The sequence below is a fragment of the Bombina bombina genome, chromosome 4, assembly GCF_027579735.1.
Source record: "Bombina bombina isolate aBomBom1 chromosome 4, aBomBom1.pri, whole genome shotgun sequence".
NCBI lineage: Eukaryota > Metazoa > Chordata > Amphibia > Anura > Bombinatoridae > Bombina > Bombina bombina.
This window is the reverse complement of record NC_069502.1, coordinates 975,352,214-975,424,302: the sequence shown is the minus strand read 5'-3', so window position 1 is coordinate 975,424,302 and position 72,089 is coordinate 975,352,214.

The following is a 72,089-nucleotide window of genomic DNA, read 5'->3' as shown; positions in this document are numbered from 1 at the left end:
TTTTTTTTTGTACTTTAGCTAATTTTATTTAATTGTATTTAATTGTATTTAGTTTAGGGAATTAATTTAATTATAGTGTAGTGTTAGGTGTAATTGTAACTTAGGTTAGGTTTTATTTTACAGGTAAATTTTTCTTTATTTTAGCTAGGTAGTTTATTAAATAGTTAATAAGTATTTAGTAACTATTCTACCTAGTTAAAATAAATACAAACTTGCCTGTAAAATAAAAATAAGCACTAAGCTAGATACACTGTAACTATTAGTTATTTTGTAGATATCTTAGGGTTTATTTTACAGGTAAGTATAACTTTAATATAGTAGCGGCGACATTGGGGGGTCAGATTAGGGGTTAATAAATGTAGGTAGGTGGCGTCGATGTTAGAGCCGGCAGATAAGGGGTTAATAATATTTAACTAGTGTTTGCGATGCAGGAGTGCGGCGGTTTAGTGGTTAATATGTTTATTATAGTGGCGGCGACGTTGGGGGTGGCAGATTAGGGGTTAATAAATATAATGTAGGCGTTGGCGATGTTGGGGGCAGCAGTTTAGGGGTTCATAAGTATAATGTAGATGGAGGCGGTGTCCGGAGCAGCAGATTAGTGGTTAATAATTATAATGTAGGAGTCGGCGATGTCGGGGGCGGCAGATTAGGGGTTGATAAGTGTAAGATTAGGGGTGTTTAGACTGGGGGTTCATGTTAGGGTGTGAGGTGTACACATAAAATGTATTTCCCCATAGGAATCAATGGGGCTGCGCTAAGGAGCTTTACGCTGCTTTTTTGCAGGTGTTAGACTTTTTTTCAGCTGGCTCTCCCCATCGATTCCTATGGGGAAATCGTGCACGAGCATGTTACACCAGTTCACCGCTAACGTAAGCAGCGCTGGTATTGGAGTGCGGTAAGGAGCAGAATTTTGCTCAACGCTCACTTCTTGTCTGGGTTATAAAAACCCATAATACCAGCGCTGTCTGTAAGTGAGCGGTGAGCATAAACTGCTCGTTAGCACCGCACAGCTCAAAATGAAAAACTCTTAATCTAGCCGGTAGGTAGGGCGATGTGAGAGCTGTTTAGGAGGGATCAGGTAGGTAGGAGATGTCAGGTGGGTGGGTAATCTTTACACTAGAACAGTATTACTCCTGCCAGCTAAATAATTAACCCTTTCACTGCTGGGAATTTCAGACATGTGGTGTGCAGCTGCGACTAGCAAACCCATGCATGTCTGCTATTTCTGAACTAAAGGGATCCCAGAAAAGCTTTTACAATCATTTGTGTCATGATTGCACAAGTGGTATGTAAATAATTTCAGTGAAAAACCCAAAATTTGTGAAAAAGTTTATGTTTTTTTTATATTATCTCATTTGGAGGCATATACTAAGTATCACCTGAGGGGGGGGGAAAACACAGTAAGTATTATCTTACTTATATTTATTGCATTATGATAAATATCTCTTAAAGTGAACTTTATAACATTTGAACTGATGTAATAAATATTTCATTCACATTTTTCAGTTTGCATTACAGAAAAATACAAGCTCTGTAGGCTCCAAAAAGCAATTTATGAGTTTGGAAAACACTGTATTAAAAGTTAAAGAAAATTGGAAATGGTAAATATTAAACAGATTGTCCATATTTTATAGGTACTTGTTGAATATCTAAATCCTGGGGGAATATCAGAAAAAACAAAAACCCTAAGCTCATAGTATAAAATATATAACTTAGTCCAGCTACCAACCACTCATTTGTATTTACTATGGGTTCATCTGTATTGTAATACATGTTGTTTGTTTTAAATTTCAATAAAAATCAATAAATAAAAAAAAGATACATAACTTACGGCTAGATTTAGAGTTCTGCAGCCAAAGGGGTGCGTTAGCTACGCGTGCTTTTTTCCCCCCGCACCTTTTAAATACCGCTGGTATTTAGAGTTCACAGAAGGGCTGCGTTAGGCTCCAAAAAGGGAGCGTACAGGCATATTTGCCGCCACTGACACTCTCAATACCAGCGGTGCTTACGGACGCAGCCAGCTTCAAAAACGTGCACGATATCCCCATAGGAAACAATGGGGCCGTTTGAGCTGAAAAAAAAACCTAACACCTGCAAAAAAAGCAGCGCTCAGCTCCTAACGCAGCCCCATTGTTTCCTATGGGGAAACACTTCCTAAGTCTGCACCTAACACCCTAACATGAACCCCGTGTCTAAACACCCCTAACCTTACACTAATTAACCCCTAATCTGCCGCCCCCGATATCGCTGACCCCTGCATTATACTATTAACCCCTAATCTGCCGCTCCGTACACCGCCGCAACCTACGTTATCCCTATGTACCCCTAATCTGCTGCCCCCAACATCGCTGATACCTACATAATGTTTATTAACCCCTAATCTGTCCCCCCAATGTCGCCGCTACCTACCTACAATTATTAACCCGTAATCTGCCGACCGGACCTCACCGCTACTATAATAAATGTATTAACCCCTAAAGCTAAGTCTAACCCTAACCCTAACACCCCCCTAAGTTAAATATAATTTTTATCTAACGAAATAAAATAAATCTTATTAAATAAATTAATCCTATTTAAAGCTAAATACTTACCTGTAAAATAAACCCTAATATAGCTACAATATAACGAATAATTATATTGTAGCTATTTTAGGATTAATATTTATTTTACAGGCAACTTTGTATTTATTTTAACCAGGTACAATAGCTATTAAATAGTTAATAACTATTTAATAGCTACCTAGTTAAAATAATTACAAAAGTACCTGTAAAATAAATCCTAACCTAAGTTACAATTAAACCTAACACTACACTATCAATAAATTAATTAAATAAACTACCTACAATTATCTACAATTAAACCTAACACTACACTATCAATAAATAAATTAAATACAAATACCTACAAATAAATACAAATAAATACACTAACTAAAGTACAAAAAATAAAAAAAGAACTAAGTTACAAAAAATAAAAAAGAACTAAGTTACAAAAAATAACAAAATATTTTACAAACATTATAAAAATATTACAAAAATTTTAAGCTAATTACACCTACTCTAAGCCCCCTAATAAAATAACAAAGCCCCCCAAAAAAATGCCCTACCCTATTCTAAAATAAAAATTGAAAAGCTCTTTTACCTTACCAGCCCTTAAAAGGGCCTTTTGCAGGGCATGCCCCAAAGAATTCTGCTTTTTTGCCTGTAAAAAAAACATACAATACCGCCCCCCAACATTACAACCCACCACCCACATACCCCTAATCTAACCCAAACCCCCCTTAAATAAACCTAACACTAAGCCCCTGAAGATCTCCCTACCTTGTCTTCACCATGCCGGGTATCACCGATCCGTCCAGAAGATGGTCCGAAGTCTTCCTTCTATCCGTGGCTGAAGAGGTCCATCATCCAGCTGAAGTCTTTATCCAAGCGGGGGCTGAAGAGGTCCATCATCCGGCTGAAGTCTTTATCCAAGTGGGGGCTGAAGAGGTCCATCATCCAGCTGAAGTCTTCATCCAAGCGGGGGCTGAAGAGGTCCATCATCCGGCTGAAGTCTTCTATCAAGCGGCAACTTCAATCTTCTTTCTTCTGGCTCCATCTTCATCCCGCCGACGTGGAACATCCATCCTGGCCGACGACTTCCCGACGAATGACGTTTCCTTTATGGGACGTCATCCAAGATGGCGTCCCTCGAATTCCGATTGGCTGATAGGATTCTATCAGCCAATCGGAATTAAGGTAGGAAAATTCTGATTGGATGATGGAACCAGCCAATCAGATTCAAGTTCAATCCGATTGGCTGATCCAATCAGCCAATCAGATTGAGCTTGCATTCTATTGGCTGATCGGAACAGCCAATAGAATGCAAGCTCAATCTGATTTTTTTATTTTTTGTACTTTAGTTAGTGTATTTATTTGTATTTATTTGTAGGTATTGGTATTTAATTTATTTATTGATAGTGTAGTGTTAGGTTTAATTGTAGATAATTGTAGGTAGTTTATTTAATTAATTTATTGATAGTGTAGTGTTAGGTTTAATTGTAACTTAGGTTAGGATTTATTTTACAGGTACTTTTGTAATTATTTTAACTAGGAAGCTATTAAATAGTTATTAATTATTTAATAGCTATTGTACCTGGTTAAAATAAATACAAAGTTGCCTGTAAAATAAATATTAATCCTAAAATAGCTACAATATAATTATTATTTATATTGTAGCTATATTAGGGTTTATTTTACAGGTAAGTATTTAGCTTTAAATAGTATTAATTTATTTAATAAGAGTTAATTTATTTTGTTAGATTAAAATTATATTTAACTTAGGGGGGTGTTAGTGTTAGGGTTAGACTTAGCTTTAGGGGTTAATACATTTATTATAGTAGCGGTGAGGTCCGGTCGGCAGATTAGGGGTTAATAATTGTAGGTAAGGTAGCTGCGAGGTTGGGGGGGCAGATTAGGGGTTAATAAATATTATGTAGGGGTCGGCGGTGTTAGGGGCAGCAGATTAGGGGTACATAGGGATAATGTAGGTTGCGGCGGTGTGCGGTAGTTGTATTATAAAAGACTAGTCCTAAAGCCCGTTCACACGGGCCATTTTTTGCAGTACAGTGGTCCCACCCCTTGCGTTCTCTCCCTCCCACTCTCTTTTGCTTTCTCTCTCTACCCCTCTCTTTTGCGCTCTCTCCCCTCTCTCTTTTAAGCTCTCTCCCTCTCTATCTCCCCTCTCTTTCTATCTCCCCTCTCTCTCTCTTTCTCCCCTCTCTCTCTCTCTCTCTCTCTCTCCATCTCCCCTCTCTCCATCTCCCCTCTCTCTTTCTCTCTCTCTCCCCTCTCTCTCTCTCTCCATCTCCCCTCTCTCTCTCTCTCTCTCTCTCTCCCCCCCTCTCTCTCTCTCCCCCTCTCTCTCTCCCCCCCTCTCTCTCTCTCCCCATAGGTAGTTTATGGGTGTTAGTGTACTTTTGAGCACAGTAGTTAAGAGCTTTATGAGCCGGCGTTAGCCCAGAAAGCTCTTAACTCCTGGCTTTTTCCTGCGGCTGGAGTCTTGTCGTTAGATTTCTAACGCTCACTTCAGCCAAGACTCTAAATACCAGCGTTAGAAAGATCCCATTGAAAAGATAGGCTACGCAATTGGTGTAGGGGTATCTGCGGTATGGAAAAGTCGTGGCTGGAAAGTGAGCGTTAGACCCTTTCATGACTGACTCTAAATACCAGCGGGCGGCCAAAACCAGCGTTAGGACCCCCTAACGCTGGTTTTGACGGCTAACACAGAACTCTAAATCTAGGCGTTAGATATTAGTACTAGCTTTCTCCCCTCCCATGCCCAACCCAGTTACTACATTACCTATGTGTTAGAATTTGACGTCTCAACATCTGACTATATCTGAGTTTTATTATTTCAATGTTAATTTGCAATTAAAACATTAAACGTCACATGGAATAAATAGTTTCTTACCCAGTTTACATCATTTGTCATTTCATTTTACAACTGCACAAGCATTATATAACATATTAAGCATACCACTTTTCCTCCATTTTCATTTAATGTCCATCAGCATGGAATTTTTTAACATCTCATAGTATGTTGCTTAGCAACTCCAGAAAGATGGTATAAAAGGTTGGTACTGCATTTGAAACCTTCACCAGGGGTTGACCCAGCCGATTCTGCTGCAAGAGACACAAATATTCTATTAACCATGTTTAACCATGTGAATTTTTCCATTCAATCACTAAAGGAATTCCAAAAAATGGCCAAGGTACATAAACTGCAACATACAAACATCTAGATTTGCATCAATATTTGTATATAGCACTTTTTTTACAATTAAATCTGGCGCGGAAAAGAGCCCAATGGCGCAGACTTTACATTTTCGGCAATCATTAAGTGAACGAATGCTGAAATGCAAATGTCAAATATTTTTTTATATGTACTTAATGTATTATTTATTAGACTTTATGCAATAGGTGTATGCTTTACATGTTTTAAATGAGTTTTACATTTTGTAATACCAGTTGTTAAGTACAATCTTACTCAGATATTTTAACAGAAATTATTAAATCAATCAGCACAAACTTGTCCTATGCAAGGAGATGCACATGGTATTCATAAAACATAAAATTATGCAAAACAGTTATCCAATTCATGTTGATAATGGGCAATTTTAAAAGTAAAGGAATTAGTATTAGAATCAATTATTATTTATTTTTGCCACACACTGTTTTGCTTTGGTACTGTATCACTGTAAAAACCTCTGACAATATAAATATTGTAAAATTTTAAGATAACCGAAGAAGAATTGTATTTACTCTGTTAAAACAAAACCAAATAAAGTGTAGTCAATTTTGTATGTGAAATTGAATATGAAGTATTAAGGCATTTTAAAATGTGTTATAAATTTGTGCATCAGTCATGTGCACCTGAACGCCTCTATAGACTGTAATATAACAATGCTCAATTCAATTATCTTACAAAGCAATAACCAAATATGAAAATAAAACTATAAATCCATGACTGTTGGGACAGAGAATCGTAGCCAAGGAAACCAGGATGTTGCAAAATTAGTTGGGCTTTCAGCCAGTGGACTGATAATTTTCTCCATTGGACAAATGCTCAAACATCTATAAGGTTCATTTGATTTATGACATTGTGCTACAATTGTTCTTGCAACATTTAGAATACGAAAATTCAATTCTAGTTGACACTTAAGGGAGCCTTATTGATGATTATTTAAAAGTATAATCCAGTGATCAAGAGGCATAAATATTTCAATTATTCAGTAAAATATTTATCATCAAAATGGTTGCAAACTAACGGCTAGATTACGAGTTTTGCATTATGAGGGGTGCGGTGCTAACTTGCAAGTTATTGTCACCGCTCACTTCCCTACAGCGCTGGTATTACAGGTTTACAAAAACCCGGCGTTAACAGGCAAAAAGTGACAGTAGAGCAAAATTGAGCACCATACCGCACTACAATACCAGGCTGCTGAAAGCGGTGGTGAGCTGGTTCTACGTGCTTGTGCAAGATTTCCCTATAAACATCAATGGGGAGAGCCGGCTAAAAAAAGTCTAACACCTGCAAAAAAGCAGCGTAAAGCTCCGTAACGCAACCCTATTGATTCCTATGGGAAACAAAATGTATGTTTACACCTAACACCCTAACATGAACCCAGAGTCTAAACACCCCAAATCTTACACTTATTAACCCCTAATCTGCTGCCCCTGACATCGCCGACACCTACATTATACTTATTAACCCCTAATCTGCCGGTCCGGACATCGCCGCCACTATAATAAACATATTAACCCCTAAACCGTCGCACTTTCGCATTACAAACACTAGTTAAATATTATTAACCCCTAATCTATCACCCCTAACATCGCCGCCACCTACCTACATTTATTAACCCCTAATCTGCCGCCCCCAACGTCGCCACACTATACTAAATCTATTAACCCCTAAACCTAAGTCTAACCCTAACCCTAACACCCCCTAACTTAAATATAATTAAAATAAATCTAAATAAAAATTACTATCATTACCTAAATAATTCCTATTTAAAACTAAATACTTACCTATAAAATAAACCCTAAGCTAGCTAAAATATAACTAATAGTTACATTGTAGCTATCTTAGGGTTTATTTTTGTTTTACAGGCAAGTTTGTATTTATTTTAACTAGGTAGAATAGTTAGTAAATAGTTATTAACTATTTACTAACTACCTATCTAAAATAAATACAAATTTACCTGTAAAATAAAACCTAACCTGAGTTACACTAACACCTAACCTTACACTACAATTAAATAAATTACATTTATTAAATACAATTACCTAAATTACAAACAAAAAACCCCACTAAATTACACAAAATAAAAAAGTAATTATAAGATATTTAAAACAATTACACCTAATCTAATAGTCCTATCAAAATAAAAAAAGCCCCCCCAAAATAAAAAAAAACCTAGCCTAAACTAAACTACCAATAGCCCTTAAAAGGGCCTTTGCGGGCATTGCCCCAAAGAAATCAGCTCTTTTACCTGTAAAAAAAAATACAAACACCCCCCAACAGTAAAACCCACCACGCACACAACCAACCCCCCAAATAAAATCCTAACTAAAACAAACTAAGCTCCCCATTGCCCTGAAAAGGGCATTTGGATAGCATTGCCCTTAAAAGGGCATTTAGCTCTTTTTCAAGTGCCTAAACCTTAATCTAAAAATAAAACCCACCCAATAAACCCTTAAAAAAACCTAACACTAACCCCCAAATATCCACTTACAGTTTCAGCCAATAGGATTGAGCTTGCATTCTATTGGCTGTTCCAATCAGCCAATAGAATGCAAGCTCAATCCTATTGGCTGATTGCCTCACCCAATAGGATATTTTCACCTTCAATTCCGATTGGTTGATAGAATTCTATCAGCCCATCGGAATTCAAGGGACGCCATCTTGGATGACGTCACTTAAAGGAACCTTCATTCCAGAAGAGTCGTCGTAAGAAGAGGATGCTCCGCGCCGGATGTATTGAAGATGGACCCGCTCTGCGCCGGATGAAGATAAAAGATGCCGTCTGGATGAAGACTTCTGCATGTCTGGAGGACCACTTCTGCCGGCTTGGATGAAGACTTCTCCCGGCTTCGTTGAGGACTTCTTGCCGCTTGGATGAAGACTTCTCCCAGCTTCGTTGAGGATGGATGTCCGGTCTTCAAAACTGTAAGTGGATCTTCGGGGGTTAGTGTTAGGTTTTCTTAAGGGTTTATTGGGTGGGTTTTATTTTTAGTTTAGGGTTTGGGCACTTGAAAAAGAGCTAAATGCCCTTTTAAGGGCAATGCCCATCCAAATGCCCTTTTCAGGGCAATGGGGAGTTAAGTTTTTTCAGTTAGGATTTTATTTGGGGGGTTGGTTGTGTGGGTGGTGGGTTTTACTGTTGGGGGGGTGTTTGTATTTTTTTTACAGGTAAAAGAGCTGATTTCTTTGGGGCAATGCCCCGCAAAGGCCCTTTTAAGGGCTATTGGTAGTTTAGTTTAGAATAGGGTTTATTTTTATTTGGGGGGGGGGGGTTATTTTGATAGGGCTATTAGATTAGGTGTAATTAGTTTAAATATCTGATAATTTCTTTTTTTTATTTTGTGTAATTTAGTGTTTTTTTTGTTTGTAATTTAGGTAATTGTATTTAATAAATGTAATTTATTTAATTGTAGTGTAAGGTTAGGTGTTAGTGTAACTCCGGTTAGGTTTTATTTTACATGTAAATTTGTATTTATTTTAGCTAGGTAGTTAGTAAATAGTTAATAACTATTTACTAACTATTCTACCTAATTAAAATAAATACAAATTTACCTTGTAAAATAAAAATAAACCATAAGCTAGCTACAATGTAACTATTAGATAAATTGTAGCTAGCTTAGGGTTTATTTTATAGGTATTTAGTTTTAAATAGGAATTATTTAGGTAATGATAGTAATTTTTATTTAGATTTATTTTAATTATATTTAAGTTAGGGGTGTTAGGGTTAGACTAAGGCTTAGGGGTTAATAAATTTAGTATAGTGGCGGCGACGTTGGGGGCGGAAGATTAGGGGTTAATAAATGTAGGTAGGTTGCGGCGATGTTAGGGACAGCAGATTAGGGGTTAATAATATTTAACTAGTGTTTGCAATGCGGGAGAGCGGCGGTTTAGGGGTTGATATGTTTATTCTAGTGGCGGCGATGTCCGGAGCGGCAGTATAGGGGTTAATCATTTTATTTGAGTGCTTGCGATGCGGGAGGGTCTCTGTTTAGGGGTTAATAGTTAGTTTATCGGTGTTAGTGTACTTTTTAGCACTTTAGTTATGGGTTTTATGGTACAGCTTTGTAGCGTAAAACTCATAACTACTGACTTTCAGTTTATGGTATCGATCTTGGTGGTATAGGGTGTACCGCTCACTTTTTGGCCTCCCAGGCAGACACGTAATACGGGCGCAAAGGAAGTCCCATTGAAAAAGGACTTTTTGAAAGCTGCAGTAATTACGTTACGTTATGGCCAAAAAAGTGTGCGGTGCCCCTAAACTTGCAAAAAAGAGCCATAACACTGCTTTTTCACTCATACCGCAAAACTCGTAATCTAGCTGTAAATTAATTAATTCTTTCTCTGATCAAAGCATGTTGCATTAAAGTGTTAATATACTATGTTCTCAGCTCTTAGTTATACTTTTAGATAATTAGCAGTTTATAGAACTTATTTTATTAACTTGAATATTTGTTTGATTCTTCAAGCAAGGAACCAATGGTTGACCTAGCTGTGAGGCCTCCAAAGAAGTTAGATGAGATGTGCCAACATAAAAGCATACCCCAACTTTGGGCTAAATTACGAGTTGAGCAGTACTTTGTATTTAAAAATACTTTGAACATATTCCCTTATGTGAAGAACATTGGAATGTGAAATATTTACTATAACTACATAGTTAAACACTTTATTAAATATGAATATTGCCTAAATATGCTTTTACATTTTTCCATCTACTTAAAGGGACACTGAACCCACATATTTTCTTTACTGATTCAGATAGAGCATGCAATTTTAAGCAACTTTCTAATTTACTCCTATTATCAATTTTTCTTCGTTCTCTTGCTTTCTTTATTTGAAAAAAGAAGGCATCTAAGCTATTTTTTTGGTTGAGAACTATGGAAAGCACTTGTTTATTGGTGGGTGAATTTATCCACCAATCAGCAAGAACAACCCAGGTTGTTCACCAAAAATGGACCGGCATCTAAACTTACATTCTTGCATTACAAATAAAGATACTGTCAGGTTTTTTTCCCTGTTGTGTTTGACATGTGCTGCTGGCAGCCATTTTACTCACCTCTCTTCCTGACTGTGGTGCATTGTGGGGGATGCTGCTCATTTCCTGCACCTCTTTTTATGGCCAGACTGGTTTGCATCATCCGTGTGAGACAGGATGCAGTCTCAGAATTGTGATGTCATCACTTATTATTTAAAGGGCCTCTGTTCAGTATGCTTTGCCTTTGCGTTGTCTCAGACCTGTTTGTGAGAGTTCCTGTGTATTACCTGGCTGCCTGACATCCTTCCTGGTTCCTGATCCCTGGCTTGTTCCTGACTCTGCTGTTTTCCTTGTTCCTGATTCTGGCTCGTCTGACTATACACTTTGGCTCCTGACTCGGCTCGTCTGACTACCAGCTCTAGTTTTGACTCGTGGCTTGTTATTTGACTTGTGGACTTTTTATTATTTTTTGCTATTAATAAAGGTGTGATTATTTTTGCACTTCTCGTCTCAGTCTGATTCCTGGTACCCTGACATTACGCAAAGGCCATGAATCCTGATGCTGCTAATTATCCACCTTTACCTGCCATAATTTCCAGGATGGATGAACAGGATCACCGCTTGGATCAATTTGCACTAGCCCTGCAAACCTTGAGGACTCGCACTGCACATTTGGACCAAAGTGTCCCGCAAGTTATGGCTGCTCCTGTTTCCACTGCTGCACCTAGTCCTACCAGGAGCATGTCCGGTTCTGCACCTCTACCTCAGCGATATGGAGGCGATCCTATTCAGTGCAGAGGGTTTTTGAACCAGGTGGGCATTTACTTTGAGATGTTACCTCAGGCGTTTCCCTCTGACAGAGCTAAGGTGGGATTTCTCATCTCGTTACTCTCTGACACAGCTCTTGCCTGGGCTAATCCCTTGTGGGAGACTAATAAACCTGTGATTTCAAATTACCCTGAATTTGTGGCCTCCCTTCGAAGGGTATTTGATGTTCCGGCTCGCTCCTCCTCTGCTGCTAAACGACTCATGTCCATTCAGCAAGGTACAAGATTTGTTGCTCAGTCTGCTATTGAGTTCCATACACTTGCCGCAGAGGTAGGTTGGAACAATGAAGCCTTTGTTGCCGCCTTCTTTCATGGGCTCTCTAATGCGATTAAAGATGAAGTTGCTGCCAGAGATTTACCAGAGGATCTCGAGGCATTAGTGTCTTTTTTTATCCTAATTGACATCAGACTCAGAGAGAGGCCCTCTTTCAAGGAGCGCTTGTTAAAGCCTCCTGTTCAGTTGTCTCCTATGTGTTCGTTCCCACTCATGCCTCCCTCTCCTCCCATGCCTCCTGGTCCTGCTGAGCCGATGCAGTTGGGATTCACGTGTTTCTCCGTGGCAGAGAGGGCCTTTAGGAGGAAGGAGGGGCTCTGCCTCTATTGTGGGTTACAGGGCCACCTTTTAAAGTCTTGTCCTACATGGCCGGGAAAACGCTCACACCTAAGGTCCTGTCGGGGGCAGACCTTGGGTGGTTTATCCTCATCCCTGGAACTGCTTAAGGAGAAACCTTTGGTCACAGTTGTCCTTTCCTGGGTGGACTCCTCCATAGTCACTCAGGCTCTTGTTGACTCCGGTGCTGTGGGCTATTTCACTGACAGTGCTTTTGTATCAAAGCACTCCATTCCTGTTTTGCCTCGGTCCATTCCACTTGCTATTGAGGTCATTGATGGTTACCGGGACTGCAGAAGTGAACTCAAGAAGAAGATGTAAAGGGAGAATGCATACCATTCAGGGACCGGTGGCGGTCCGGAACAGACATTTGTCTACAGCCGCTGGGAGGACATGCTTCGTCCCAACATCTCCGAGGTGGCCGTAGTCGGTATCGAAGGAGGAATTGATACCCTTAACCTGCACTTCTTATATGCTGGTAAGCTCATTTAATAATCTCTTTACATCCACCTCATAACCCATTCACACACAAAAGAATTTAGGGATATGACTAAGGCAATTACGCTTTTTTAAACGTTATTACGAAAACGCATTCAGAATTACCTTGAGAAAGTTGGATTGGAAGAAAAGACATCACATTTAGTATCTAGTCTACAGATTAGGATTACAGATTTAACATGCACACAGAAATACATTCATATTGATCATCTAGATATCCGAAAGATGGGTTTGCAAATACGTATATCGTATTGTTTGATTTTGGTTACAATAGAATAACGAAGGCAGCCTCATAAATAAACTTTAAAATCTAACATTTACATATTTATTTGGAACTGTGCTAATATCTGGATTTCTTTCATTTTCAAATAAACAGAGTCGGAGGCCGGGGAGGAAGAAACACAGCACCTACAGGCTCCTCCTTCACCCAGGCATGAGAGTGGTGCAGAAGGTGACACGTCACCTCGGGGAGAAATGGATGATATCCCTGCACCTTCCCCCCCTGAAGAAGCCCCCCATGCAGAAGACATCCCTGCACCAGCCCCCCGTGCAGCACCAGCCCCCCACGCAGCACTAGCCCCCCATGCATTAGTCTGCTGTGAACTAGCAGCACGCCATGCACAAGATCCTCCTGAGGAGAACATTCCCCCAGAGGTACCAGAGGTGGAGCTGATGAGGGCCTTCCTGATAGAAATGCAGAGCTCCCGGAGGGAACAACAGGAATACCGACACTTCATGACAAATGCAATGAACTGGCTGCTCGAAGGACAAAATAATATCTTGCAGGTCCTCCGGGAGGTGGCAGGCAGACCAGGAATGAGAAGACCCTCAGCTCCTGGACCATCTTCTCCTGGGCCTCCTCCACCTCCTCCTCTGCTTGGTTAATCCCCAACCACTCATACTCCTCCTCCTCCCTTTCTTCCCCAACCATCTCCAAGGAGGACTCGTCAGAGTGGCCATTTGCCCTCCCCAGAGCTTCCGTCTTGTGGGAAGAAGGGAAGGAGGAAGAAGTAATTATGTATTTTATTATTACTATACTTTATTTATTAAGCGCCAACATATTCCGCAGCGCTGTCCATGGATACAATTCATTTAAATAAAACAATACAAGACTTGTAAGATACAGGACAAAATTTACAAACACATACAGGAGTGATTGAGGGCCCTATTCTCGTGGGAACTTACAATCTAGAAGGGTAGGAGGTTGAGAAACAGGAGGTGAGGACTGCAAGACTGAGAAAGATGTTAATACAGAGTTAGATGAGGAAAATGTTAGGTAAGTGAAATTAATTTATTATTGAGTTGGAACATTTAAAGGAAGAAAGATTAGGGCAAAGCCTGACAGCATGAGGGAGAGTGTTCCAGAGGGTAGGTGCTGCACGACAGAAGTCCTGCAGTCTATCATGAGAGGAGGTGATAGTTGCGGATGCAAGGAGCAGGTCATTGTTGGATCTTAGTGGACGGGCTGGAGTATACTTGTGTATTAGAGAGGATAGGTAGAGGGGAGCGGCGTTGGTGAGAGTTTTGTATGTAAGGGTGAGAATTTTGAATTTGATTCTGCTGTGAATGGGGAGCCAATGAAGGGACTCACAGAGAGGTGCAGCAGATACAGATCGACAGGAAAGGTGGATCAGCCTGGCAGAGGCATTTAGGATGGATTGAAGGGGGGAGAGGTGGGAAAGAGGAAGGCCAGCGAGTAGGTTATTGCAGTAGTCAAGTCGGGAGATAACAAGGGAGTGGATTATTTGCTTTGTATATATATATATATATAATTTTAAGTTATTTAATGTATAAAGGATAGGTATGTGATGATGTTGTCTTCTTACACTTGTGGAGCACACTCTGTATCGAATAGGCTGTTTTGAGACAACATCATCACATGCTGTCCTTGTTGAGTAGTTTTTGTGATGTCCAAACTGTTGTCCTAATACAAAACAATGAGCATTACAATTATACTTGATGGCATATCACTGTGTTGATGCCAACAACACAGCTTAAAGGGACAGTCAACACTTGAATTATTGTGGGTTCAAAATAAATATAATTAATTTATTACACATTACCAACAATGTGATTATCTTTTATCTATGCCTCTGCAAACTGACCCCTTATTACAGTTCTTTTGACAGACCTGCATTTTAGACAATCAGTGCTCACTCCAGGGTAACTACGTGCATGAGCTCAATGTTTTCTATATGAAACACATTAACTTATGAACCTCCTAGGTTTAGCTTTCAACAAACAACAACAAGAGAACAAAGCAACATTGGTGATAAAGTACACTGGAAAGTTGTTTAAAATTACATTTACGGTTTAAATCATGAATCTTGTGTTTGACATGACTGTCCCTTTACACAAGAACATATGTTAAAATATACTAATACTTGGGGCTTGTTGGTATATATATATATATATATATATGTGCTTGTTAAAACAAGAAAATATTTGATTGTTATAATAAGATAGTATGCCATATTTCTATAGATGTGTTAAATAAAGTGTTTATTTTTAATGCGAGATTAAATTCCTTTTTTTTTGGAAATCTATTTCATTTAAAAGGGGCATCAAAAAAAAAATTGACAGAGCATAACATTTTAAACAACATTCACGTTTACTCATATTCTTTGAATTGTTATACTTTGCAGAAAGGTTTATCTAGGAAAGCTCAGGAACAGTAAAGAACATAGCTTCGATCTGCTGATTCATGGATGCATATATCTACCGATTGTCATTGCCTCACCCATGTGTTCACTTAAAAAATAGTAGTGTATTAATGCTCCTTCAACACATTATACCAAGAGATTGAATCACATTTGAGAAGAGAAGAGAATTGCAAACAGGGATAAAATTGTATGTTCAACATAACTAAGGACAGATACATTTAGGGTTTCATGTCCCTTTAACACTGACATTTGAACTATATGCTCACAGTACTATATTTAGATAATAATAATAATAACAATGTGGAATCGATAAATGACACGATATTGAGCATTTACATTAAGAAGAAATATCAGGACATAACATGATAAAGGTCAATGCATATTGAGAAATTAATTAAAAAACCAATGCACATGTTCAGTAATTTTCAGTGTAGAAAATTAAACATAACACATTTTATTTATTTTAATGGGGAAATATTGTGGACAAATATATGAAATAAGATGGATGGAGTATATTCATCGCTGAACATTCATGGATTAACACTTGCCTCAAAATAGAATCGGGATCAACAACATTGCCTTCATTTGTTTCTTCCACGAGACAGACATCAATAGATATTTATTTGCTCTTTCACATCACATGTTTCAACAACGTACATGATTGACACAATCCATAATCCAAGAAAATCATGGTTTAAAACTTGTGTTCTCATTCGCAAACGTTGGCAAATCCAATATTGCGGGACAACATAATCTAATCAAAGGATAGATTCAACACCTTTGCATGTGACGTTTTACGACACATGGTGCATCCGAGATTGTGTAAAAACGTAATCCGAACCAATGACAGATTTTAATCCTTTGCATGTGCAATATTCAGCTAGACAAACTAACTTATTGCCCATATTAGGATTTTATGGCTGAGTGTTGGACAACAGAAATATTGAGAATTAATGTTGTACTAAACAAAGTGTTTATGTTGCTTTAAATTTGTATCAGGTTGTTACAAATCAAAAGCATTGACTAAAATGTCTAAGTAAAATCTCTAATTGGAGTTCAGTTGTAAAGGCAGCTAAGTTTAACTCCTAGATTATATTTAAACAGACAGATTTTATGCATATAAAACTAAGCAGAAAAAATTAAAGGCACCTTTTGAAATTGCTAGATCAAACTCAAGACAAAATTTACATGCAAAATGGTAATTGAATAAAATAAGAAAATCCTTCACGTATTCAGTTTAGAAATAAGATTATGGATATAGGTATGCGTGTACACACTAAGGGGCCTATCTATCAAGCTCCGAAAGGCAATTATGAAGCAGCGGTCACAAAGACTGCTGCTCCATAACCCTGTCTGCTTGCTCTGAGCAGGCGGACAGGAATCGCAACAATTCAACCCGATCGAGTACGATCGGGTTGATTGACACCCCCTGCTGGCGGCCCATTGGCTGCAAATCTGCAGGGGGCGGCGTTGCACCAGCAGCTCTTGAGAGCTGCTGGTGCAATGTTAAATGCAGAGAGCGTATTGCTCTCCGCATTCAGTGATTTCTTGCGGACCTGATCTACACTGTCGGATCAGGTCCACAAGACATTTCTTAAATATGCCTCTAAAAGTCTTACCGGTACCGGTTCCTGGAGCAGTTAGTCTGTGTGTGATTTCAAGGAGAGCTGACAGTAGTTTAATGCTGAATTGAGTTCCAGGAGTAGCAGGCAGATCTGGCTAGATGTGTCAGGAGGCAGAGGAGCTAGATGCTCCAGTATCCACTGTGGAAATGAGAGCCGAAAAGGATTGGAGAGGAAATTCAGGTAAAGTAGCTTGACACCTGAGAATGTTGTACTTGAACGGGGTTCAGGTAAGTGAAAATAAACTTGTAGTTAGAGTTCCTTTGAGTGTCAAATATCTGCGTATAGTATACGATTTTCATACAGGCTTGATAAAAGTAGATCTTACCCTTAGGCAATGAGCAAATAATCAAGCAAGGAAACAGTGCTAATGGTTATGTTAAATAGGGTAAAAAATGAGAGAGGTGGAGTCTAAAACATCCATGATAGTTACCTTAAAGGAGAAGCCAGATACATAACAGCATGGCGCATCCGAGATCGCCTAAAAACGTAATCCGAAACAATGACGGATTTTAATCCTTTGCATGTAACGACTTATGCCACACGGTGCATCAGAGATCGCGTAAAAATGTAATCCGAACCAATGACGGATTTTAATCCTTTGCATGTGTTCTCATTCGCAAACGTGGCAAATCCAATATTGCTGGACAACGTAATCCAATCAAAGGACGGATTCAACACCTTTGCATGTGATGTTTTACGACACATGGCGCATCCGAGATTGCGTAAAAATGCAATCCGAACCAATTACAGATTTTAATCCTTTGCATGGTGCATCCGAGATCGCATAAAAACATAATCCGAACCAATGACGGATTTTAATCCTTTGCATGTGATGTCTTATGCCACATGGCGCATCCGAGATCGCGTAAAAACGTAATCCGAACCAATGATGGATTTTAATCCTTTGCATGTGATGGCTTGCACCACAAGGCACATCTGAGATCACGTAAAAATGTAATCCGAACCAATGACGGATTTTAATTCTTTGCATGTGATGTCTTATGCCACATGGCGCATCCGAGATCGCGTAAAAACGTAATCCGAACCAATGACAGATTTTAATCCTTTGCATGTGACGTTTTACACCACACGGCACATCCGAGATTGCGTAAAAACGTAATCCGAGCCAATGACGGATTTTAATCCTTTGCATGTGACGTCTTACACCACATGGCGCATCCCAGATTGTGTAAAAACGTAATCAGAATAAATGACGGATTTTAATCCTTTGCATGTGGTGTCTTACGACACATGGCGCATCTGAGATTGCGTAAAAACGCAATCCGAAACAATGATGGATTTTAATCCTTTGCATGTGACATCTTACGCAATATGGCGCATCCGAGATTGCGTAAAAACGTAATCCGAACTAATGACGGATTTTAATCTTTTGCATGTCAATAACAAACTTATTTCTATTTTAAAAATAGTATGTGCTATATTGTTATCTATGAAGCGTGTTTGTTTCATGTAATGCACAGCTTCACATTATGTAACGCTAGATAACATAATACTGTGATATATGAAATATAATCGATTGTTGGTAATAAATATATATGTCATTAGAATAGGAAGATTAGGAAATATTTAGGAAGCAGCAGGTTTTAACATGAAAATAATGCTACTATATACATTACAAAAATGTGGATTGTTTATACATTATATGTTACCTATAGCAATATATCGTTGGATAATGAAATATATTCAGAAATAATAGAAAGAGATTAATCATCTAAAATGTGTGCATTACACACAGTGATTTTTTTTAAACTACTACATTAAGATGTAAGGAAAATTGGAATATATGTGTTGCCAACATTCAGATAATAGTCTGTTTTAAATCTATTATATGTGTATGTTGATGTCAAAATAAATTATAATAAAATGTACATTAGGAATGAATATCCATAAATTAAGATTTGTGGTCAGCATCACTTAAGGACTATCAGCATAAAATATATTTTAGTAGAAATTACATTAATAAATAAAGAAGAAAAATAAACATATTCATGACATTCTTTTTATTAGGATAAATATGATTTATGAATGTCATAAAACTTAATTAAATAAGATAACTTTTAAAAAAAATTAGAATGAGAAAGCAGCACCTTTGGAGCCATCTGACAAGGTGACATAGTGCATCACAGTCCTTGGAGGGAGTTGACAAGGGCAAACAAAGGCTAACACAGCCCCTTTGGAGCCATTTGACAAGGTGACATAGTGCATCACAGTCCTTGGAGGGAGTTGACAAGGGCAAACAAAGGCCAACACAGCCCCTTTGGAGCCATCTGACAAGGTTACATAGTGCATCACAGTCCTTGCAGGGAGTTGACAAAGGCAAACAAAGGTCAACACAGCCCCTTTGGAGCCATCTGACAAGGTGACATAGTGCATCATAGTCCTTGGAGGGAGTTGACAAGGGCAAACAAAGGCCAACACAGCCCCATTGGAGCCATCTGACAAGGTGACATAGTGCATCACAGTCCTTGAAGGGAGTTGACAAAGGCAAACAAAGGGCAAACAAAGGCCAACACAGCCCCTTTGGAGCCATCTGACAAGGTTACATAGTGCATCACAGTCCTTGGAGGGAGTTGACAAGTGCAAACAAAGGCCAATACAGACCCTTTGGAGCCATCTGACAAGGTAACATAGTGCATCACAGTCCTTTGAGGGAGTTGACAAGTAGTGATGTCGCGAATAGTTAGCCGGCGAATAGTTCCCGGCGAACATAGCATGTTCGTGTTCGCCTCGGCGGGCGAACATATGCGATGTTCGAACTGCCCCCTATTCGTCATCATTGAGTAAACTTTGACCCTGTACCTCACAGTCAGAATACACATTACAGCCAATCAGCAGCAGACCCTCCCTCCCAGACCCTCCCACCTCCTGGACAGCATCCATTTTAGATTCATTTGGAAGCTGCATTCTTATTGAGAGGAGGGACAGTGTAGCTGCTGCTGATTTAATAGGGAAATCGATAGCTAGGCTAGTGTATTCAGTGTCCACTACAGTCCTGAAGGACTCATCTGATCTCTGCTGTAAGGACAGCACCCCAAAAAGCCCTTTTTAGGGCTAGAACATCAGTCTGCTTTTTTGCCAGCATGTGTGTCAGGCTCACAGCGTATACTGTTCCCACTTGCCCAGTGCCACCACTCATATCTGGTGTAAAAGTAGTGTACATTTAAAAAAAATGAAAACATTTTGACTGTGAAATAATAGCAGACAGCCAGTACCCAAGATGGCCGCCAATAAGGCAGATGGGGAGGGTTAGAGAGCTGTTTTGGGGGGGATCAGGGAGGTTGGGGGCTAAGGGGGGATGCTACACCACAGCATATGTAAATATGCTATGAAAAAAAATCTTTTATTTTAGTACTGGCAGACTTTCTGCCAGTACTTAAGATGGCGGGGACAATTGTGGGGTGGAGGAGGAAAGGGAGCTGTTTGGGTGGGATAAGGGGGTCTGATGTGTCAGGTGGGAGGCTGATCTCTACACTGCAAGCTCCCTACAAACTACCTAATTACCCCCTTCACTGCTAGCCATAATACACGTGTGATGCGCAGCAGCATTTAGCTGCCTTCTAATTACCAGAAAGCAACACCAAAGTCATATATGTCTGCTATTTCTGAACAAAGGGGATCCCAGAGAAGCATTTACAACCATTTGTGCCATAATTGCACAAGCTGTTTGTAAATAATTTCAGTGAGAAACCTAAAATTGCGAAAAAATTTAAGTTTTTTTTAAATTTGATCGCATTTGGCGGTGAAATGGTGGCATGAAATATACCAAAATGGGCCTAGATCAATACTTTGGGTTGTCTACTACACTACACTTAAAGGGACATGAAACCCACATTTTTTCTTTCATGATTTAGAAAGAGAATGCAATTTTAAACATCTTTCTAATTTACTTCTATTATCTAATTTGTTTTATTCTCTTGATATTCTTTGCTGAAAAGCATATCTAGATATGCTCAGTAGCTGCCGATTGGTTGCTGCACATAGAAGCCTTGTGTGATTGGCTCACCCATGTGCATTGCTTTTTCTTCAACTAAGGATATCTAAAAAATGAAGCAAAATAAATAATAGAAGTAAATTGTAATGTTGTTTAAATTTGTATTCTCTATCTGAATCATGAAAGAAAGATTTTGGGTTTAGTGGCCCTTTAAGCTAAAATTAACTCTACAAGCTGCCTACATGCTCCCTAATTAACCCCTTCACTGCTGGGCATAAAACACGTGTGGTGCGCAGTGGCATTTAGCAGCCTTCTAATTACCAAAAAGCAACGCTAAAGCCATATGTCTGCTATTTCTGAACAAAGGGGATCCCAGAGAAGCATTTACAACCATGTATGCCATAATTGCATAAGTTGTTTGTAAATAATTTCTGTGAGAAATCTAAAGTTTGTGAAAAAGTGAAAAAAAAAATTTATTTGATCGCATTTGGCGGTGAAATGGTGGCATGAAATATACCAAAATGGGCTTAGATCAATACTTTGGGTTGTCTACTACACTACACTTAAGCTAAAATTAACTCTACAAGCTCCCTACATGCTCCCTAATTAACCCCTTCACTGCTGGGCATAAAACATGTGTGTGGTGCGCAGTGGCATTTAGCAGCCTTCTAATTACCAAAAAGCAACGCCAAAGCCATATAAGTCTGCTATTTCTGAACAAAGGGTATCCTAGAGAAGCATTTACAACCATTTATGCCATAATTGCATAAGTTGTTTGTAAATAATTTCTGTGAGAAACCTAAAGTTTGTGAAAAAGTGAACAATTTTTTTTTATTTGATTGCATTTGGCGGTGAAATGGTGGCATGAAATATACTAAAATGGGCCTAGATCAATACTTTGGGTTGTCTACTACACTACACTTAAGCTAAAATTAACTCTAAAAGCTCCCTACATGCTCCCTAATTAACCCCTTCTCTGCTGGGCATAAAACACGTGTGGTGCGCAGTGGCATTTAGCAGCCTTCTAATTACCAAAAAGAAACGCCAAAGCCATATAAGTCTGCTATGATGGCATGTCTGGCACACAGTGTTGGGGCAAGGGTCCATCTGACCACTGATACCTGGTCTGCAAAGCATGGTCAGGGCAGGTATATCACCTACACTGCGCACTGTGAAGCGGGCATAACCCTTACACTACCTGATCGATACAACATCATACCTGATGTTTTAAAGCATGTTATTCCAAACAATTTAGGAATGTTAGGTGAATTATGCCCTTTATGGATTAAAACCAGACTCTGCATCAACTATGTAATTTTTCATGGGAGTTTTGCCATGGATCCCCCTCCGGCATGCCACAGTCCAGGTGTTAGTGCCCTTGAAACAACTTTTCCATCACTATTATGGCCAGAAAGAGTCCCTGTGCGTTTTAAAATTTGCCTGCCTATTGAAGTCTATGGCGGTTCGCCCGGTTCGCCTGTTCGCAAACTTTTGTGGAAGTTCGCGTTCGCCATTCGCGAACCCAATTTTTTTGGTTCGCGAAATCACTAAGGGCAAACAGAGGCCAACACAGCCCCTTTGGAGCCATCTGACAAGGTGACATAGTGCATCACAGTCCTTTCAGGGAGTTGACAAGGGCAAACAAAGGCCAACACGGCCCCTTAGTAAATAAATCTGACTAGATAAAATAGTGCAACAGGCACAACAATAAACACAAAATAGGCCAAATGGCAACATATTAAAACAACATGTGGATGGAGGATTTATTAGTTCTCCCTCGGGCCATCTACAGATCCTCCACTTATGGGGCATCAGCATCACCTTCATCGTCCTGTTCATCTCCAGCTGCGGCTTCATGCATTGCCTCTAACTGCATTATGCGTTCTAGAGTCAAGCGATGAAGCCGCAGCTGGATACGCATGGTGTCATGCATCCTTCCCAGCAACTGATTGGAACTCAGCATGGTTTGCTCAATCCAAGCTAGAGCCTCTAGCGTTAACCATGCTGAGTCACAACCAAAAATATATATAATTAATAATAATTACAGAACATAATAAAAACAGAGCAAAGAGACATTGTACTAATTAAAATACAAATCATTATTATAATAAAATATGCTATAGAGAACAAGAAATACCCATTAAATATGTTCTTCAGAGATAAACCATTAAGATATTAAGAAAAATCAAAACCCTATCAATCTGGAAATAAATCTTTCTTTGATTTATGACACACTGTGAAAATCCAAAATATTAGCATATATACATAATAGATATCCAACATCTAGTCAATATCATTTAGATAGTCGAAAATGTGGATGTTGATTTCCAAAACTGAAGATCGGAAACATTTACATTAATCAAATAAAGAAAAGGATTTTAAAAAACATTTTCTATTTGAAATCAATTTATGTATAATTAGATCAGTATAATGTCCCTTTAAGAATGTATGTTCTAATGTTGATTTGTAATGATACTTACATCGGTGGCTGGGAAGGACAATCCGACACTCAGGACAATGAAGGTGGGGAAAGGTGTTGTTGGGGAGGGATGGGGCGAGGGGAAGGGATGTGGCGAGGTGGGGGATTGGGGTCCTGCTCCGGTGGAACCTGCACAGCTGGGAAGTCATGGGCTGGGGGATTTGGTGGCTGTGCAGGTGGGGTAGATGCAGGACGGGCAAAACGGGGAGAGTGGCAAAGGAGGGCTCGGATTTCTTCTTGGGAAGGGGCAGGTAAGGGGTCAGGATAAGAAGGGTCAGAAGAGGGGTCAGGATGGGAAGGGGTGGGAGGCTGATGCCCTGAAGTGGAAGTTCCATCTGAAATATATGATACAATTTTATAAATACATATATTATATGAAAATATATTATTATCTTGAGAGAAATCAATATTCACCATCATTTAAATTCTGTATTGTTGTTCTCATTAAATATTTATACAAAGTCACAATAATGACTATATTTAAAGGTATTGATTAATTTGAATCAAGTATAATTAATAATCATATTTAATTGATCCTTGAAACTCTGATGGGCAGTAGTGTATTGAAAAAATAATGGAATAATATATTTTAAAGAGACAAAACTGCAGACTTTATTTTTTTTCAAGAGTATGATTTGTAAACAATAATACATGTTAGATACATGTTATATATATTTGAAGTACCATCAGACTCCGAGGGAGCCACTTCCTCCTCCATCCCACATAAACCTTCAATCTCTGTAAAACATAATATGTTGTGTACATGTTAAAATCAAATATTATAACGTGTTACTGGTGCTCAAGGACACACATCAATGTTGCATTAAAGAGATACTGAACCAGCCGCGGGCGCCATATTAGATCGCGGCCCTCCCGCATCAAGACACGCAGCAGCTTGATCAGAAGCTGTGAAAGCCCTGTCTCTCATCATAAAAGTAAACGGAAAGGAGGGTGAGTGCAAAGGAGCTTCACTACATTACAAAGCACAATAGTTCAGGACCTGCTATACCCATCACAGACCTGTCACACAGAAGGGGTTAAATTATCCACATATAACTAGGCAGGCAACAATTGTGGGAAGTACCTACACAGAATCCCACTGCACAGCCATTAATCTACAGACCTAGCTGGGAGCACATATTCTGCAATCACTTGAGGCACCATTCACTGTGGAAAGAGCACAACTGGCCACCGCAAGAGAAAGGCACACAGGGGATGCTTGCAACACCTGCCTCATTTCACCACAACACAGCTTTAACAGGTGCACTATTACTATACAGGCTATCTGCCACTCCTTGGGACTCTATCTATATCATACCCACCGATACCCCAGCACAGAGACAGATTGTATGAGGGTTTGCTAATTGCACCATAACAAAGAATGTCCTTTTGCCTTTGGGAAAGAACCAGATTTTGAAGTGCCGCTGAGGCACAAGCAAGGCCTGCATGACTCACCCACATGGCTTAACTACTTTTACACCAACTAGCCATCTCACACATCATATAAGCTGCCCCCTGACTGAAGCTCAGCAGTGCCACATAGAGGCATAAAGCCATAACGCTGAAAATAAAACCATTTGAACTTTGCTATTATACTCTCCCTCTCTCCTGCCCTTCATATGAAGGTTGACAAATATTTCAAGCCTCTTTCTAGTGCATTTGAGAGCAAGATGACTTCAAAGTCTAAACAAGCAGATAGGAGACAACGACACGTCACAGAGGCGCAGATTGACAACCCTCCCTCACCAAGTTCCTCTCACTTACCAGCTAGTGATTCCACAAACCTCATGCAAGAACTAAAATCTTTCTTCCTGCCTAAGATGGAATCTCTCCAGGCAGGCATGGACACTTTAACTAGTGTGGTGCGCCATTTTTCAACAAGGATGAATCAGGCAGAGCAGAGGATTTCAGACTTGGAAGACCGCCAAGATACCACTTCTACCTCTCTCCGACAACTACTATGCCAAAACCAAGCGCTCCAAGACAAAGTCGACGATCTGGAGAATCGTAGTAGACGTAATAACCTCCGTATAATCGGAATACCAGAGAGCATCAAGAACAAAGATCTATTGGAGTTCACAGCACTCACGTTTCCCAGACTATTAGGCATAGACCCGGATTGCCTTCCAATAGATGTGGAAAGAGCGCACCGTATCGGCCCAGACAACGGCCTCTCTACTGCCAAAGCCACAAAACCCCGACAGGTCATATTTAAATGTTTAAACTACCAGGAAAAACTGACATTGCTACGGGCCTACAGGTCACACAAGGCAGATATCATCTACGAGGGGAAAAAACTTCTGCTATTTCAAGATTTTTCAGCAGATGTATCCAAAATGCGTAAAGAATTCGCCCCTTATTGCTCCCAACTATATGAAGAAGGTAGGCAAGTTGCACTTCTTTACCCCGCCAAACTCAGGCTACAGACCCCTAGGGGTACCAAGTTCTTCCGTTCCCCTAAAGAATTGAAAGCTTATCTAGAAGAAGAAAAGCAGCAACAAACTGATCCATAGAACAAATCGTTTCCCTCATTTACATACATATAAGACTCCTTTTTAAGATGGAGGGTTCTGGACATAGGTGTCTTTCGGACACAAGAGGCACTAGCGGCCGAAGAACTCCACACCACTACTGTGGCTACTCTTTGGAACACCACTCGTCAAGACGCTGTTCTACCTCAGGAGGGGGTTCCTCTGAGAACTCACCCTCTCAATCCTGGAACTGCTACTACACCAAGAAATAAGTTTGTAGAAACTGTTGGTTATTGTGTGTTTTATTGTTTTTGTTCCTGTGTTTATTTTTGTTTTTGTTTTTTTATTTCCAAATTTTGTAATGTTCAATGTACTGCATATTTGCTCTGCCTAGTCAATATCAAGGTTTCCCTTCTGGCCTTAAACTACAGTGTAAAGTCTGACCCCTATGATGCACCACACCAGAAACACCCATCACCTATATGTCTCAACATTATCATGTGTATTAATCAATCTCCTTTTTTTTATAGCAGAGGGCATGGCTGTTATGCTCGGCGGATGGGTTGACTGGAGACTGACACTTAGACCTCAGATGAATCACCCAGATCGATTACTTATCAGCGATGCCTGTGAGTCCTTCCCTCCATCACACTACATATCATGCCACATGCAAACCAACACCCTGTCTTACCGCCACCTCTCTTTTGACACTTTACACACACACACGACTGGTGGCAGTAACCCACCCCCCCACCGACAAATATACCTGCTGCCCCCACCCCCCCACAAATTACTCCAATGACCATGAAACTTAATGTGATATCCTGGAATGTAGGGGGAATAACATTTCTAACTAAAAGAAGTAGAATCCTCCAGTACCTTAATTCCATTCATGCAGACATTGCACTGCTACAGGAAACACACCTCACTGCAGAAGAACATGAAAAATTAAAGATTAGATGGGTGGGACAAATTATGTACTCGCCGTCAGAGGGGAGAAAGCGTGGGGTAGCAATTCTAATACGGAAAAATTTACCGCTGACCTTTTCTAACACCAAAATCGATAAACAGGGATGCTATATCTTCACCATGCTTCACATTCACACCAGCACTTTCCAGCTATGTAATGTATATGGCCCAAACCACTCTGATCAGGCCTTCTAGTCATCCCTCCAGTCACTCATTGCCCTACACTCCGATTCACCAGTAATAGTAGGTGGGGACTTCAACATGGCGCAAGCCCTCCCACTTGACAGGTTTTTTGACCCATCACATCCCAGCACAAAGAAGGGAATCCACTCCAAACATAGAAAAGAAACGCAAATTATAACTAATTTTAGAGACGGATTGGGGTTACACGACTTATGGAGATCTCAACATCCCGACCAAAGGGACTACACGTGTGTCTCTAAGACGCATCATACTTTCTCCCGAATCGACTACTTTGTCACATCCCCCCAAATCACCCCTAGCATACTGAACACATCTATTCTTCCAATTACGATCTCAGATCATGCCCCCATACGACTAACGCTTCAACCTTTTAGAACAGAATCCCAAGAACGAAAATGGAGGTTTCCCTCACATTTATACTCCAATGCAGATTTTAAACAACACCTAAAGGCATATTGGTTTGAATACACCCTGGATAATGAGCAACACAGAACCAATCCTGACCTGTTCTGGCATGCCTCTAAGGCGGTCATCAGGGGCAAAATCACAGCATATACAGCCCACCATTTTAAATCCCAAAAGAAGGTCACCACACAACTCCTTTCAGATCTAACCACTGCATACAATGCTTACCTAGCAAGCCCTACAGAGACCAATCGCCAAAGATACTACACGGTTAAAAAAGACAGAGACACGCACATACAGATCCTAGACCATAAATTTAACTTGCACAGGCAAGGCAGGTTCTATCGCCACGGTAACAAAGCTGGCAAACTCCTGGCGAACTTAGTAAGACTACACACGCCCAAATCCATTATAACAGCAATTAAGTCAGGGGACAATCTCAAAACAGACACTAAAGATATAATGCAAGTATTCACATCTTATTACAAATCCCTGTACACCAGGCAAAACATCAGAAAAGTGGATAAGAATATGTTTTGGCAAAAAATTAAAGTACCCCAGCTGTCAGATACTCAGAGAGACAGCCTGAATTCTCCCATACATACACAAGAGGTGTTACGAGCTATTGGAAATTCCAAAATAGGGAAAGCGGCAGGCCCAGACTCTCTACCAATTGAATATTATAAGATTCTTAGCACAGACATAGCCCCAACCTTGGCCACCACATATTCTGCCTATCTATCAGGGAAAGCCACGCGTTAGCAAACATACTACCGAACATAATACATCCTGACCAGACTGGTTTCATCAAACACCGCACCTCAGTGATCAACATCAGAAAGACACTAGCTGTTATATCCCATTATAATAACCCACATTACACAGACACACAGAAACCCAGCATTGACGCGTGCCTTCTCGCCATCGATGCCGAGAAGGCATTTGATAGAATAGAGTGGGATCACCTGTACACCTCTTTGGAAAAGTTTGGCATATCTTGGAATTTCCTTACTGTACTCCAAACATTATACACGTCACCTGCAGCTTCTATAATCATTAATGGACAACTATCCTCACCGTTCCTTCTAGAGAGAGGAACCAGGCAGGGTTGCCCTCTGTCTCCTTTGCTTTTTAACTTAGCAATAGAACCATTGGCATGTTATATTCGCCAATGCAGTGAAGGCTTAAAAATCCATAAACAGACAATGCACTTATCCCTGTATGCCGACGACCTTTTGTTATATATCCCCACCCCACACACTAATGTACCCAAATTGCTACACATCCTACATGAATTTGGGGAATTCACGGGCTACAAAGTCAACACGGATAAATCTGAATTAACATGGCTGCTTAACACCCAAAAAAATCCATTACAGGACACAGACTTGAAATTGACCACAGGAACCTTCACCTATTTAGGGATACACTTACATATAAACACTAACAAACTATACCACCTAAACATAGGAAATACAATAACCCTCATTCACAATCAAATGAAGGGGTGGAAAAACCTACCCCTGTCCACTACGGGTAGGATCCATCTCTTAAAAATGATCATCCTACCAAAGTTGCTTTATCCCCTTCAGATGCTCCCTCTCCTAATGACAAAGCGGGATCTCAGTGGTCTAACAACCCTATTTGGCAAGTTTGTCTGGAATCAAGGGAAACCAAGGATAAACAGACTTCAACTGGCAATGCCAATCCACTCAGGTGGGCTTAGCCTCCCCAATATTAGATGGTACAACTGGGCATCCCTGATCAAGGTTGTGGTGGGATGGTTGTCCCAATCAGACTATTTTTGTCCCCCCGTAGAAGGTGACTTACTAGCACCAATACACCCAGCTTTCTTGCCACACACACAGCTCTCATCCCTCCCCCCGCATATAAAACACAGCATACTATTTAGGGATCCGATGAGGGCCTGGGCTAAACTCTGTAAAACATGGGGAATGGAATTCACATTCAGTAAATATCTGCCTCTACAAGGGAACCCCAATTTCATGCCAGGATACACTACAGCAGTTTTTAAAATGTGGGAACGCAAGGGACTAAAGATGGTGGCACAATTACTCAATCCTACCACACATCAGGTACTCACCTTCTCTGACCTACAAGCCCAATACACTCTCCCCAACACGCACAGATTCGCCTACTTTCAAAGTAGGCACTATGCACAGAATATCCTACCTGCAGGACTAACTTCGCCAGGGTTAACCAAGATAGCCACACTTTGCAATCTGGCTACTCTAGGAACGCACTCCATTACACCTATCTATAAGCAAATAGTAGCACACAATGAGACACAGACATTGCAGGAAATAGTAGCTAAATGGCAAGGACAAAGAATCCCTGAGGTCACGCAGGAACAAATCACCCACAGCATACAAGCAGTCAGAGCAGCCACCCTGTCTTCAAACCTGATTCCTGCACCAGGCATATATCACACCTAAAACTAGAGCGAAATGGGTTCCAGAGGCATCTAATACATGTCCTAAATGTATGGCTCCCACGCCGGACCTGATACACCTGGTCTGGGATTGCCCCAAATTGCAAAGGTATTGGGGCAAAGTTAAATTCTGGTTGTCAAAAATGCTCAAAACTAACATATCTTTGGCCGCAACAAACATACTCTTCTTTCAAGACACTGACTTACCCTCTAGACGCCAAAAGTTCTTTAACCTAGTTGTTTTAATGGCCTGAAAACGAAAGTTACAATACTGGGCTAGAAACAGGGAACCCCCCTTCAAAAAACTGACTCATGCAGTGTATCAACAGCTTTTGATAGAACAAGTAGACGCACAAGGGGACCGCGATGCCAGAATAAAATTATTTATAAACAAGTGGGAACCGTACTTGCTGTATTTACTGAAAGACTTAAGAGAAAGACTCCTACGCCCCTTTCAAAACACTGTATTCATGCTTAACGAAAACCTACATGGTCGATGGTGCTCGCTGAGCCCTGAAGCAGATACTTGACAGAACATGACTGACATAACAAGTGGCTAACTGCCTGAATGACTGGGCCTCGGGCCACTGACTAAACCCATCCGCAGATGCATATGCATATAAGTATTCATACATAAAATGGTATTAACATTGTTTACCTTACTATTGATAGTATCGCACCCGACTACCTCCTAGATAACGGAGAGCATACTCCAGTATTCAGCATAAGGGATCTGAACAGGTACAACAAAAAGGATCATATGAAGAGCCTTACACCAGTGTTAATAAGTAACTTCATTGTTGTACAAACAACGCCTCCCTGATCATCTCTCCCCCTCCCCTAATACGCCCGGTTATGCCCAACGGTATACAACCCAATTAATACCAATGATCAATATCTGTCACTGTTTATGTTTTTGTATTGTTTTATTTGTTGTTTTGTTTATTTAAATGTTACATTAACACACGGAGCTTGGCCACTCCACATGGTTCAAGAATAGACTTTTGGACTCTAAGCAGTTTTTGTTATTGTGACGAGACTGTACTTTGTTGCCTACAACATGTCTTACAATGTTAAATATTGTGCACAACTGTGTGGTGTTGTTCAAGTTTCTCTGTGGAAAAATTTTCAAAAATAAAGTTATAAAAAAAAAAAGAGATACTGAACCAAAGTTAGGAATATCATAATTTTGATGGAGCATGCAAATGAAATAAAATATATAATTATCAATGATTAATAATTAAATTTGATTGTCTGTATTTTGAAAATCAAGAACAAAGCATAGTACATGGGACATTTAATAGTTCTCATGTGTGTATCGCTTGTTGATTGTTGTCTACATTTATACAAAATATCAACATGTGCTAGCCATGTTCTGAAGCACAAAGGTATAGACTAAGAAGCTTTGAGATCTTAATATTCAAATAACAAAAAATAAAAATAAATATAATTAGAGGAATACATTATAAGTTTTATTTAAATGGAATGCTTCATTATAATCATGATCAGAATATTTTGGAAAAAGACACCTTTAATGACATATGAATGAGTCAATGGACTTACCAGAAGCCTGCAAAGGCAAGTCTGTGTCAGTGTTGGATCCCTCAGAGTCTGTCACAATAACTAGATCTATTAATGATATAAATAAATATTATATAACACAATTTGTACATCAACTTTAAATATACATAATTTGTATTCCAAAATAACATTATTCTAAAAATCTTTTGAAATGTGAAGACTAGACCACTAATATGAAAAATAAATGCATTAGTTCATCAAGGTGAGTGGAAAAATTATTAGACAGCCAATTCTTATCATATTATTATATGGCATATCTACAATTAACTATTGGTCCCTCTTTGCAAAAGAATCCAGACAGACAACTTTTTGAATAACAACTGGTGACAACTAGAGCATAATGCATGTGGCACATATATACATTTGTGCAATGTACAGTAATCTGGTTTCTGACACAACACATATTGATGACAATGCAAGACATAAGATATATATATATATATATATATATGTAGTCCAAGAGTGAAAGATTTGATTTCAATCACAGTATTGTTTCATAAAAACAGTGTAATGATTAATAAAGATATTATTTATCTATAGATAAATTCAATACCAATATTTGTGAATGTCACTCTAAAGGAATTGTCTATTCTATATGTTGATGTAATGAATCGGAGAGAGCATGCAATTTCAAAAAAATATATATAATTTCCTCCTATCATCATGAATATTTAATTATCCTTCTCTCTTAAAGGGACACTAAACACAAATATTTTCTTTCATAATTCAGACAGAGCATGCAATTTTAAACAACTTTCTAATTTACTCCTATTATTAATTTGTCTTCATTCTCTTGCTATCTTTATTTTAAAAGCAGGTATGTGATGCATAGGAGCTGGTCCATTGTGGTTGTGAACCTGGGTTATGCTTGCTTATTGGTGGGTAAATGTCAGCCTCCAATAAACACGCACTATCCATGGAGCTGAACCTAAAATGTGCTGGCTGCTAAGATTTACATTCCCACTTTAAAAAAAAATATCTTTTTTTTTAAAATGGGAATGTAAATCTTAGCAGCCAGCACATTTTAGGTTCAGCACCATGGATAGAAAAAAATGATAATAGGAGTAAATTAGAAAGTTGCTTAAAATTTCATGCTCTATCTGAATCATGAAAGAAAAAATGTGGTTCAGTGTCCCTTTAATAATAATAAGAAAATATCAAAGCATATGAGATGTATTTTTATATATTCTGCAGAGATGTAAAAATGTGTTAGTGTTGTCTAAATGTAGCCACCAACTGTCAAGCACTACCCAGGTACAGAATACAATATGGGCAAGACCCTAATATTACATTCAAAGAAAGATAGCAAGAATGAGAGGAATATCTTTGAATACTAATAAATTGTGATTTGGATTACAAAGGAATTCGATGCCTGAATCGTGATTCTTCTTTTTAAATACACTTGAAATCGAATTAGAGGATCCATGTTAATATAATAATCTTGTGAGCTGCTGGTGCAATGCCGCCCCCTGCAGATTCGCAGGGAGGTTGAATTGCGGCGATGTCTGTCCCCCTGCTCAGAGCAGGCAGACAGGGTTATGGAGACTCACCAGAAACACGGGCCCTCAAGCTCCATCCGGAGCTTGATAAATGGGCCCCAAGTTATGTTTGTGGGATGAACTCTGATTGGCCGTTACTTAATGGTTCATGGATTTATATCTTTGTAACTTCCATACACATACCTCTTGGGGGTGCTGTTACTACATTTGGCATGTAGAATAAATTAGAATTTATGAGACTGGTATGCATATATATGTGACGCATATATAATATACATAATCCGTTAAATATTAATATATTTTGTGGACATTTGAACTAGATTGTATTTTTAATCATGATAGTAAATATAATCCAGTCACATTATTAAATGTTTATGACACATTTCAATGTTTTATATTGATCAAGTTCTTTAATAAAGCTTTTAAAATATTTGAGATTCCAAAAAGTAAACATTGTATGTATGTATTGTTTATTAGATAAATATTGTGACTCATTGTGAAATATTGACAGTGCTCTATTAAATGTATTTACAATCCCAACAATGCACATCGATTGTGTGCTAATGCGTGAAATTATATCCGACTTCACATCGATGCGAATCTCGTGTTGAAAGATATGTTTACCACGCTATATTTCCAAAATGGTGAAATGCGTAATTTGTATATATAATGGACGTTACTTTGAGAGAAATAAAGTGATTTTTTTATATGGAAATTCAACATTTCTGTTCCTTAATTCTAAAAATCTAATAGAGCATGTATTTGTCTGAAATGCTCACATATAATTTTATTTTTCATGGTGTCTTTGTTGTTAATGAGCAGATATGTAATAGTGTGAAGTATCTAAATACATCTGGCTAACCACTGCAACTATGCATTGTTGCACACCCACAAATAGATATTGCTTTTCTGCTCATAAGCCTATGCACATAGGCCTAGATTTAGAGTTTGGCGTTAGCCGTGAAAACCAGCGTTAGAGGCTCCTAACGCTGGTTTTAGGCTACCGCCGGTATTTGGAGTCACTCAAAATAGGGTCTAACGCTCACTTTTCAGCCGCGACTTTTCCATACCGCAGATCCCCTTACGTCAATTGCGTATCCTATCTTTTCAATGGGATTTCTCTAACTCCGGTATTTAGAGTCGTTTCTGAAGTGAGCGTTAGACATCTAACGACAAAACTCCAGCCGCAGGAAAAAAGTCAGTAGTTAAGAGCTTTCTGGGCTAACGCCGGTTTATAAAGCTCTTAACTACTGTGCTCTAAAGTACACTAACACCCATAAACTACCTATGTACCCCTAAACCGAGGTCCCCCCACATCGCCGACACTCGAAAAAAATTTTTTAACCCCTAATCTGCCGACCGCCACCTACGTTATCCTTATGTACCCCTAATCTGCTGCCCCTAACACCGCCGACCCCTGTATTATATTTATTAACCCCTAATCTGCCCCCCTCAACGTCGCCTCCACCTGCCTACACTTATTAACCCCTAATCTGCCGACCGCAAAGCGCCGCCACCTACGTTATCCTTATGTACCCCTAATCTGCTGCCCCTAACACCGCCGACCCCTATATTATATTTATTAACCCCTAATCTGCCCCCCACAACCCCTAATCTGCCGACCGGACCTGAGCGCTACTATAATAAAGTTATTAACCCCTAATCCGCCTCACTAACCCTATCATAAATAGTATTAACCCCTAATCTGCCCTCCCTAACATCGCCGACACCTAACTTCAATTATTAACCCCTAATCTGCCGACCGAATCTCGCCGCTATTCTAATAAATGTATTAACCCATAAAGCTAAGTCTAACCCTAACACTAACACCCCCCTAAGTTAAATATAATTTAAATCTAATGAAATTAATTAACTCTTATTATATAAATTATTCCTATTTAAAGCTAAATACTTACCTGTAAAATAAATCCTAATATAGCTACAATATAAATTTTAATTATATTAGAGCTATTTTAGGATTTATATTTATTTTACAGGTAACTTTGTATTTATTTTAACCAGGTACAATAGCTATTAAATAGTTAAGAACTATTTAATAGCTAAAATAGTTAAAATAATTACAAATTTACCTGTAAAAGAAATCCTAACCTAAGTTACAAATAAACCTAACACTAGACTATCAATAAATTAATTAAATAAACTACCTACAATTACCTACAATTAACCTAACACTACACTATCAATAAATTAATTAAATACAATTGCTACAAATAAATACAATTAAATAAACTAGCTAAAGTACAAAAAATAAAAAAGAACTAAGTTACAAAAAATAAAAAAATATTTACAAACATAAGAAAAATATTACAACAATTTTAAACTAATTACACCTACTCTAAGCCCCCTAATAAAATAAAAAAGCCCCCCAAAATAAAAAAATGCCCTACCCTATTCTAAATTACTAAAGTTCAAAGCTCTTTTACCTTACCAGCCCTGAACAGGGCCCTTTGCGGGGCATGCCCCAAGAAATTCAGCTCTTTTGCCTGTAAAAAAAAAACATACAATACCCCCCCCCAACATTACAACCCACCACCCACATACCCCTAATCTAACCCAAACCCCCCTTAAATAAACCTAACACTAAGCCCCTGAAGATCATCCTACCTTGTCTTCACCATACCAGGTTCACCGATCGGTCCAGAAGAGCTCCTCCGATGTCCTGATCCAAGCCCAAGCGGGGAGCTGAAGAGGTCCATGATCCGGCTGAAGTCTTCATCCAAGCGGGCCAGAAGAGGTCTTCCATCCGATTGAAGTCTTCATCCAAGCGGCATCCATCCGGAGCGAAGTGGCAGCATCCTGAAGACCTCCACCGCGGAACATCCATCCTGGCCGACGACTGAACGACGAATGACGGTTCCTTTAAATGACGTCATCCAAGATGGCGTCCCTCGAATTCCGATTGGCTGATAGGATTCTATCAGCCAATCAGAATTAAGGTAGGAATATTCTGATTGGCTTATGGAATCAGCCAATCAGAATCAAGTTCAATCCGATTGGCTGATCCAATCAGCCAATCAGATTGAGCTCGCATTCTATTGGCTGATCTTCAGGATGCTGCCACTTCGCTCCGGATGGATGCTGCTTGGATGAAGACTTCAATCGGATGGAAGACCTCTTCTGGCCCGCTTGGATGAAGACTTCAGCCGGATCATGGACCTCTTCAGCCCCCCGCTTGGGCTTGGATCAGGACATCGGAGGAGCTCTTCTGGACCGATCGGTGAACCTGGTATGGTGAAGACAAGGTAGGATGATCTTCAGGGGCTTAGTGTTAGGTTTATTTAAGGGGGGTTTGGGTTAGATTAGGGGTATGTGGGTGGTGGGTTGTAATGTTGGGGGGGGGTATTGTATGGTTTTTTTTTACAGGCAAAAGAGCTGAATTTCTTGGGGCATGCCCCGCAAAGGGCCCTGGTAAGGTAAAAGAGCTTTGAACTTTAGTAATTTAGAATAGGGTAGGGCATTTTTTTATTTTGGGGGGCTTTGTTATTTTATTAGGGGGCTTAGAGTAGGTGTAATTAGTTTAAAATTGTTGTAATATTTTTCTTATGTTTGTAAATATTTTTTTATTTTTTGTAACTTAGTTCTTTTTTATTTTTTGTACTTTAGCTAGTTTATTTAATTGTATTTATTTGTAGCAATTGTATTTAATTAATTTATTGATAGTGTAGTGTTAGGTTAATTGTAGGTAATTGTAGGTAGTTTATTTAATTAATTTATTGATAGTCTAGTGTTAGGTTTATTTGTAACTTAGGTTAGGATTTCTTTTACAGGTAAATTTGTAATTATTTTAACTATTTTAGCTATTAAATAGTTCTTAACTATTTAATAGCTATTGTACCTGGTTAAAATAAATACAAAGTTACCTGTAAAATAAATATAAATCCTAAAATAGCTCTAATATAATTATAATTTATATTGTAGCTATATTAGGATTTATTTTACAGGTAAGTATTTAGCTTTAAATAGGAATAATTTATATAATAAGAGTTAATTAATTTCATTAGATTTAAATTATATTTAATTTAGGGGGGTGTTAGTGTTAGGGTTAGACTTAGCTTTAGGGGTTAATACATTTATTAGAATAGCGGCGAGATTCGGTCGGCAGATTAGGGGTTAATAATTGAAGTTAGGTGTCGGCGATGTTAGGGAGGGCAGATTAGGGGTTAATACTATTTATGATAGGGTTAGTGAGGAGGATTAGGTTTTAATAACTTTATTATAGTAGCGCTCAGGTCCGGTCGGCAGATTAGGGGTTAATAAGTGTAGGCAGGTGGAGGCGACGTTGTGGGGGGCAGATTAGGGGTTAATAAATATAATATAGGGGTTGGCGGTGTTAGGGGCAGCAGATTAGGGGTACATAAGGATAACGTAGGTGGCGGCGCTTTGCGGTCGGCAGATTAGGGGTTAATAAGTGTAGGCAGGTGGAGGCGACGTTGTGTGGGGCAGATTAGGGGTTAATAAGTGTAAGGTTAGGGGTGTTTAGACTCGGGGTACATGTTAGAGTGTTAAGTGCAGACGTAGGAAGGGTTACCGCATAGCAAACAATGGGGCTGCGTTAGGAGCTGAACGCGGCTTTTTTGCAGGTGTTTGGGTTTTTTTCAGCTCAAACAGCCCCATTGTTTCCTATGGGGGAATCGTGCACGAGCACGTTTTTGAGGCTGGCCGCGTCCGTAAGCAACTCTGGTATCGAGAGTTGAAGCTGCGTTAAAAATGCTCTACGCTCCTTTTTTGGAGCCTAACGCAGCCTTTATGTGGACTCTCGATACCAGAGTTATTTTTATGGTGCGGCCAGAAAAAAGCCGGCGTTAGTTTTTCGGGTCGTTACCGACAAAACTCCAAATCTAGGCCACTGTTCGTGCAAACTTAGGATAACATGAGAAAGAACCATATGTGATTTTTTTTTTTAATTCAAATTTGCTCTGTCTAAATCATGGAAGATTAACTTATGGTTGCATTTCCCTTTCACTACAAATTAAATAGCCATCACAAGCTATTAACTAAAACTAAATAGTTGATATAATAACTAATATTCTAATAGTAAATATTCAATTAGAATTTTTCTAAATAAATATGCAGCCAGTCATGTCTAAATATGATAATAGATTTAAAGGGATACTAACCCCAATTTTTTTCTTTCATGATTCAGATAGAGCATGAAATTTTAAGCAACTTTCTAATTTACTCCTATTATCAATTTTTCTTTGTTCTCATGCTATCTTGATTTGAAAAAGCAGCACTGTAAGCTTTAGAGCCAGCCCATTTTTTGTTCAGCACCTGGGTAGCACTTGCTGATTTGTGGCTAAATGTAGCAAACCAATCAGCAAGCGCTACCCAGGTGCTGAACTAAAAATGGGCTGGCTGATAATAGGAGTAAATTAGAAAGTTGCTTAAAATTGCATGCTCTATCTGAATCATGAAAGAAAAAAATTGAGGTTAATATCCCTTTAAATCGATGAGTGTATACCCCGTGAAAGGTTATATACATTTAAGGGGACAGTAAACCATAAATATATATATATTTACTTTAAAGGGACATGAAACCCAATATTTCTCTTTCGTGATTCTGATAGAGAATACAATTTTTAAAAACTTTCCAATTTACTTATATTATTTAATTTGCTTCCTTCTCTTGTTATCCTTTGATGAAAGGTTTATCTAAGCAAACTCAGGAGCAACAGAGAACCAAGGTTCTAGCTGTTGATTGGTGGTTACATATATATCGATTGTGATTGGCTCATTCATGTGTTCATTTAGAAACAATTAGGGCATTGCTGCTCCTTCAAAAAATGATACCTAGAGAATGAAACTGATTAGATAGTAGAAGTAAATTTGAAAGTTGTTTAAAATTGTATCCTCTATCTGAATCATGAATGAAAATTTTGGGTTTACTATCCCTTTAATACACATTCCACATTTTGACATACTCGATCCTGTTATATGAATATACACATTTGACATGTGTTTAGGACGTTATATGTAAAGTGTCCACTTATCTCCCTCCTTTGATGGAGCTTTTTAATGATTCAGTGCAGACTCTTAAAGGGACAGTATACTCTAATATTTGGAACACTTAATGTGTTTACAATTCCTTATTTTACTAGCAGCAAAGTATAATGTATGAAATTAAATATTTCCGGCTTGTCTATTAATTATTATTTTGAAGACACAACAAAATATATTTTTCTTAGCTTGGATAGATAATCTGATCTCCTAACTTTATCCCATTGTTTACATATACATACTTCTTATATCTGCAAAACAATCAACCAAAAACATTTTTACTTTGTATTTCCTTATATATTGTATGCCCCACTGGGAGTGAAATATCTTATAATGGATGTGTTTACACAGCTTTGCCTTAAGGCCAAAAACATTATGAATAGGTGGAGATACCATAGGAGAAATAAACTATTTTAAAATAAAAATGAAGGGTAACAGAACTCCAGCAGGTAAACTCCAGCAGGTAAAGAGGATAATTGTGAGAAATTATATGTTGAAATATCTATAAGTTAAAGGGACATGAAACCCAATTTTTTTCTTTTATGATTTAGAAAGAGCATGCGATTTTAAACAACTTTCTCATTTACTTCTATTATCTAATTTGCTTCATTCTCTTAATATTCTTTGCTGAAAAGTATATCTAGATAGGCTCAGTAGCTGCTGATTGGTGGCTGCACATAGATGCCTCGTGTGATTGGCTCACCCATGTGTATTGCTATTTCTTTTACAAAGGATATCTAAAAAATGAAGCAAATATTATAATTGAAGTAAATTGGAATGTTGTTTAAAATTGTATTCTCTACCTGAATCATGAAAGAAAAAATGTGGGTTTAGTGTCCCTTTAACTGTCCCTTCAAATGACTCCACTAGAGTGAAAAGTCATCAATATGGCATACAATAATTAGCTCTGTCTAAATGTGAAAATAAACTTAGCTATCATGTTTTCTTTAAAGATCATTAATCTACCTAGGTTACCTTGCAAATAATGATAACATAATAACTAAGCTATATTTTATTGTTAGAATATGTTAAACTTTATAAAAATATAATATTAGAATGTGACTATATAAATTAAACTACACTGTCACTTTAAGCTAACAAGTTCACCCTACACATTTCTTAAAAGTGACATGACCAAGGTTGTTAAGTAGACTTATATGCTGCATAGCCTCGTCATTAACATTTTATGATTTGTACATCTCTAAATCACACAACCAAAAATTAGATGGCTCTATCTAACTCCACCTTCACTTTTGTAACATACAAAACTTTAACACTCATTATCTGCTTGAGCTGTGTTGATAGTTAAATAAAAGTGCAACTGTATTATATTTAATATCAGGCATGTGCTTGTAAAATAGATATTTTAACAAACAGTCATGGGACTAATATTTTGTTTACATGTCCTAATATTAGAAGGAAGTGTTTCTTATTTGTGTGTGTGTGTGTGTGTGTGTGTGTGTGTGTGTGTGTGTGTGTGTGTGTGTGTGTGTGTGTGTGTGTGTGTGTGTGTGTGTGTGTGTGTGTGTGTGTGTGTGTGTGTGTGAAAGATGTATTTAACTAAATAAAATAAATTAATATGTTATGTAAAGATATTTATTTGTAAAAAAAAAAAAAAAAGGAAATCTAACAATAAATCTATATTCGTTTTGGAATTCATCAAAAATGAAAATCTGTAAGAGAAAAAAAATTATTAAAATCTGAAATCAATTATGTTATTTAATGAACACATGAATAAACAAATATTCGTTAAACCTAATAATTGTAAATTCATCTTCTGTCTATGCTCTAACATGTATTGTTTGTTTTGAGATTAAAGCCAGATTCAGACTGGAGATCAAGATGTATATTTATCTATACATAATTTTAAATTAATCACATTAAATTGTCTAATCAAGAGTTGACTTACAAATTAACATTTAAAATGAGACAAAATGACTAATATCTAATTTTTATCAAAAATTCAAAATGATTCTATTGTATGGGGGACAGAACTGAATGTAATATTTCCTCTCCCTTCAAAAACTAATATAAATAAATGTCAACTAGGAAATGTATCCCTTTATCTGTCTGATTGATCACAATCTGAGTCCTCTCTAGCACAAAGTAGGGGGAATGTATATTAAATAAATGTCTTCCAAAAAATAGGACATGTTGAAAATTGTCAGACACATTCAATATATTATGAACTATTTTCACATTATTCCTCCTATGATTCTTAATAGCATGCATTGTGCAAACTAACCTGGATGTATGTTTTTTAAAAATCGATTCTATAGAGGAAGAGGAGGAGCCTGTGCACAAGCCGGTGCACAAGCAGCAGACTTTTGCACTCCTGCAGCTGTCCTAAGTGGCGGGTATTCGCGCTAGGAACCCCTACTCCTTAGCAGGGAGGAATCAGCTGCAGACACCCTTGATGTTCTAAAAACTGGTGACTCTTCCCATAGCGCAAATACAATACAGCGCTAAGCAGAACTTTATGCCCGGAGCCTGGGACAAAAGGTGGATCCCCCAGGTTCCCTTTCAGGCACGAAAAATCTTTAGAAAGATCCACTACTAGACCCGATCCTGTGAACTTTTATGCCTCAAACACCCTTTCTCTACTCGCTGTTTACAGACTACTGCTAGCTGTGTCACTCACCCCCCTCATAGACTTGAACACCGCTGCACGCTTGCGGACAGATTGGCCAGGCGCTGCTTGCTTGCATCCCGTACCTTGGGTCTGTGCTCCCCGCCCACCGGTGCTGCGAGCGGGGAGCTAGCTACTCTGCCAACTCACGAGGAGTTACTGATCTGGACTACATCCCCCGCTAGACTGAACTGTTCCCAGCGCGGATACGAGGTGGAGCCTGTGTGCTTGCAGTGGATCCCACAGATAATTGGGACTGCCACTATTGCTGGCAACCTTCGCCTGGCTGGTTCTTGGAGCTCGGTCTCTGCTCTCCCCGCCCACCGATGTTGCGAGCGGGGAATCATTTGATACAGTCTCTTGCTGGAGTTTGCTCTTTTTGACCTGCCCTTCCTCTCCAACTGTTTTGCTCTCTCACCGGAGCTATGAGGAGGTACTGCTGTGGAGGTCAGTGACGCCAGGAGAGGAGGGCAATTGGAAATTCCTTCCCTATGGCAGTGAGGTCAGATTGAAGGCTCCGAATACTAAGTGTGAGATTGCAGGAAACCCTGGATAAGGTCCGGATCTGAAACTTCCCGCTGGCCTTCTCACTGATCCCTGACTGGAACGATTCAAGCCTGGAAGCCTGCATATCGAGGGGGTGAGTGTGAGCCATCGGCTCTAACCAGTTTGAAGGGGGACGATTATAAATCTCAAAAGGCATTCTTAGCTAAAGAAATAATAAACCTGGGGTCAGATAAAAAACCTTACCTACGATCAAGCTACCTGTGACTCATTTGCCAAACTTTCTCACTACCCCCCAACCTGTAAGGGGGTCTGCCATTAAAACAAACCCGTGGAGAACAAGGTGACAAGGAAAGAGCTGAGGGGGGAAGGGGAAGGAGAGAGAAGACCTCAGTGGGTCAAGACAGAGGGAAGAGGGAACAAGAGAAAGAAGGGAAGGCAAGCCCAAGAGGAAATAGTCTTGTGAACAGCTGGTCTGAAACAATTTGTATATTTAATAAAACACACAAGCTCATAAGACCTAACTTGATTCTCTCCCCCAGGCAAACGGGACTTATCCTTCTCCATCTATAAGGACATACACCATGTTCCCCTTGTTTGTTTAAACACTTGGGGCATATATATCATTTGTGTTTTATTATAAGTGTTACATATCTGTCCTGTTTTCCCTCATCTACTGTGAAATCCATCTCCTATGAGAACAGTTAACTAATCTCTTAAAGGGCTAGCAGAGGTCCCAAATTAAGCACTACATTGTGTTCAGATTAGAGGGCAACCCAATAGGAATGATGGCTTAAAAACTGTGGTGGGAGCTGGGGGCGATATCAAAAACTTGGCTTAATAGAAATTAAGAAATTATAGGCCTTCTCAAAGGGGAGTCCATTTAAATAAGTACATATAGTGACTTGTATATCAATTTACCATCTCATCCCATAACTGTGAGCAAAGAATCTCTTTTAAGGGATCTTCCTAATTATAAATAGAGGCAACAGGGTAGATCTATAGTTACTGGGTCTATTTACCAAATATCTAAGACACGTTGAGGTTCAAGAGGGGTGTATATCGTCTAAACCAGAGCTTTCCAAACTTTTCATGTTGGTGACACACTTTGTAGACCTACATAATTTCGCGACACAGTAGTTCAGTTGTACTAGCAAACAGGAGGTTAAACTAACTTGTTTTAAGAGATACGGACACATAAATAAATTATATAATAACAAAATACATTTACAAGTAACAGTATGTATGTGCAAGAATTAAAAAAAAGTTTAATAACACCAATAGCTACTTACTATTTTAATGGGATGTATGAGGTTGATGGGATGAACACAGTTTTGGAATATTTGGTGTAATATTAGATAAAGACACTCACATTTCATCATCAAGCATTTTTAAGCTTCCACTTCCTATCCATAAATCAAGAGCAGGAGCAGCAATGCACAAAAAATCCCACTGACTTCTGACTTCAGCTCAGCGTTTAAGCTGCCACCCTCAGAGCTCTGTGAGTCCGACTGACTACTGCCCGCGCTGCAAACACACTGCTGTCCCACTCACTGACTACACTTGCAGTCACAAGCCAATTAAGGAGACTAAACGTGCAGTCAGGAGCCAATGTGCCGCCAAATCCGCCAATGGGAATAGTTTCAGTTCCCACTGAGCTGTGCCAATTGGTTAAGATGATCTGTGACCCACTAGGTATCAATCACGTGTCAACCATGTGATATGCGTAGCAGGCAGGTGGAAAGTCAGAAACCAAAAAACAATTTAAAAAAAAATGTAAATTTAAAAAAATTGTGCTGAAGCAGGGACACACCTACACACTGCTGCCGACACACTAGTGTGTCCCGACACACAGTTTGGAAAGCACTGGTCTAAACGTTGGTTCTCAGAACTACATATTCTAATCGCCATTTCCTGGTCTTATTCACCAAATCAATCACCCTTTTTTTTTTTCTTCACTTTCTATTTTGTATGAGCACTTTCACTCGCACTTGGAGCTTACTGCATGTAATATCCTCACTTCACTTTCCCTCTACACCCAATCTCTTCACCCCAGTCACCCCAATACATGGGTGTACAATTTGTGCACCTAGACACTGTTTTCCTCCCCTCTTCACTTTTTCCCTCACTTAATGGATAAATTTGTCACCCCCAAACACAATCCGGGCATGACAACCAAGAATAGAGATCGTAGAAACAAGAACCAAACAGAAACTCTGACCGAAAACACCAATGAAGGTACACCACAAAAATCTCAGAAAAATATAGTATCGCAAGATAACCAAGAACTGGTAGCTAATATACTAGAAGCTATCTCACCAAAATTTGAGTTTTTAAGGAGTGAGATCAAACAAGATCTAGCATCTCTCACAGCAGAAATCAGACAATTTTCTACCAGGCTACAGGAAGTTGAGCAACGTGTCTCTGATATTGAAGACACGACAAACAATTATATACCCCTGATAGAAAACAACCAAGATGAGATTAAAAAACTCCAAACAAAAATAGACGACCTAGAAAATAGATCTAGGAGAAATAATCTGAGGATTATTGGTGTCCCCGATCCCGGTAAACAAGAAGACCTAATGAAATTTATGACCGAAACATTACCTTCATTACTAAAAATTCCCCCAAATCAATTACCTTTCACTATAGAGAGAGTGCATCGTCTCGGGAGACCCCCAGACAATGCACCCAATTCAAATAGGCCTAGACCAATTATTTCAAGGTTCTTAAATTTTCAAGATAAAGTACTGTTTTTACAGCACTTTCGAAAAAACCAACCAATTATGTATGAAGGCAACAGGATCCTCCTTTTCCAGGACTTCTCAATAGAGACCTCCAGGAAGAGGAGAGAACTTACCCCGCTATGTGGGAAACTTATTAAAGAAGGTTGGCAAGCAACCGTTGTCTACCCTGCGAGACTTAAGTTAACTTATAATGAACAAATATATTTTTTTGACTCTGTTGAGGAAGCAGTAAAAAAACTAGAAGACCTTGGCTTTAAACAGTAGTGATAGTAAGATTGATCCATTTATTTTAGAATTAAAAATGTTATGTTACTCCCTATATAAAGACTTACAATCTAAATCTTCTTTTCTGTTTTTCCCCTCTCTTTCTTTCCCCCCCCCCCCCCTTTTTTTTTTTTTTTTTTTTTTTTTTTTTTCTCTCTCCTCCCCTCTCTCCCCCCTCCTCAAACCTCATTTATGCCTAGAACAACTTATCCCTCTCTCAAATGTTAAGGTTACTTCCCCATATTAGTATAGGAAGTACATGATTAGAATCACATCATGGAATATAGGGGGCATAACTGCCCCGATCAAACGAAAAACTATTTTATCTCATTTACAGAAATTAAACACTACCATAGCACTTCTACAGGAGACGCACTTAAACACAGAGGAATCCACAAAATTAAAGAACTCCTGGATTGCTGAGGTAATAGCTGCGCCATCACCTGATAGAAAAAAAGGAGTTGCGATTCTTCTGGGGAAGAGGTTAATATATGAAAAATTGCTTACCATAATCGACCCGCATAGTAGATATGTGATCATAAAAATAAAATCTCAGGGCTCGATATATACCATCTGTAATCTCTATGCTCCGAACATTATTGATTATCACTTCTGGGACACGCTCCAAGCTCAACTTCTCCAGGTTAGCGAGGGTCAATTAATCTTAGCAGGCGACTTCAATATGGCCCCATGTTTCTCTTCGGATAGATACAGATATAAAGGAAAACTTAGAAAAACAAAAAAAGACAACCTTGAAATGAAATTATTTAAAAATTTATATCTTACGCTAGCAGTAAGAGATATCTGGAGGACACAGAATCCTTACACTAAGGCATTTACCTGTCATTCAAGGGCCACTAAAAGCCTCTCTAGAATAGATCTCATATTAATAAATGACCAGTGTGTCCAAGCAGGCTCAAAAGCCACTATTGCAGAAATTTGCATATCGGACCACGCTCCAATAGCGTTGGATATTCCAACCCATAGGAAACACTCAGTAGCCTCACGTTTTTTTTTACCCCAAATATTTAAGTAACAATATAAAATTTAGAGATTGGCTAAAATCTAGATTACAGGAATTTTTCAGATTAAACGAAGGTTCAGTATTCAACCCTGCGATCCTATGGGAGACAGCAAAAGCGGTCTTAAGGGGAGAAATCATAGCATACACAGCTAAATCAACTCGAGAATATAAACAAAAAGAAAGTCAACTTGTAGCCTCAGTCATTAACGCATACAATACTTATTTGAGCATCTCCAGCAAAGGTAACTGGAACAAATATATCAGAGTAAAAAAGGAACGCGATACCTTTCTCACTACGCAAACAGTACAATCTGAATTAAAATATCAATCTAAGCTGTATAAATATGGGAATAAAGCTGGTAAAATGCTTTCAAGTCTAGTAAAGAATTCTAGACAATCAAACTTGATTGAAAGCCTACAGGTCGGAAATAATCTGATAACCTCAACAGAGGAAATCTTAGATTCATTTTTTCAATATTATAATGATATATATGCCCCGTCGGTATCGGATAAAGCTGTGCAAGAAGGCTTTTGGGTTGATCTACCCATCAAAAAAGGGAAGGCGGACTTTATAAGTAGTTTAAATGCACCAATCTCTGAATCAGAAGTATTGCAGTCAATATCTGGGTTAAAACTGGAAAAATCACCAGGACCAGATGCAATTCCCAACGAGTTTTACAAAAGCCTAAGCGAGGAAATAGCGCCTTATCTCACAACCCTATTTAATTTCTTCTTTCAAGAGAATGCCCAAATTCCACCTAACTTTCTAGAATCACATACTATCTTCATATTAAAACCTGGGAAGAATCCACAAAAAAGAGAATCCTACAGACCAATCGCGTTACTTAACTCCGATTACAAAATATTTACATCCATTGTAGCTAGGAGGTTGCAAAAAGGTCTACCCGAGATCATCCATACAGACCAAGCCGGGTTTTTGAACAATCGCAGTTCAGTAGCCAAGATTAGACAACTTCTCACGATAGTCGAGCATTTTAAATCCTCCGAGGATAACTTTCATACCACATATCCTGATGCAGCAGTAATTGCAATAGACGCTGAAAAAGCCTTCGATAGTGTTGATCATCTTTATCTATTCGATACATTAACTAAATTTGGCTTGTCAAATAACTTTCTCAACGTAGTCAAAAATATCTGTACACAAGCATCTACGAATCTGATCATACAGGGCCAAGTATCGGGTAAGATTAAACTAGGAAAAGGTACAAGACAAGGTTGCCCCCTATCCCCTCTATTGTTTGACTTAGCAATAGAGCCCCTTGCTACAAAAATAAGGCAAAACATTGAGGGGATTTTAATTGGCAAGAAAAAGGCTTTAGTAGCTTTATACGCGGATGATCTGCTGGTGTATTTAGCGAACACCACTCAAAATATTCCCAAGCTGGTAAATATAATTGAGACCTTTGGCTTATTCTCGGGTTATAAAATGAACAGAACCAAATCAGAGTTGTTGTAGCTAAGGATAAAAAATAACTCTCTCACTGATAATCCATTCAAAATAGTTACTAAATCATTCCGATACCTTGGAGTTCACATCTCAGCAGATCCTTTGGATTGGTATACACTAAATTTTACTCCCATCATACAGCAAATTATACAACAAATGAGGAGTTGGCAAAATCTCCCTCTCTCAATTGCAGGTCGAATAGCCCTGTTCAAAATGATCTTACTCCCCAAAATAAGATATCTTTTTCAAAATTTACCCTTCATCTTAAAAATATATGATGTCAAAAAGTTGAATACAGCCCTTCGCCACTTCTTATGGCAAGCTAAGAAACCTAGAATCTCCCTGAAGAGATTATCGTTTCCGAAATCAAAAGGTGGAATGGCCCTGCCTGATCTCTATTTATACAATTTAGCTTTTTTGGGTCGAATAGCGACAGATTGGATAGCTGGATCAAATCATTTTTCTGACTATGAATTAGATCAGAGTCTGATTAACCCGCTATAACCAGTCTCACTTTTACATATTCCTCTTCATCAAATACCCAAGCGGATAAAAGGTCTAAAGACTATATACACGATCTTAGTAGCCTGGGGAAAAATCGGTGCTCATATTCAGGTAAATACTCAAACACCAACATACCAAACTTTCCTAGGTAACCCAGAATTCCAGGAGGGAACACAAGACCAGATACTACAATGATGGCATAATCAAGGACTTATAAAAATCTCGCAGTTTCTTAAACAAGACTCAGGAAACATTAAATCCTTTGAAGAACTAAAATCAGAATTTGACTTTAAGAATCAGGAATTCTTTATGTACCTACAAACCAGGCATTATGTCTGGCAACTAATGAATAAACATAGATGGAAATGGAAGTGGGACATGTTGGACAACTGGGTATCCCTAAATAAGGCTGGCTTGTTCTCAATAACTCCATGGTATAATTGTCTCGTTTCTTACAAAGGAGATGAAAACCTAACGAGATTAGCGCAGAAATGGGGAAATCAGGTTAATATAATTAGTGGTTCACAAATAGCTAGGTCAATTCAAATAGCAATGGAAACAACCCTTGCTGAGACCTGGAGAGAATCACATCTAAAACTTATCTATCAAATATATTATACCCCGGAAAGAGGTTACAGATGGTATAATTTGAACTTTAATAAATGCCCTAAATGCAGTCTCCAAGCTGCGGATTTGGATCACATGATATGGGACTGCCCTAGAATTTCACAATTTTGGCACAAAATAGAATATTGGTTAAATAAAACAGTGAAAGTTACCCCCTGTAAAATAACAATGCTCCATATCATCTTCCTGGTCGACAAGACAAATTACCGTCTAGACTTTAAATTAGTGAACGCAACCATTCTTGCGGCCAGAAATTTATTATTTAAAAACTGGAAAAAACGATATTTAATTGAACAGAAAAACACAGCACTTCACCCAGAAAAGGAAATAAGAAGTCTTTTTGATAAATGGGCAAAGTTCATTAAGATTTTTTCACCCCCTGAAGTGGAGCATTTAATATTCCCCTTTAGGAATACCGACTTAGTGATGATGGGCAGCTGGTGAGGAGGGTAGAGAGAGGAATCAATCATTTAGGTGTCCCCTTCTCCCCCCCTTTTTTTTTTTTTTTTTTTTCTCTCTCTCTCCCCCTCCCTCCTTCTTCCTGGTTTTTCCCAAAGACAGGAAAGCATTTTCATTAAGAATTTTATCTTTCTTCCTTTTTTTCTTTTTTTGTTCTCCCTTGTCCTTCTCTTTTTCTCTTCTTTTCTTCCTTCTCCATCAATGCAATGGCATGTGTCCAATGCTAACTGTGTAACTATCGGATGGGGAAGACGGAATAGAAAAACAATGTACACTGTATATTGTATAATGATTTACGTGTTTGAGATTCTCTGGCACATCTGCTGTATAAATTGTAAAATCCAATAAAAATTATGTTAAAAAAAAAAAAAAAAAATCGATTCTATAGAAAATTTCAGTTTATCTTCATTATGTGTCATATTCATCACTTTCCAAATAGAGGATAGTGAAATAACATCTAAAAGAAAAGAGTAAGCATAAGTGTTTCCCATAGGATGTATACTGGATCCCCAGTCTTGTTCCATAGAATTCTGTACACTTACCATGTGAACGTGTCTTTGTATGTTTTTCAAAGTCAGCACAGAAAGACAATGCCACAGACAGGATGTATGACTTTGTCAGTTCTAATGTGCTTCAGAGTATCCCTTTATCTGCTATCTGCGGCATTTATCCCTTTCAGAATATCTAATAATGACTAAACTACATACTACATGTAAACTCATTGTATGCCATATGATGGAGCGATGGAGCAATGGAGCAATGGGCAAATCCCCCCCTGTCTCGGTACATACATTGTATACACTCACCATGTGAATGTGTCTTTGTATGTTTTTCGAAGTCTGCACAGTTGAAAGACAATACCACATACAGGATCACATAGGTATTCTTCACCTTCAGTCTGGTATTATTCACCTTCAGTCTGGTATTCTTCACCTTCAGTCTGTAGATGAAGTCAACCTCCCTAATGGAAATTAAAGTGTACATCAAATCTCAAATAAAATGGTACATGGTTCTGCATCCCTCCCCTACCTACCTATTTCCTATAATGTTTATAGCAATAGCTTACTAAGCGTATGTAGTCTCTTGTGTTCTGTTCTAACAATACATTGTGAAGTTGACTCACATACATTGTCCATATTTAACCTCTGATTTATGACTTTGTCAATTCTAATGTGCTTCAGAGTATCCCTTTATCTGCTATCTGTGGCATTTATCCCTTTCAGAATATCTAAAATCTAATAATATCTAAACTAAATACTAAATCTAAACTAATTGTATGCTATATGATGGATCATTGTCCAAAATCCCCCCCCCCCCAGTCTCGGTCTATACATTGTGTCTACTAACCATCTGATGCTGTCTTTAAAAATCAGGTGGCAAAGTCATTACAGGAGCCAATGCCAGAATCATATGATGTACAAATTACCTATGATGATACAATATATTTTAGATTTTTTTATAATCATTTCTTGAACAATCCTAACATGTTCGCACAATTCTACTTTCATTTTACTCAAAGTCTCAAATATTCTAATGCTCCTATATAATGTATAGTACTTACCGTCTGAAGTGGCAGTTGATGATGTTGTCTCTGAAATTGACCCCTTCATCCCAGAATGGCCCCTCTAGAACTGTCTCGTCCTCCTCATCTTGGAGGAGAGCTCGGGGCACCTGGATGGCCTGCAGCATCCCAGCCCTCTGAGCAATGTTATGCAGGACGCTGCAGGTTATAACGATCTTCGCCACCTTACCAGGGCTGTATTGGATGGCTCCTCCCAACCTGTCCAGGCATCATAACCACATTTTGAGGAGCCCAAACATCCGCTCCACTACAACCCTGGTCCACTTGTGCACCCGATTATAGGGCACCTGGGCATTGTCAGCTGGGTTACACAACAGCGTAATGAGCCAAGGCAGGCTCATGTAACCCAAATCACCTATAAATAATGAACATGACAAAATGTCAATATTACAAATATCTTACAAATTATGATAAGAAAATACAATGATACAATGCATTTGTGTATACTAAAATCGCCTAAACTAGACATTTGCGGGAATTGACAAATAAATGGTTAAATTGCATCCTATATCTGCCCATATAAGCTATGACCTGCTACATATCTGTTTGGAGCTTAAACTAGACATTTGCTGAAAGAGACAAATAAATGGTTAAATCGCATCCTATATCTGCGCATTTAAGCTATGACCTGCTACATATCTGTTTGGAGCTAAAACTAGACATTTGCTGAAAGAGACAAATAAATGGTTAAATCGCATCCTATAGCTACACATTTAAGCAAGGACCTGCTACATATCTGTTTGGAGCTAAAACTAGACATTTGCTGAAAGAGAAAAATAAATGGTTAAATCGCATCCTATAGCTGCACATTTAAGCTAGGACCTGCTACATATCTGTTTGGAGCTAAAACTAGACATTTGCTGAAAGAGACAAATAAATGGTTAAATCACATCCTATAGCTACACATTTAAGCTAGGACCTGCTACATATCTGTTTGGAGCTAAAACTAGACATTTGCGGAAAGAGACAAATAAATAGTTAAAGCACATACTATAGCTGCACATTTTGCACATTACACAAACACAACTTTTTGCAAACATTACAGTGGCAATTTTCTAACTACTTAATCATGCTGTGCACAAGTACTCACCAACGAGCCACCCATGGGGAACTGTCTGTCCTCAAACTGCCTCCACAGTGACGACTGTCTGAGGATGCAGGCATCATGACTCGCCCCACCGAAATTCGCACACACCTGCATAATCCGCATCCATGCATCGCAAACAAACTACACGTTCAGACTATAAAAGTGTTTGCGATTTCGGTAGGGGATCTCTTCTGCTGGAGCACGCAGTGCAATGTGGGTGCAATCTATTGCTGCCAAAACATTGGGCATTTGAGCTATTGCATAGAATTCCCTCTTGATGTGCCTACAATCGTCATCATTTTGAGGGAATCCTATGTAAAGCTTACAAACTCGTACCATGGCGTCCAGAAACTTGTCAAAAACCCCAGAGAAGGTACCCTGAGACAACCCATGCATGTACCCCTCTCCGGATTGAAAGCTTCCAGAGGCTAGGACATGTATGCAGCATAGCATCTTGGTCATGCCAGGGATTGCAGTCCGCATACGTTTATGTGGCTCCAAATGAGGTTTAAGTACTTCGTAAAGGCCCATGACTTGCTCTTGATTGAGCCTATACTTGTCATAAACCTCAAAGTCACTCATGTTCTCCAAGGTGGGCCTCACCCTGTGAACACAAGGACCTCTTATCAGACGTTCCCCACGCCTCTCTTGGAGACACCAAGCCCACCTGATTCTGTTGTACAAAACTTGTCCAACAGCACCTACACTAGCTAACTGTGGATCATGTATATTTGCCAAGCCAAACAGCACAAAGACAAACAGCAGAGCAAACACACAAGGAGTAACAAGGCATGCAAACACAAAAGCGATTTGATACAATGTCTATCACCAGAGACACCTTGGCCATGTTGCTTGGGGGATTTATAGTGTAATATGTCCAATGGTAGCGTGTTCGTAATGATTGCTGATTGTATCCACTTGATTGTATGTGAGCGGCGCAAATGCTTTCAAAGTGGGCGGTTTTTTAGGTGTTTGCTGAAATTTTGTTTACCACCAATAAATCGTAATGTGAAAGTGTAAAATGTAACATATACAGTGCATCTTTGTGATGTTTGTTCATATGCGTAACAAATACTTATTAAACGCAATGTTATAGTAAAAACCACATGTCCACGCTAACTTGATTGAAAGTGCATATTTGTGTATAATGTGTGCATAGACATGGCATAGAATCTCATCGATCAATGTTGCTGCAATATTGTTGCAAAACGATAAAGTAACGACTGACATCTATAATATTATACGCGTCCCATTAAAATCGCAAAAATAATGACTATCTTCCGGCTGACATCTATAATATTCTATATATAAGTGATTGACGAGATCTCAATATTTTAATTGCACAATTAAAATCACAATAATAATGAAGATCTTCCAACCTCTCGTCTACGTATATGTAATATTGTAGTATTGAGTGAGAAACTGATGAAAGGGGCGGTACAGTCCTAATGCTGTAATCTGTATGGTTGAAGCTTAAAATGATGTTATCATATTAGCAACATGCCTGTCTAGTGAGCAAATCTTCGTTCTGTTGTTGTAATTTGCAACATTCTTATTGTGTGCTGATTAAAAAGATAAATGTGTGTTATGTTGTTGTGTGATGCGTGTTATGACCATATATGTATGTATTATGATTCTCTCCCACATATGTTCATTTATATAAAGCAGTATAGCATTGTTGTTCCTTCCAAAAAAGCGACAACTATAATATTTTCTAATAACATCTTATTATTCTCCAGAATTCCTAATGGGATCTAATTTTTAAATTGTGATGTTAAAGGGACACTAAAGCCATAATTTCTCTTTCCTGATTGAGAGAGAGAATCCAATGTTAAGCAACCTTCCAATGTACTTGTATGATGTAACTGTGTTCATTGTTTCTATATGGATTGTTGAATGAATAGCAATGCACATGTATGAGTCAATGACAAAAAGCATGTATGTGCAGCCATCTGGTGAGCCTATCTAGATATGCTGTTCATCCAAGCATATGACTTGAATAACTGAAATGCTATTATAGACGTAAATGAGAGAAGTGTTTAAAATGGCCTACTGTTTGTGAACAATTAAATCTTAAAAAAAATGTGTCTGTCTGTTTAAATATGATTTAAATTATGAAACCGATTTCATATTGTTGATGATAGAATTGATGGTGATTTCTAGTTGATGTAATGTAATTTTGTAAATGAATTTGATGTTGTAGTGATGTTCACACAAGTAAAAGCCATAACTTCATTGTGAAATAGTCTATTTCTTGATCTATTTGTCATAGTGGGACCAACGCAAGAATTAATGAATTAGCGCCACAATTCTAATGTTGCTATTATGAGTTTTAAAGGAGAAAAATATTGTGTGCATTAGGGAAATCTGCCGGTCCCGTGCACGAGCATGTATTCCCCATAGAAGTTAATGGATGCGAGAAATTTCCTTAAAAAAAACCTCCAACACTTGTGTTGAGCGTAAAGTGAGTGACGTCATGTCCTTCTGTGAAAAAGTAGCTAAATCGTGTTAATTTCATAATAAAAAAATGTTTTGTGTACGTAATGTGCTGTATATTATTTGTATGTATCTAATTCTGCATGTGTGTGATTATATTTGTATGTAGGTGTAGCTAGATGAGTGTATGTTCATGTATGTCTATGTAAGTCAATGTAAAAAAAATGTTGGTGCCTTTTTTTTCTAACATCCGAGATCTCGTATCTTTTATCCGTTATATTTTTTTGTTAGTATGAGTGTAAGTGTACTTTGTCTAATATTTTTGAATCGATTTGTGAATGTTTTTGATAACAATCTATCAATAACTATTGGTCTGGGAGAGCGTTCTGGATTTGAGAGTAGATGATGATTTTTGTGGCGCTACAGAATCTTATAATAGCGGCGTTAGTGAAAAATCAGCGTTATGGGCCATAGCGATGCTATTTGAGTCATAACGCAAAACTCGTAATCTAGGTGTTAGACAAATAGTATTAACAAAAATGTTCCATTATAGGATTTGAGCAAGTAAAAGAAATTATTTTTCAATTTTAAAAGAACATACAATTCCTGAATGACTTATGATCCAGCAGTTAGTGCCTAAATGTCCCTAACATCAGTCAATAGTAATGCTATAGCAGGATTGGACAGGGGACCTCATTACAAACAAAGGAGCAAACAATATAACTCCTATAACTCCTTCCTCCATTCCTGCACCTTTCTTTGGCGCCAAAAGGCATGAATGAATTTGTTTTTCATATGTTTCTTCCAATAATGTGTTTGGTTGTTCGTAAATCGAACGACTCGACACAACAGCAAAATTTGGACTAACATCCTAGTTTCCATGTTTGGTCATACCACTCTCTTACCCTTGGCTACTACATTGCTACTGTGTGTTAAAACTTGCAGCATTTTAGTAAGAGTATTTGGTAAGCGGGACCTCTCACCCATTGGTTCCAGCTCACTGATATTTGAGAAACGGCACTTACAGTATATAATTTTCATTATTAAAGTCAATGATGATGTATGTCATCAGTAGTGTGATGTCATAAGTGATGGAAAGTTCTCATGGGGAGTTGGGGCATTTTAATTTAGGAATGCCCTTGTTTGTAAACGTTTGATAGAAATCTTAAACTCTGGCTTTAAAGTAAGTTTGTTGCCAATTAATTTCCTTGTTTTGTAATTGTAACAAACAGTTGAAGAAAAAAACTTTTAAGGAAAAAAAAATACCAAACAAATATAAGTATTTAAAATAACACTTTTATGTTGCAAGAAAGGACACTAATACAGTATATTATACTATATTATAATATATTATGGATATAGGTTTGTAGGAGAATTGTATGGCAATTCCCATGTGGCACAGTATCTCATGCTGACAGAAAGGCAGAACTCTAGAAATAAACCTATTCCAGGCCACTCCTCCTGCATCCATGTTAGCTTCAGCAACCAATAGGAAAAACGACAATATTTTTCAAGACTTTTAGGCTAGAAAATGACAAATGGGAACACAGGTAGTAGTGGATAGCAGAGGGAAAAAAATGAATTGCTATCAGGAACACAGCACAGTGGTGACATCTCTAGAAAATGAAATGTTGTGGGCGGGCACTTCAAGGAGACCCTCGATAATTTTGTGCAGGCATGCTTCAGGGGGGGGCTTGTATGCTGCAAGCTGGGCTGGGTGGAGCTTTAGGAAAAGCAAGATATGACCACAGTTAGGAGGGTCAGCCATTATAGAGGGGGACTACTCCCCCCTGGCTTTGCTAGAAAGTAATGACTAACAGGAAACCTGGTAGTGATTGCTCTATACACAAGGAATGGTATCACAAAACCAGTGATATTTCTTAGACACAGCTTTGCAAATGTAAAAAAGTATAAGATGCAAATTGATTTGCTTGTTTAGGACATTTCTGTATGAACATGACATAAAATTCCTTAGGTAGGATTTAAACCTGCAAACATTGCATAGAAGTGAGGTGCTTTATCTTCAGAGCTACCATGATGTTTGATGGCAATTTTATTCATTTATATTCTGTAATGACGTCACAAAAATGTAGACGCTTGGTCGATGCATGTAAAATATGTTCACAAATGGCCTTACTTGCAGATGATCTTCACTAGAGATTTCTTCTACCTTTAACCATGAACAAAACCAATGTTTTATTAACTATCAATGTGCAATGCCACCCCCTGCAGATTTGCGGCCAATCGGCCACTAGCAGGGGGTGCCAATCAGCCCGATCATATAGGATCGGGCAGATTGAAGACTGCAGCTTCTGAGGCCTGAAGGCTTGCGCGGAAACAAGGGGAGCATAGGGGCCGAATGGCACTATTCGACCCTTGTTAAATTGATCCCTATAAATCCAACGTAATCTGCTAAACAATCACCAAAGTTATTCAGATATTTCAATTACCCACTTAAAAAACTGCCATTAAACATGAAATATTGGCCATGAGCTACTTTATATTACAATTTACATCAGATTGTAATATTTTTAATCAAAATTATTTACCATTAAATAATGTAATTGAATTTTATATACTACTCAAGATGTGGTAGAAACACATATTCTTAATTATCTAATGAGAAGTATGGAACTGCTTTTTCAAAAACATATTACTTATGATCTGCCACTCAAAAAGCCTTGGAAAGCCACATATGTTTCTCAGTCTATAGTTTAGGCATCCCCTCTCTAGAGATTATTAAAGGGCCACTAAACCCAAAATCTTTCTTTCATGATTCAGATAGAGAATAGAAATTTAAACAACATTACAATTTACTTCCATTATTTATTTTGCTTCATTTTTTAGATATCCTTAGTTGAAGAAAAAGCACTGCACATGGTGAGCCAATCACACGAGGCTTCTATGTGCAGCAACCAATCAGCAGCTAGTGAGCATATCTAGATATGCTTTTCATCAAAGAATATCAAGAGAATAAAACAAATTAGATAATATAATAAATTAGAAAGATGTTTAAAATTGCATTCTCTTTCTAAATCATAAAAGAAAAAATGTGGGTGGCATGTCCCTTTAAGTGATTAAACATTAGATGATAAGTAGAGAAAAATTGCCATTTCATCTACCCTGTTGCATTACTTCTATTGGTGTATCGTTGCATGATACTATTTCTCCTGCTTACAACTGAGCTTTAAGCACACATTACTATAAGGATTGTTGTTTAACTATTAGTAATGACTCTTGCAGAGTTGTTTTCTGTACATTTTATCCACTCTTTAGATTTTAACTAGAAACTGAATACAGACAAAGCTGCTGAGATAAGATGAAAAATCAAAGGGGCATTAAACTCAAAATTATCCCCACCTCATAAAGGCCTAGATTACAAGTGAAGGGCTGTTGATAGCACAGGGTGCATTATCCATTTCACGGCCCTGTGCTAAGAATAGCGCACAATTTAGTACTTCAAGTTAGTAGTAAAATAGTTTTGCCAGAGAATGTTAGCTGAGAACAAAACATAATAGCACTGAACAGAGAGAAAGTCCAGCACTCACTTACAAGCTCTCAGCTAAGATTTAAAAGCAAAAATGGAAAGGTTAGTTACCGCATCTGGCCAAATGGGACAAGCTCAGGTCCTTTCCAATACCTGAGACCCTAAAACAGCCACACAATGCAAGCTCTCAAATCCAAACAAACTGGGAACAAGGGAAGAGTGCACAGACTTATGTAATCACCCAGGAAATATACAAAACACAGAAGGGGACTGCACTCTCACACCAGACCGGGCACACATCCCATGACCCTGTGACATGCTCAGCCCTGGGTGCTCACCGGCACTCACAGGAAGTTGTGCTGTCCCCAGAGTCACAGGCAGTTAACCCCAGACAGGTCTGGGTGCAAGAACCATAGGGAAATTACAAAACAAGCCTGTACACCCTTCCCTTGTTCCCAGTTTGTTTGGATTTGAGAGCTTGCATTGTGTGGCTGTTTTAGGGTCTCAGGTATTGGAAAGGACCTTGACGTGGTACCTGAGCTTGTCCCATTTGGCCAGATGCGGTAACTAACCTTTCCATTTTTGCTTTTAAATCTTAGCTGAGAGCTTGTAAGTGAGTGCTGGACCTTCTCTGTGTGTTGTATTAATTTATTTTGTAATTTCCCTATGGTTCTTGCACCCAGACCTGTCTGGGGTTAACTGCCTGTGACTCTGGGGACAGCACAGCTTCCTGTGAGTGCCGGTGAGCACCCAGGGCTGAGCATGTCACAGGGTCATGGGATGTGTACCCGGTCCGGTGTGAGAGTGCAGTCCCCTTCCGTGTTTTGCATATATATATATATATATATATATATATATATATATATATATATATATATATATATATATATATTTACTTATTTATTTTATTTATTTATAAAATATTTTACCAGGAAGGATACATTGAGATTTCTCTCATTTTCAAGTATATCCTGGGACCACAAAACATTGCATTGATACAATAGGGTACAATAAAATACAAAAACAATAATAATACACAATATAGGCAAACATTTAACATAGAACTGGTAGGAAATATTTAATCAACCATGACAGGTGCATTCTGTTTTGAGATATGTAGAGAGGGATCTCTTAAAGGATTTTAGGCTTGGGGAAGTTTTTAAAGTGTGAGGGAGGTCATTGCCTAATTGTGGTGCTCTGTAGGAAAAGGAGGATCGAGCTGCTTTCTTTTTGTATTGAGGCAAGCTAAATAATGTGCTGTTATTGGATCGGAGGTTATAGGAGGTGGATATAGCAGAGGAGAGCATTCTGCTCAGGCAGGGTGGGAGATTACCAGAAAGGCTCTTAAATACAAGGCAGGAAAGATGGAGGGTGCGTCTGGATTCCAGCGACAGCCAGTTTAGTTATTTTAGCATGTCACAATGGTGGGTCCTGTAGTTACATTGTAGCACAAAGCGGCAGAAAGAGTTATACAATGTATTTAGTTTATTAAGGTGAGTTTGCGGTGAAGGTGCATATACTACGTCCCCGTAATCCAAGATAGGCATCAGCATTTGCTGTACAATCTTTTCCTTTACTGTAGGGCTAAGGCAGGATTTGTTTCTTTACAGGGCACCTAGTTTTGGATAAAGTTTAGAGGCAAGTTTTTCTATGTGGAGGCCAAAAGATAGATTGGGGTCTAACAACATTCCTAAGTATTTAAAAGAGTGGACTGTGGTCAGCGTGCAATTGGATTTTGTTTTGATGCATAGATGGGAATTTTGTAATTTGTGTAATTTAGGTCCCGTTCCAAAGATCATTGTGACCGTTTTGACAGTGTTTAGGAAGAGTTTGTTTTTTGAGATCCACTTTTCTACCTCTGTGATTCCTGCAACAATGATTGATTTACTGCACAGGATCTAAATTTTGCCAGAAAGGAAATCAAAGGTGGCAGGAGAGCTATATTTTTGTAAGGGGTGTACTTTGTGGAAATGTCAGCATAAATTACAATGCCACCTCCTCTCTTTGCTCTATCATTTCTATGGCATGAATTACCCATGTATTGCAATGGCAGAGTCAGGTATTTTTGTGGTTAGCCACGATTCAGAGATCACAATGATTTTGGGCTTGTAATGTGAACACCAAGCTTGCAGTGCATCGATTTTTGGTAGTAAGCTGCACAAAGGAGAGGCCTTTTTTAGCTGGAAGGCTAGGAATGGGATTTGTTGCTGGACCAGGGTTAGACTCTACATCATTTGCAAGGGAAAGTAACATAAGGAATAGGAATATATATATATATACAGGTGACCCTCGTTTTACAACGGTTCAATTTACACCGTTTCAGAATAACAACCTTTTTTTCCAGTCATGTGACTGCTATTGAAAAGCATTGAGAAGCAGTGCATTTATTAAAATAGCCAGTAGGTGGAGCTGTCCGCTTGTGTTGCAGCAAAACCAAGCAAGCAGAAATTAATCAGTTTAACTAGACCTGAGCTATCGAGCAGATTTCAAAGGAACAAGATCTTCCTGTCTATAAATCAGTCCAGATTGAAATGCATAGAAAGAACTGTTTGCAGAAAAATGCAAGTGAAGTCTGTGTTGTGTGATTTATTTTATTAGGTTTATAATGCTGTTTAGCAAATGTTTTTGTTCATTTAACTTAGTTTAATTATATATTCTGTGTTGTGTGATTATTTTATTAGGTTTAGCATTTAAAGTCTTCATTTCAAAGCTTTAAAAATAATGTATTAGGTGTTACTTATGACAATTTTGAGAGGGGCCTGGAACCTATCTCCCTCACTTCCCATTGACTAACATTATAAACTGGGTTTCAATTTACAACGGTTTCGATTTACAACCATTCCTTATGGAACCTAACCCCGGCGTAAACTGAGGGCTACCTGGTATATGTTTTTATTACATGATTTAAAGGGATATGATATATGACAAGGCATTAGACTGAAAAGGGCTCAAAGGTGTATGTATATATATATATATATATATATATATATATATATAATACATATATATATATATATATATATATATATATATATATATATATATATATATATATATATATATATATATATGTGTGTGTGTGTGTGTGTGTGTGTGTGTGTACATATAGATTGAAGTATTTTAATGCTTGCGCAAAAGTCAGGACCGGAATTTGTAGAAGTCTTTTAGGTGAGGTATTATGTGCAGATGATCCATCCAACCCCAGATGTTACCATGCCCTAGGCTTTCTCTGGAGCAGCAACATTTTTTTTGCACTTGTAACATTGAAGATTGGGGCATTATGGATTGCACTCTAGCGATGTTAGTGCACCATTGTGCTACCATTTTATGCTCCACTACTGATCTAGGCCAAAATGTTTCATTAAGCAACGCAAACCTGCACTTTATATAATGTATACCTTAGTCAAAAAAGTAAAAAAGGATGATCTTCCTGGAGTCATTCTGAACTAATCAATGACTCCAGACTAGTCATCAGAAGCCATTCTGAAGTAAAATATTTAAATGAGATGACTCTAGAGTCATTCACTGGCTGTTCATGCTTGTGAAGTAATCAGTAAGGTAATCTTCTAACCATTCTGAAGTCATAATCCAGAATTTATTACCTTCGCTGATGACTTTGCAAGCCTGATGAAGTCTGATGATGTGCAAATGACATCTAATGTAATTCTGTTTGTTTTGGGTGTACATTAGTTGTTTTGTTTTCTTTTATGGTATTTTAACCCTAAACATTGTGCAATTTGCTTGTGTTCACAGTAGAGAAGTTGGAGTGAATATACTTACAAAAATATATATAGCAGAGCTTTATAAAAAAATTCATTTTATTCCAAAATTATTAATGTAAATTACAGGGAATTTGTAAAAACATTTCATTTTATTCCAAAAATTATCAATGTACAGGCTGGAGTAAATATTTTTAATACATTCCAAAAACAAATGTGCAAAAGTGCATTTTGATCTTGAACAGGAGCATTTATTTGCAGATATACCTGAATTAGCGAACGATTTGCAGTAAAAACTATGGCCCAGGTTACGAGTTTTACATTAGAGGCTATGCAGTGCTAACGAGCAGTTTTGTCTCACCGCTCACGTACCTGCTGCGCTGGTATTACGAGTTTTCAGAAACCCGTCTTTAAAAGACAAGAAGTGAGCGTTGATGAGCAAAATTTTGCTCATTACCGCACTCCAATAACAGCGCTGCTTAAGTCAGCGGCGAGCTGGTCGTACGTGCTCGTGCACGATTTCCCCATAGGAATCAACGGGGAGAGACGGCAGAGAAAAAGTCTAACACCTGACAAAAAAGCAGCGTAAAACTCAGTAACACAGCCCCATTGATTCCTATGGGGAAATAAAAGTTATGTCTAAACCTAACACCCTAACATGAACCCTGAGTCTAAACACCCCTAATCTTACACTTATTAACCCCTAATTTGCCACCCCCAACGTCGCCGCCACTATAATAAACATATTAACCCCTAAACAGCTGCACTCCCGCCTCCCAAACATAAGTTAAATATGATTAACTCCTAATCTGCTGTCCCTAACATCGCCGCCACCTACCTACATTTATTAACCCCTAATCTGCTGCCCCCAACGTCGCCGCCACTATACTAAATGTATTACCCCCTAAATCTAAGTCTAACCCTAACCCTAACACCCCCTAACTTAAATATAATTTAAATAAGTCTAAATAAAATTCCTATCATTAACTAAATTATTCCTATTTAAAACTAAATACTTACCTGTAAAATAAACCCTAAGCTAGCTATAATATAACTAATAGTTACATTGTATCTAGCTTAGGGTTTATTTTTATTTTACAGGCAAGTTTGTATTTATTTTAACTAGGTAGAATAGTTATTAAATAGTTATTAACTATTTAATAACTACCTAGCTAAAATAAATACAAAAGTACCTGTAAAATAAAACCTAACCTAAGTTACAATAACACCTAACACTACACTATAATTAAATAAATTAACTACATTAAATACAATTACCTAAATTAAATTAAATTAGCTAAAGTACAAAAAAACCCCACTAAATTACAGAACATAATAAACAAATTACAGATATTTAAACTAATTACACCTAATCTAATAGCCCTATCAAAATAAAAAAGCCCCCCCCAAAATAAAAAAAAACCCTAGCCTAAACTAAACTACCAATAGCCCTTAAAAGGGCCTTTTGCAGGGCATTGCCCCAAAGTAATCAGCTCTTTTACCTGTAAAAAAAAATACAACCAACCCCTCTAACAGTAAAACCCACCACCCACACAACCAACCCCCCAAATAAAATACTATCTAAAAAAAAAACTAAGCTCCCCATTGCCCTGAAAAGGGCATTTGGATGAGCATTGCCCTTAAAAGGGCAGTTAGCTCTTTTGCAGGCCCAAAGTCCCTAACCTAAAAATAAAACCCAGCCAATACACCCTTAAAAAAACCTAACACTAACCCCCTGAAGATCGACTTACTGGGAGAAGTCTTCATCCAAGACGGGCGAAGTGGTCCTCCAGATGGGCAGAAGTCTTCATCCAGACAGCATCTTCTATCTTTATCCATCCGGCGCGGAGCGGGTCCATCTTCAAGACATCCGACGCGGAGCATCCTATTCATCCGACGACTAAAGACGAATGAAGGTACCTTTAAGTTACGTCATCCAAGATGGCGTCCCTTAAATTCCGATTTAAGGTAGAAAAAATCAATCAGCCAATAGAATGCAAGCTCAATCCTATTGGCTGATTGGATCAGCCAATATGATTGAACTTCAATCCTATTGGCTGATTGCATCAGCCAATAGGACTTTTTCTACCTTAATTCCGATTGGCTGATAGAATTCTATAAGCCAATCAGAATCTAAGGGACGCCATCTTGGATGACGTCACTTAAAGGAACCTTCATTCAGTAAGAAGACTCAGGATGAAGAGGATGCTCCGCGTCGGATGTGTTGAAGATGGACCCACTCCGCGCCGGATGGATGAAGACAGAAGATGCCGTCTGGATGAAGACCACTTCGCCCGGCTTGGATGAAGACTTCTCCCAGCTTCGTTGAGGACTTTGACCCAGATCTTCAGGGGGTTAGTGTTAGGTTTTTTTAAGGGTGTATTCGCTGGGTTTTATTTTTAGGTTAGGGACTTTGGGCCTGCAAAAGAGCTAACTGCCCTTTTAAGGGCAATGCCCATCCAAATGCCCTTTTCAGGGCAATGGGGAGCTTAGGTTTTTTTAGATAGTATTTTATTTGGGGGGTTGGTTGTGTGGGTGGTGGGTTTTACTGTTGGGGGGTTGGATGTATTTTTTTTTTACAGGTAAAAGAGCTGTAAAAGAGCTGATTACTTTGGGTCAATGCCCCGCAAAAGGCCCTTTTAAGGGCTATTGGTAGTTTAGTTTAGGCTAGGGGTTTTTTATTTTGGGGGGGGGCTTTTTTTATTTTGATAGGGCTATTAGATTAGGTGTAATTAGTTTAAATATCTGTAATTTGTTTATTATTTTCTGTAATTTAGTGTGTTTTTTTGGTACTTTAGCTAATTTAATTTAATTGATTTAATTGTTGTTAATTTAGTTAATGTATTTAATTATAGTGTAGTGTTAGGTGTTAGTGTAACTTAGGTTAGGAATTTGCCCAGTGGATCGTATGTTACGTCACAAAATTCTACTTTTGCCAGTCTGTAGGGTTTGATAACTAAGGGGAATCAGGCTTGTCACAAATACGCCGCGGAATTCCAGCGTATTTGCGGTTGACGACTTGATAAGTAGATGCCAAAGAGTGAGACAGACAGATACAGGAAAGACAGATACAGAGAGTGAGACAGGCAGATACAGAGTGTGAGACAGGCAGATACAGAGATTGAGATAGACAGATACAGAGAGATAGACAGACAGATACAGAGAGATAGACAGACAGATACAGAGAGATAAATAGACAAATACAGAGAGTGAGACAGGCAGATACAGAGAGTGAGATAGACAGATTACAGAGAGATAGACAGACAGATACAGAGAGATAGAAAGACAGATACAGAGAGTGAGATAGGCAGATACAGAGGATCAGGTCCACAAGACCTTGCTGAATGCGGAGAGCAATACGCTCTCCATATTCAGCATTGCACCAGCAGCTCACAAGAGCTGCTGGTGCAACACCGCCCCCTGCAGACTCGCGGCCAATGGGCCGCCAGCAGGGAGGTGTACGATTGGGTTGAATTGCGACGATTCTGGTCCGCCTGCTCAGAGCAGGAGGACAGGGTTATGGAGCAGCGGTCTTTAGACTGCTGCTCCATAACTTCTGTTTCTGGCGAGTCTGAAGACTCGCCAGAAACACGGCCCTTCAAGCTCCATTCAGGGCTTGATAGATGGGCCTCAGAGAGTGAGACAGATACAGAGGGACAGACAGGCAGATACAGAGAGTGAGACAGGCAGATACAGAGAGTGAGACAGGCAGATACAGAGAGTGAGATAGACAGATACAGAGAGATAGACAGGCAGATACAGAGAGAGAGAGACAGGCAGATACAGAGAGTGAGACAGATACAGAGAGATAGACAGACAGATACAGAGAGTGAGACAGGCAGATACAGAGAGTGAGACAGGCAGATACAGAGAGTGAGATAGACAGATACAGAGAGATAGACAGGCGGATACAGAGAGAGAGAGACAGGCAGATACAGAGAGTGAGACAGGCAGATACAGAGAGTGAGATAGACAGATACAGAGAGATAGGCAGATACAGAGAGAGAGACAGGCAGATACAGAGAGTGAGACAGACAGATACAGAGAGTCAGAGAGATACAGAGAGATAGACAGACAGATACAGAGAGTGTGACAGGCAGATACGGAGAGTGAGACAGGCAGATACAGAGAGTGAGATAGACAGATACAGAGAGTGAGACAGGCAGATACAGAGAGATAGACAGGCAGATAAAGAGAGATAGACAGACAGATACAGAGAGTGAGACAGACAGATACAGAGAGTGAGACAGGCAGATAAAGAGAGTGAGACAGACAGATACAGAGAGTAAGACAGACAGATACAGAGAGTGAGAAAGGCAGATACAGAGAGATAGACAGGCAGATACAGAGAGTGAGACAGGCAGATACAGAGAGTGAGACAGACAGATACAGAGAGTAAGACAGACAGATACAGAGAGTGAGAAAGGCAGATACAGAGAGATAGACAGGCAGATACAGAGAGTGAGACAGGCAGATACAGACAGATAGACAGACAGATACAGAGGCCCCTATTTATCAAAGGTCTGTCAAACCTGATCCGACAGTGTGGATCAGGTCTGACAGACCTCGCTGAATGCGGAGAGTAATACGCTCTCCATATTCAGCATTGCACCAGCAGCTCTTGTGAGCTGCTGGAGCAACGCCACCCCCTGCAGATTCGCGGCCAATCGACCGCCAGCAGATAGATATAGATGCAAAGATAGACAGATAACATCTTTAAAAAAAAATAGGTCAACTGGATGAGAATATTTTTACATGAAAAAAATAATTTGACCATATTGTTTATTTGAATAGACAGAGTATTTAAGGAAATGCATTGAAAACAGAATGAAATTGTTGCTTTTAAACTTCTGAACTAAACTGTACACAGCTGCAGGAACAAACTACCTATTTGTTTAGCTGAACTTCTGTCTGCTCTCAGGGAATAAACTCACATGGCTGCTCTCAGTATAGTCCAATCAGACTGTGCTGCTGGGAGTCCTGCATTCTAATACTTGCATTTGTTTAGTCAATGCTAATTGGAAGATTCAGCTGTCAGTCACTGAGACAAGAAGACTTCTAATGATTACATCACTGTTGTCATGGTTTTCTGTTTCAAGCTTCCTGCCTTCACCGTAAGTAAAGCCTGCCTGACTGCTGGCTCTGCCGGTGTTCTGGTAAGAAGGCGAACTTTGGAAAACAGCAAACCATGTCACTTCGTGTAATGTTACATCAGCTGTTTCACAAATTTTGGACCTTATGCGCATGCGTGCCAGCGTCATCACATACCTGGCCGCATACGTCACTGCTAAAATATTTAGAGCTGTGAAATTCCAGAACCCTTTCTAGAGCGCATGCATGGGATTTTGTATCACAAATGGTGCGATCATGGAAAGCTGTTTATTCGACTCCTCTGCAATATTTGGAACTCCGCCCCCACTGCAACTACTCCCATTACTACTACTACTACTATTCTAAAGCTGAGTCTCCGTGCTCATGCATGACAAACAGCCACTCGGCTATCGCCACTGCTTCTTCTGCTGATCCAATGCAGCTTTTCACAGGCTCCCTTCAATGTCATTGTGTTTCATACATCTCCAATTCATTGTTCTCTTTGTTAATAAACCAATACATTTACTGCTGCAACAAATGTTTAAACAAACACCGAGTGGCTGTTTGCCATGCAAGAGCACGGAGACTCAGCTTTAGAGTATTAGTAGTAGTTGCAGTGGGGGGGCGGAGTTCCGAATATTGCTGCTGTCTGATCACCAGGAGCTGTGTGATTGTGAAGCAGGTGTTCTGGTAAGAGGGCGAACGTTGGAAAACAGTGAACCATGTAACTTCCTGTGATGTTACATCAGCTGTTTCACAAATTTTGGACCTAATGCGCATGCGGACCAGCATCATCACATACCTGGCCACATACATCACTGATAAAATATTTAGAGCTGTGAAATTCCGGAACCCTTTCTAGAGCGCATGCATGGGATTTTGTATCACAAATGGTGCACTCATGGAAAGCTGTTTATTCGGCTCCTCTGCAATATTCGGAACCCCGCCCCCTCACTGCAACTACTCCCATTACTACTACTACTCTAAAGCTGAATCTCCGTGCTCGTGCATGGCAAACAGCCACTCTGTGTTTGTTTAAACATTTGTTGCAGCAGTAAATGTATTGGTTTATTAACAAATTGAACAATGAATTGGAGATGTATGAAACACAATGACATTGAAGGGAGCCTGTGAAAAGCTGCTTTGGATCAGCAGAAGAAGCAGTGGCGATAGCCGAGTGGCTGTTTGTCATGCATGAGCATGGAGACTCAGCTTTAGAATAGTAGTAGTAGTAGTATTGGGAGTAGTTGCAGTGGGGGCGGAGTTCCAAATATTGCAGAGGAGTCGAATAAACAGCTTTCCATGATCGCCCCATTTGTGATACAAAATCCCATGCATGCGCTCTAGAAAGGGTTCCGGAATTTCACAGCTCTAAATATTTTACCAGTGACGTATGTGGCCAGGTATGTGATGATGTTGGCACGCATGCGCATTAGGTCCAAAATTTGTGAAACAGCTGATGTAACATCACAGGAAGTTACATGGTTCTCTGTTTTCCAAAGTTCGCCCTCTTACCAGAACACCTGCTTCACAATCACACAGCTCCCGGTGATCAGACAGCAGCAATCAGACAGTGATCATAGCTCACACCACAGCAGTGATCAGACTGCCCACACTGACTTTACTCCACATTTCCTGCTCTGCTTTTTACCGTCTTTTACATTGGGGATAAAACTTTACCGGCTCCAGCTGTTTACACCTCTAGTAGCAATTCTTGTGCTCCAGGCAGTTGCCCGCAGGGCCGCCATCAGGGGGTGACAGGCGTGACTCCTGTCAGGGGCCCAAGGGGCCAGGGGGCCCCATGAGGCAAGAACTAAAAAAAAAAAAAAAATTTGGCAGCCACCAGTGGGTACTACAGCAGAGTGCTAATTGAGCATGGGAAATGTTATTACAAGGAGTAAAGTATTATTAGCATTTGAGAGGATTTCTGAGTGTGCACTAAACCACTATGCACAGTGTGAGACAGACTTGGCACTTTGTTTGCACTTTGTTTGTGTGCCTGAGTCAGACGGCAGATCACTTTCATTTGCAGAAGAGGTAGGACTTACTTAGGAAATGTTTTTTTATTTCTTTGTGCAATTTTGGATTGTAACTTCAGTGTAGTAGTAGTTGTATGGTGGGGTCAGGGGTCCATAAAAACACATTTTTTTAGCAGCAGTGTATTTATGATTATTTGACAATGCTGTAGAAATTCTATATTTTAAACCATGCAGAAATGTTTCCTCCTCAATACACAAATGGTAGGTGCCCTTTTGGCAGATATGCATTTTTTTATATATATATATACTGTATGTATATATATATATATATATATATATATATATATATATATATATATTACATTCCAATTTACTGCCCCTTTATGCAAGGACTTTCCAGATGCAAGGAGGCATTTAATCTAAGATTATTACATCTGCATAAAATGTTATACTCTCAGACTAACATTTCCAAGTTTAAATAGACACTTAAGAATAAAGTGCATATACGTTTTAGTCACTTGGTCAAAAATTGCACATGTCAAAGGAGGGGGGGGCCTGATCAATGGTTAAGTCAGGGGCCCCAAAATTTCTAGTGGCGGCCCTGTTGCCCACTTTGCCTGCCCCTAAAAAAGGCCCTGCATGATCTGATACACGCTAACTTAAGGGCTTCGGATATTGCGACCATGCTAGGTTTTTCTCCCCATAGACTTCTATGGGACACACTGTAAAAAAAAAAAAGCTAACAGTTATTACTTTCATTCTAATCCCAATACTGCATTGGACCAACTGCACTAAACCCTATAATTTACGTTCCAATGTTCTTCACATAGAAGAAAATATTCTTTTCAATTTTAAAACATGTATTTATAAAAAGAACATTATTTTTACATCAAGAAAATTGGAATTTCAAGTAATTCTATTCAAAACACATAAAAACATATTGAAAATAAATAAAAATTATATTGCATGTTTCAAGGTATTTGACTGGGAAAGGTTCAAATGTATATATATATATATATATATATATATATATATATATATATATATATATATATATATATATATATATATATATATATATATGTATGTATATATATATATATGTATATATATATATATATATATATATATATGTATGTATATATATATATATATATATATATATATATATATATATACTAGTTGATAAGCCTGCCCAGAGGACAGTCTGTGTGTTAAAAGTAAACCCCCCAAGCTACAAAAAATAAAAACGTAAAAACACAGAAAAAATAAACAAAGCTATCCAAAATAATAAAATTAAACCTAAACTAATACCCCTATAAAAATGGAAAATCCCCCCAAAATAAAAACACCCCCTAATCTAATGCCAAACTACCAATAGCCCTAACGAAATAAGCTCTTTTACATTAAAAATAAACAGTCCCCCCTAACAGTAAAAACCCCCACCCACCAAACCCCCCAAAATAAAAAATAACACTAATAAACCTAAACTACCCATTTGTATGGGCATTGCCCTTAAAAGGGCATTCAGCTCTTTTGCAATTTGCCAAAAAAAAAACTAATTTAAAAAAACAAACCCCCACCCCCTGAAAAAAAAAAACTAACACTAAAACCCCAAATAGGTACTCACGGTTTCAGAAGTCTGGTAGAGAAGGTCTTCTTCACAATTTAAAAAGATACCTATATACATATAACAAAAACAGTTTTCTTGTATATATATATATATTTGTATATGTCATTGTTTTAATTCATCATAAATGATATATTACAAGTTCAAAACGGACAAATATGGAATTATTAATGAAATATATATCAAAGTATATTCATATAAGACAATTTAGGTCCAACTCACTATTAAGACCTGTAGGAAATTGGGTAACGAAATTATAAATAAATTCAGCTTCTTTCCTGAGCAATTTCTGTTCTAGGTTGCCGCTTCTGCTATCTTTTTAAACCTTAAAAATTCCCCAATATTTCATTGCTTCTACTTTACTGTTATGTTTTTCTTTGAAGTGTCTTTATAATGCCGTGTCCTCCCTTTCATGTTCTATAGCTAATATGTGTTTCCTAATCCGGTCCTTGAGTTTGCGGCTCGTTTGTCCAAAATATTTTAAATTGCATTCACATTGGATCATATATACTATATTTATATCAGTACGTTTGATTATTAAGATAATTTTTGTTACTTTTCCATTTTTTTTCCAATGTTATGCTCTTTATTTTATTACCCCAAAATAATAAAATTAAACCTAAACTAATACCCCTATAAAAATAGATAATCCCCCCAAAATAAAAACACCCCCTAATCTAATACTAAACTACCAATAGCCCTAACGAAATCAGCTATTTTACATTAAAAATAAACAGTCCCCCCTAACAGTAAAAACCCCCACCCACCAAACCCCCCAAAATAAAAAATAACACTAATAAACCTAAACTACCTCAGACAAGCTACCACCCTAAATAAGTTCAGAAAGGACCTCAAGACCTGGCTCTTCGACTGAACTGCATCCCTCAGCGCCTTGAGACCCTTACGGGTGAATAGCCGCGCTTTACAAGAACCCAATAGATAGATAGATTTATTTTATTACTGAACTTGCACAATTTACAACTGTGACATGGAAAGAATCCCTGAATTTTGGACCCTTCTAGATCTCTGTTACCTTTTTCTATATTTTTCGTTCGGTACTCACTGGGGGCCAATATGTTTTTAAAACATTTTGCCCGGCAAGTTTACTCTGATCCAGACGCAGTAGGATACATGGCAGCTAAAGTAAGATCTTTACTTAAAGATTGAAATGTACTGTGCATTTATAATTCATAATTTAAGAAAACAACGCATCTGTAAGACTATACATACAAGAATCTTTAAAAAACGAAGATTACTAGATACACCCACTATACTTCCGGAGGGTGAACAACTCTATAGAACAATAAAAGAGGTTAAAGGGATACTTAACCCAATTTTTTTCTTTCATGATTCAGATAGAGCATGAGATTTTAAACACATTTCTAATGTACTCCTATTAGCAATTTGTCTTTGTTCTCATGCTATCTTGATTTGAAAAAGCAGTACTGTAAGCTTTAGAGCCAGACCATTTTTTGTTCAGCACATGGGTAGCACTTGCTGATTTGTGGCTAAATGTAGCAAACCAATCAGCAGCTCTACCAAGGTGCTGAACTAAAAAATGGGCCGGCTCCTAACCTTTTATTAATGCTATTTCAAATCAAGATAACATGAGAACAAAGAAAAAATGATAATAGGAGTAAATTAGAAAGTTGCTTAAAATTGCATGCTCTATCTGAATCATGAAAGAAAAAATGAGGGGTTAGTATCCCTTTAATTAGTTTTGAACTGATACATTGTATCTCAAACACACTTCTAGAGATCTGTGATACTTTGGACAATTCTACACTTATTGAGATTTTTTAATAAGGAAATTTATTTATAACATCAAGTTTTTTAA